Source organism: Neoarius graeffei, chromosome 2, assembly GCF_027579695.1.
Source record: "Neoarius graeffei isolate fNeoGra1 chromosome 2, fNeoGra1.pri, whole genome shotgun sequence".
NCBI classification, from domain to species: Eukaryota; Metazoa; Chordata; class Actinopteri; order Siluriformes; family Ariidae; genus Neoarius; species Neoarius graeffei.
Genome location: NC_083570.1, coordinates 12,996,567 through 13,058,550, shown reverse-complemented (window position 1 = coordinate 13,058,550; position 61,984 = coordinate 12,996,567). Strand labels below are relative to the sequence as shown.

Below are 61,984 nucleotides of genomic sequence, written 5' to 3'. Positions count from 1 at the left end.
GGGGAGAACATGCAAACTCCGCACAGAAAGGCCCTCGCCGGCCACGGGGCTCGAACCCGGACCTTCTTGCTGTGAGGCGACAGCGCTAACCACTACACCACCGTGCCGCCCTTATATCAGGATGTTTAGTTTTATTTTAACTGCACATTGGAGCCTAGTCAAATGAAATTTCAATCTTCTGTGCTAACATATATTGACTTTGACATGATAATCAGCTTTGAATGTTCTTTTTGTAAATGTAAAGGATATCTTTTTATCCTTGAAAGTATAACCACATGTGATTAATTAAATGCTTTGTCACAAACTACCGTGAGTCGCTGTCACTGTTTTATATTATTACTTACTCGGGCAGTGCATTTGTTATTATGCGATGATGTGAGTTTACATTTGTTATTATGCTATGATGTGAGTTCATTAGGTTTTTGAGGTGGATGAAGTATTTCTGAAGTTTCAGAAGTGAGCAAGCTGTTTATTTAACTTTAGCTTCCCCTACGGCCCTATCACATGTAGAAATATTTTCACTAAAAATTGGAAATAAATTGTATTTATCCGCAGTCATCCATAAGTATGCAGTGTTAGGCTTCTCACAGCATAGGAATTTCAGCATGCATCCTGTCTTACAGTCTGTAGTATACTGAAATATTTTCGCCAAGCTATGTGTATTTTTTTTTTAAACAAAATGATTATTCATCATTAATATCAAATACATACTTCTGTTTGTTTTTTATATAACAAACCAAACCATTTGAATATCAATTGAAATTTGAGGAAGTTGCGGTCATCTGAAAAGTACATATCGCTACCAACACAATGTAATGGGTAAGCCAGCTGTCTGAGGTAAGATGGCCGCCATGTGCGGACGTTCGACTTCGTTGACGGGCAACGGGGACGAGGCATCTAGTCTTCTATGCAAATCTATGGTATTTAGCCCTGGAGGCAGTGTTGTGACCTGCCTTCGCTCATGTTTAACAATGACCACGGAGGGGTCAATTGACCTTTTTACCTAAAAGGCCCACAAGAGGGTCATTTGACCCTTTTTACCTAAAAGGCCCACAAGAGGGTCATTTGACCCTTTTTACCTAAAAGGCCCACAAGAGGGTCATTTGACCCTTTGGACCCCCTGTGGACACTCCTTTTGTTGTGGAAATGTGGCTGTTAGCGGCTCACAGAAGTCACTTGAGTCACAGAGTCGCTTGAGCCGTGTTTTTGCATGTGTGTGTGTGTGTGCCCATATGGTGGATTTATAAACATATGGTGGATTTTTATGCAGTGAATCATCAGGATGAACGAGAATTTGGGATCAAAACTCTTGACATTTATTGTTAAAAAAAATCAAAACAAAACATATTTACAATGAATGAAAAAGCAACTGTTTTCCCAGTTTTCGTGTGGAAAGTTTTTGCAGAAGTAACTGTTATTTTTGTGTGCCAAAAATAGAAAAAATATATTTACAAAGAAAAAAGCATATTTACAAAGAATGCAAATGAGTGAAATACATTTGAGCAGTCACTCACAATTCTGGCACAGCCATTGCTCCTTTCTGCATTTCCCACATGTATATTTATAACAGCCAACACAGCGCACAGTTGCACGATTGTCCTTGCATTTGATTTTAGCCTGACACTTGGCTCTTTGTCCGAATTGTGGTGTGGAGGGTTGTTGCTGAAGCAATTGCTCCTTTTGGACCTTTTTCATACCCACGTGGGAGTGAGCCAACTCTCTTGCCAGTTCAAACAGGAAATCCACCCGTCTTTCCTTTCTCCCAGTGCATAATTGATAGAGCACGTGGGCATTCAGTGCTGCAATGTCTATCATGTTGTAGAACACTGATATTGGCCAGCGCCTTGTTCCTGCGCGGACAGTGTATTCCCGCACCATCTGGTCCATGATATCGACGCCGCACTTTGTTGTGTTGTAGAGTGTGATGGTGTTTGGCTTCTTTTTGGCGGTTTCCTGTGTCTGAATCGTGCTGTGCATGCTGCTGAGAACATATACTGTCTTCTTCCGCTTGGCCGCATACACAGTCAGTGTGGCACCAGTGGATGAAAATACCTGGGTGGTAAATTCATCGCGGTGCATCTGTCGAGTTGATGGTGGAATTTCTTGGCGAATCCTGTTGACTGTGCCGAGGATGGTTGAATTCCGGCTAAGTAGTCGTTTTGCAAGTGACAGTGATGTAAAGAAATTGTCTGTGGTAACATTTCTGCCCTTGTCCAAGAATGGTTCCATCAGCCTCATGACTACACTCTCAGACACTCTCTCCCCAGGAGGCCGAGTGGGGTCCTTGCCAAGATATGGGAGGATGTTGCAGACGTATTTGGTTTTCAAGTCACACGCCACCCAAAACTTGATACCAAACTTGTCTGGTTTAGATGCAATGTACTGTAGGAAACAGCAGCGAGTCTTGCACGGGAAAAGTTGTTCGTCAATGGTGATGTGTTGACCAGGGATGTAGGATGTGATGCAGTTGGTGACAAACAATCCCCATATGTTTGAAATTGCAGCAAACCTATCAGTCTGTACTCGCTCGCTGCGGGTGTCTCTGTCATCAAAGTGCAGGTGATGCATGATGTTTTTGAAACGCCCTCGGGACATGGTTTCGATGATGTGTGGGTTTCCCAGGTTTTTCGACCAGCAGTCATGCAGTGATGGCACCTTGATGATTCCCCTCATGATGGTGATGGAAATAAATGCCATTAGTTCAGGTATGCCCATGAACCAATCCACATGCTCAGTTTGCTTCGCATGTTGAATTGTACAGTCTCGTATGATGCCAAGCATGTCCAGAGTGATGAAACAAAGGAAGCTCTGAAGGCGACTTGTGATTGACCTCCTGGCCTTAGCGGTTGGCTCTCCATCTGCGCTGTATGGCGTTGGTGGGGTGAAATGTGGACCCGTTCCCACCTGTTCTTCATGCCATACTGTGCCATCTTTTGCAGTCTCTGCCACATCAGTCGCTAGCCGAGCTCTCTTTGTTGGTTGGGGAGCACTCTCCTCATCTGTAGCATGAAAAAATGTAATTATGAGCAATGGGAAATTCAAATGATATCACAAATGCAAGTATAGAAGCTAATCACTGCAAAAATGGTTTATTTTTCTAGTTTCAAGTAATGTAGTAAAAATCACCTCTAGTATTTTTTAACTAGAACTAGTAGTTTTTGGGAAATAACTATTATTTTTACATTGCAATAACTAATATTACCTGAAGACTGAGACAGCTCGGAGTCTGAATCCACCTGGAGATTGATGTCTTCTCCATCCGATTCGCCAGGGTCAGCTCCATCCAGGATCATTTCCAATGCCTGTTGAGTGCTGAATCTCTGCATCTTCGTTCCTTGGAGAGGAGCTTCTTTCACCACAAAATTCTTGAGGGAAATGAAGCAGTAGTCCACATGCACTGGTATTTATCCATCTAACAATTGCCAGGTTGCATTCACATGAGTCGTTATGGTCACATGGCATGAGAGATTCACACGCTAATTCAACCATTATCTGGTTGCAGTCATATGATTCGTCATGATCACATGGGACATTCACACGTTCATTGAACCATTGTGTGCACTCACATGACTCGTTATGGTCACATGGGACATTCACATGCAGACCCGTCGCCATGGGCATGCCTTGGGGGGCTGTGCCATAGAGAAACATAGGGAACATGAAGAAAGCACATCCGTGACTCCATCACAGAAAAGACTTCTGTGTCCCTCTGTGTCACTCTCTCTGGCCTCATCCACATATCCCTCTCCTTCCCTTCAAACTATCTGCCCTCCCCTCCTCTCCTCTCTGCCTTCCTCCATATTCTCCTCTCCCCTCCTTTACTCTCTCCTGCCTTTCACTTTCTCCTCTGTGCCCTCCTCCCTCTCTTATCTGCCCTCCTCAAATCCAAACTTACTCAGTTTCCCTCCACTTCTCACCTCTATCCTCTGCTCTTCTTCTCTCTTCTCTTTCTCTACTCCTGGACCCCTTTCTCTCTCCACTCCACTCCACACCACTCCTTTCTCTCTTCCAGACTCTCTTCCGTGTCCTCTCCACTCCTCAGTTCTCCACCACCCTGCTCTGTGCTCCACTCCTCTCTTTGCCTCTCCTCATACCCCCTCTCCTCTCTTCTCCTCTCCACCACCCTCCTCTGTGCTCCTCTCCTTTCCTCTCCTCTCTTCTCCTCTCCTCTGTGGTCCTCTCATTTCCTTTCCTCTCCATCCCTTTCCTCTGCTCTGCTCTCCTCTCCTCATCTCTCCTCTCTTCTCCTCTTCTCTCCTCTTTTTTCCTTTCCTCTACTCTCCTCGTCTCTTCTCTCCTCATCTTTCCTTTCCTATCCTTTCCTTTCCTCTCTTCGTCTCTCTTCTCTTCTATTTTCTTCTCTCCTCTGTGCTCCTCTCATTTCTTCTCTTCTCTCTCCTCTCCTCTCTCCTCCATGCTCCTCTCCTCTCTCCTCTGTGCTCCTCTCCTCTCCTCTGTGCTCTCCACTGAACCTAACGCTTCAGAAAATCAGTGATCATGTTTCATGTCCAAGCAAAACGTTTAATTCATAATATTATATGTACTATATACAGTATACTGTATTAGTTACTATTTACCTGTGGTGATTTCAGAGGCTGACAGCCCTTCGGAAGAAGCTGTCTGCCCCTGTTTGTCTTGGCTATTACCAACACAGAAACAACTGTTTTCTTCAATGCTGGCTGAGAAAAGATTGCAAGTCTGTAATGGTCTACTAAGACTTTGGCTCCAATCCAGCTGAGTTCAGTGCTATTTGGCTTGAAGAATTCTCTGCGATTCCAGAAAAGGTTAAAATTGTCTATGAAGCTCATACCAAATGAAAAACAAGTTTTTCCAAGCCAGGTGTTAAGACTGAAGAGTCGAGAAAATGCAAAAATTCCTCTCGCTGGGAGTGGGCCACTAATAAAAGATTGTATTCCAGTCTTATAGAGATCAGAAAAAAGTTTTCTGAAATCATCTTGGACAAACAGCTGTTCTCTGAAAACATCATTTGCTCCCACATGCACAACAATACGTTTGATAGTTTTATGCTCGGACATTTACATACAATTACACACACATTGTAAGGTGTGACCCCCTCACCCCACACACTGCCCCTAACAGCCTCATTACCATAACAAAATGAGTGATTAGTGTATTCGGCAAAAGCTGTGTGGGTCAAATGACCCCTCTCTGGTCCTTCTAGGTAGGCAGAAAAATTGTGGTCTTTGTGGTTTAAAGCCAGAGCATGTTGATAGGCTGGTCTTTCTAGCTAAAAACTTGGAGGCCTCAGTATAATGCTATGTAATTGTTGCAACTGAGTTTTCAGTTCCTTCATCCTTTGGTAATTTCTTGGATAAATTTCATTTATTTGTCATTTGGAAATCAGAATTTCCCTTTTAAATTTCATTCTGCACTGAAAGCTGTTCATACTGTTTGTTTGAATATAGTGAAATAAAATTTAAGTGATTTCCCTAACATCAAGAATAATTGTGATTAATAATCGTGATTACAATTTTGATCAAGATAATCGTGATTATAATTTTTTCCATAATCGTGCAGCCCTACAATATAGTACAAAACTATAATGACCAACCTTAGATTACTAAGGGATTACAAAATGCCTGTAAGAAGAAAAATACTCTATATAGAGAATTTATTAAATTAATAACCAAAGAGGCAGAAAATAAATATAAAAACAAGTTAGCGAGTATCATAAGGAAATGTAGGAAGGATTATTATGGCAAATTAATAGATAATAGCAAAAATAATATTAAAGGAATATGGAATATATGAAATAGTATTATTAAAGATGGCGCTGGACAAATACATTACCCTAAATACTTTAATGACAAAGGTATTGAAAATTTTAACATGGATGTAGTTGCTAATACTCACTCTCATTATCTCTAGCCGCTTTATCCTGTTCTACAGGGTCGCAGGCAAACTGGAGCCTATCCCAGCTGACTACGGGCGAAAGGTGTAGTTGCTAAAAGTTTTAATAATTTTTTTGTTAATGTTGGACCAAGATTAGCTCAAAATATCTCTGAGCCGGTAACAAATGATGAGTGTATTGATAATATTATAAAGAGGAGTTATTGTTCTATGTTTCTTACACCAGTAGATGAGAAGGAAATTATTGATATAGTTAATGAATGTGGTAACAAAATGTCCACAGATTGTAATGATATTGATATGAAACTAGTGAAAACTATTATTGGGGGGATTTCTAAACCATTAACATACACCTGTAACTTGTCATTTCAAACCGGTACATTTCCAAGCAATATGAAAATAGCAAAAGTAATTCCACTGTATAAATCTGGGGACAAACACAACTTTCACAAATTACAGACCTGTTTCTTTACTTCCTCAATTCTCCAAAATTCTTGAAAAACTATTCAATAACATCAGATAAATTCATTAAAAAATACAAACTACTCAGTGATGGTCAATATGGATTTAGAGCAAATAGATCAACAGAGCTGGCACTAATGGAATCAATTGAAGAAATCAGTAACTCTATAGATGATAAAGAAAAATGTCGCTGGGATATTTATTGATCTCCAAAAAGCTTTTGATACTATTAATCACGATATTAATTAATAAGATGGAACAATATGGGATAAGGGGAGTTGTATTAAATTGGATAAGAAGTTATTTGAGCAACAGGACACAATTTGTGAAGTTGGGTGATTCTGTCTCATCTCGTTTGAACATTGCTTGTGGTGTCCCCCAGGGGTCAGTATTGGGTCCTAAACTGTTCATTCTTTATATAAATGATATGTGCAATGTATCAAAGATATTTAAGATGGTATTATTTGCAGATGACATGAATATATGTTTTGTTCTGGAACAAATTTACATGAGGTAGAAAACAATCTCTTCAGAATTGTGCAGGTGAAAAAGTTGGTTTGATCGAAATAAATCATTAAATCTGTCTAAAACAAAAATCATGTTATTTAATAATTATAAAATAAATAAGGCAATAAATGTACAGGTAGATGGTGTTGACATTGAAAGAGTTTCTAATAATACATTTCGTGGGGTAATAATAGATGAGAGAATTCCATCCAAGATGCCGCCGCAAACGGCTGCCACGGGATTTTGCTCTCGTACTTTCTATGTTTTTGTGTAATTGTTGTGTTAATTCTTCTCTGTGCTTCACGGAATGCTGCGCTGAGGTTTTTTTTTAATGCCTACACATTCCGGTCCTGATAGGAGCGAAATGTGTGGGTGTTTTTTCCTCTCATCTCTCATTTCTCAGCCTCTCCCCTTCCTGACAAGCCTCTCTCCTGCTTTGCTTCTGCGGACTCGTCTTGTCAGAGACCCTTCCTGCACTGTTCTCCGAATCGAAATTATGGATTTGATCAACTGGTCACTTCACACAATTGACAATCTTCTCGACGAGAAGTCTAGGTTTGGGGGAACCTGCCTGTCCTGCCGGAACGTTTGCAGCCGGATACACCATAGATGCCTGGGAGAAGTGGCGTGTGGTGTGCTTGGCGATTCTTTCCGTGGAGGACATTGAGGATATTTACCTATTCAGAACCATGATCACAGGATTTTTGCTGATTGGACTTGGCATTGCCCTGGTGTATCGAGGAAATCAGATAACGGTGGCAGCTGTTCAAAGCCCCACAAAGCTGCCCGACATGATTGAGGCGGTGGGCAGAGCTGTCGGCACTCAGACTGTGGCTGTTGAAATTTAAAACTCGCAGTGCTAGGACAACGTTAAAAATGTTGAGTATCTCTATTTGAGGAGGAAAGCTATGGAATAGTTTGAATGTGGCGCTCATTAAATGTTCATCGATAAATCATAAAAAAGGTAGAGTAGAGTGGGGTGGGGTAATACGCCCCCGTGGGGTAAAAGGCCCCCGGCCTGTTTTACCCCAAATAACCACCAGATGGCGCAAAGTTACATTTCTATTGTTGCTATGGACTGGCTCGACAACGGGGATATACAAATATCCACTGTGGATCGCATATCACCAACGCAGCAGAGAGAAATCAAATTTCATGTTAAGTGATATAATTTTCAGATATCAGTAAAACTGTATTTAGATAGCTGCTATTTCGTCAGATATCACAGCTGTGTATGTGGCATGAGTAGACAAGTCAGTAGGTAAAAAAAAATACATTAGGTACAAAAAGTTGAATCACATTTTGAAAGTAAGACCCTTTTTTGTAAAAGTGTAGTCTGTGGGGTAAAACGCCCCCTTAATGGCGGGGTAAATGGCCCCCAGGGGGCATCGTTTCCTTTTATCATAATTAGAGTAGAGTGGGGGGGAAAAAAAAGCCCCCCTGAAGGAAAATTCAGTTTTTCTCCAAGTTGAAATGAACCATGTGTTGTTTTAATCATAGTTTTTGACAACAGTGACATGAACAATAATGCCACCTAAAGTTAATACTTAATTTTTTTTTTAACAAAAACATTGTGCCAAGGGGGCCTTTTACCCCCCCCCCCCCCCCCAGTGGGGTAAAAGGCCCCCTCACTCAAAAAAAAACAAGAAAATATCCCTGAATTAATGAATAGCTTGTTCTTTGTTAATTCATGTTCAATCCACACAAAATTATATTGAAATTAAAATGCGAAATATAATAAAATAATGCATCTATTCATTAATTCAGGGATATTTTCTTGTTTCTTTCATATTATAGGCTTAAGTAAACACTTTTGCTATCCAAACAGCTTTTTTTGAGTGAGGGGGCCTATTGCCCCACCTCAGGGGGCCTTTTACCCCACTGGGGGGGGTAAAAGGCCCCCTTGGCACAATGTTTGTTTTTGTTAAAAAAAAAATAAAGTATTAACTTTAGGCAAACTTTAGGTGGCATTATTGTTCATGTCACTGTTGTCAAAAACTATGATTAAAACAACACATGGTTCATTTCAACTTGGAGAAAAACTGAATTTTCCTTAGGGGGGGGGGGGGGGGCTTTTTCCCCCACTCTATAAGGAACAGATCTTTATGAGGTAGAGAGAGGAGGAATTACAATAACATTCTATTGATAATATAAGTGTATGTGCGTATGGGTACGTACGGATATATTATGTATATGCATAATTATATGATTATGGTGTCTGTACGTATGGATGTGTATAGTTTATATATATATATATATATATTGTATGTGTGCATATATGTATAACAGACTAAGTATCTGTATATATGATTGATTTGGTCGATATTATACCGTGTTAGTATATCTTGGTATGTTTTGATTAGCGGTGGTATAGAGGGTTAGGATTTGATAAGTTATTCACTTCTTCCTGATCCTTTCTGAACATTATTATGTTATTGCCTTGTGGCTACGCTATCCCGTTTGTTCATGACTGTGTTTTGATCATTGCATTTTTTTTTTTTTTTTATCTTTACTGTTCGGAACAAATCAATCAATCAATCAATCAATCAGTGGTTTAAAGACGGAGACCGAAAGATTAAAGAAGTGAAATAAGGTGTGGCTTCTACGTGGAGTGAAAACCTTCAGCCACTTTAGATTAGAAATGTAAACTGTATGAAATAACTCTGAATAAATTAGACTTGCATTTCTCACCTGTTTTTCACTTCTGTATGCTTTAATTGAGACGGTGTCGTGGCTTTTGTGTTCATCCGTCATACACAGACAACAGATGAAGCTTTGGTCAGTACGACAGTAGAGCTTCAACACTTCATCATGCTCAGAGCAGATCTTCTCTTGCAGATTTCCAGAAGCTTCAACTAACTTGTGCTTTTTCCAGGAAGGAACTTCATAGTGAGGTTTCAGATGAGTTTCACAAAAGGAGGCCAGACACATCAGGCAGGACTTGATGGCTTTGTGTTTTCTCCCGGTGCAGAAATCACACTCCACATCTCCAGGTCCAGCGTAACAGTGAGCAGGAGAAGCAGCTTGGACTTCAGTCTTCTTCTTCTTCAGTTTCTCCACCACTTCATCCAGCATGTTGTTTCTGCGTAGAACAGGCCTTGGAGTGAAAGTGTCTCTGCACTGAGGACAGCGATAAACTCCGCTCTTATCATCCTGATCCCAGCAGTCATTAATACACACCTTACAGAAACTGTGACCACAGGGGATCGTCACTGGATCCTTCAGTAGATCCAGACACACTGAACAGAGGAACTGGTCCTGATCTATTGAAATACTGGCTTCGGCCATTTTCTTGAACTCACACACTGAGAGAAAGAGAGACTGAGCTTTGTTTTCTCTGAAATGAGGAGCCACTGCTTGCACATGTGTGAGAGGGAGAGAAAGGGAGGGGAAAAGAATGAGGGAGAGAAGGAGGAGGAGTCCAGAGATCATGTGTGATTGGCGGCTTCCTTCATGACGTGAGTTATGTTGTGGAAATCTACAAGGGACCCACCCCTAGACCCGCCCCAAAACAAAATGGCGGCTCCTGTTCATATCATTTTAAAAGGACGTTTGCTTGAACACAGACGTCTGATTGGCTGCCCAGTGGAGGCTTCTCATTGGCTTCTGCTGAATTTGAAATTAAACTGACTCGCTTGTATTTCCCACCATGTGACATCTTACGGTTTTAACTACACAGTGGTATTTCTGTGTTTAACACGCTACGCACTTTTACAATGATAGCAATCAGTGGTGAAGAAACACAAGATGGCAAACACAATGCTATACAGTGACCTGAATGTCATCTTGGATATGAATGTAATGGCAGTATTTGGGCTTTCAATGATTTCTCTGAACTGTTCTTTTTCTGTGGCAGAATAATTGTATAGCACACATCTTAAAAAAACAACAACAACAAAAAACAATTTCTTTGGGTTTTCTGAAATCAACAGGGCCAAAAATATACAACCTCAATTCCAAAAAAGTTGGGACAAAGTACAAATTGTAAATACAAACGGAATGCAATAATTTGCAAATCTCAAAAACTGATATTGTATTCACAATGGAACTAGGGTTGCCACATCTGAGTTGTAAAAAACCGGGACACATCGGTCGGCGGCCGCGCCTGCGCGCACGTACGAGCGCGGGGGTTGAGGGCTGCGGACACGCACATCTACGATGCCTTATGTGAATGTTCACGTTTAAAAATAAAACAGTTCAACTGGTGCAGTTAGGCGTTTAGTTAAAATTCATTTTGTCTTCTTAACCCTTAAATGGGCACTACCACAAATATTATTACAAAAAATAATTTCATATAGGAATGATCTTATTTGGACGTCAATATTTTTTTAACAAATATTTAATAGTAGGCTAACAGCCCCCTGAAGAGTCTCTCCTCCCATTCCGTTTCCAAATCAAAATAATACAAATATAATCAATATAATTTCTCTCAGTCTGCTTCGTTGTTGTTTTAGCCTTTTCTCTGGAGAACTGAACTTTAAAAGTTAGACTACCGTATCATACCAAATAGCCCTAATCCTTTGTTTTAATCACAAGAGAGAGGTGCTGTGTTATTGGGACAACTGATTTATTCATTTCTCACGCCAGTGTTCAGGCATTCTTTTTTGATATATTTAATGATTCATTTATTGATGAAATTGGCCCAGGCTTTAGAACCAGCCTTTATCATAATCAGAACATAGGAAGTAGACAGCCAGCCTACTCGCGCACCGACCAAGGGAACTCTCACCTATTGTTTGGTATTACGGTATTCCAGTATCTTTGATTTCGTGCGGCCGCCGTTGTATTGACCACGATCACCTAGCAACGGCGACTGGCTGCGTGCGCAAACATTCGGTGAGGCCACACAAGTAGCTGCCTACAATATGCCCGCTTACGTGAAAACTATTAATATGTTAAGTGGCTGCGAGAAACATTAATGATTTGTGTTTATTTCAATGGGGGATAATGTGAGGAAGTAAAAAACCGGGACAAAACGTGTCCCGGGAAGGTTATTCCATTTTCCTGGACATTTTCCATTTTCCACAAAAAAACCGGGACAATCCCGGAAAAACCTGGACGTGTGGCAACACATAGACAACATATCAAATGTCGGAAGTGAGACATTCTGAAATTTCATGCCAAATATTGGCTCATTTGAAATTTCATGACAGCAACGCATCTCAAAAAAGTTGGTATTGTATAAAAGAATTTGAGCACTGAGTGATATCCAGCAGGATACACGCTAAAATCTAAACTTTAGTGTTGTGACGTTCGTGAACGAACCGATTCTTTTGAACGGCTCCTCGGCATGAACGATGAGAACCGAGTCTCGAGCTGGGGGAGCCGTTCTTTCTGTCGTTCTTTTTCTGGACTGTGTTTCAGATGAAAAAGCTCCTCCTTTACTCCTCCTCCCTTCACTGAGTTAGGGAAAGGTTACGGTGAGGCACAGTGGTGCCTATTTGTCTGATATGCAAATGTAGCCATCAGACAAATAGGCACCGATGTGACATCGGGGAGTGGGAGGTGGTCGTCAGAGTTTTTATTTATTCAAGTTTTATCTGTTTGCCTAATAGTTCAAATTGTTTTGTATATAGTTTATAATGTTGTTGTGTGATATTAATGATAATATTTTGGGAAAACTACTTTGCACGGACGTTCATTTAATTTATTCTATCGTCATTTTGTTTGTTCTATTTTTGTGTATTTTATTTATTTATCTGTTTATCTAGTTGTATCTGTTTTTCTAATAATATATTTTTTGCATTAATAGTTTGGTTCTTCCTATTAAAATCTTGTGTTCTTGTTATAACTTTAGCTATTTATCTGACTGTTTAGTTGTATCTATTTTTGTTACAATCTCATCTCATCTCATCTCATCTCATCTCATTATCTCTAGCCGCTTTATCCTTCTACAGGGTCGCAGGCAAGCTGGAGCCTGTCCCAGCTGACTACGGGCGAAAGGCGGGGTACACCCTGGACAAGTCGCCAGGTCATCACAGGGCTGACACATAGACACAGAAAACCATTCACACCCACATTCACACCTACGGTCAATTTAGAGTCACCAGTTAACCTAACCTGCATGTCTTTGGACTGTGGGGGAAACCGGAGCACCCGGAGGAAACCCACGCGGACACGGGGAGAACATGCAAACTCCACACAGAAAGGCCCTCGCCGGCCCCGGGTCTCGAACCCAGGACCTTCTTGCTGTGAGGCGACAGCGCTAACCACTACACCACCGTGCCGCCTGTTACAATTTCAATATTTTTAATATAGAAAGTTTTTTTTCTATTAAAATGTTCTTGTGTGATAACTAGTTCTTGTGTTTATATCTCCTGTAGCTGTCCTTAGCTTCCCTCACGCAGAGTTTCACGCAGCTGCTGTGCTGCTTTCATCACCTCCCTATTCCTGCTCCTGAAGGTGGCCTTCTTCTTGTTGAGGACAACTTTGACTTCCTGTGTTACCCGTGGCTTTTTATTAGGGTAACACCGTACAGTCTTAGCTGGGGAGACCATGTCTGCACAGAAGTTGAGGTAATCTGTCAGACAGTGTGTCAGCCCCTCTATGTCCTTACAGTGTGGGCTAAGCAGCACATCCCAGTCCGTGGTGTCATAACAGTCTCTGATGGCATCTTCCATTCCAGGGGACCACCTCCTGATGGAGCTAGTTGTTGCAGGCTATCTTTGGACCAGGGGGATGTACTTCGGCCGTAGACAAACCAAGTTGTGGTCAGACTTCCCTAGTGGGGAAGCAGCCAAAGTAGAGTCCAAAGTAGCATGATTAAAGTCCCCAGAAATGATCATAAATGCCACAGGGTGCTGTGTCTGCAGCCTTGCTGTGATAGAGTGAATCCTCTCACATGCAGCGGCTGCGTCTGTCCTCGGAGGGATGTAAACACAGATGGTGATCACGTGACTGAACTCCCTCGGCAGATAATATGGCCGCAGGCTAACAGCTAGCAGCTCCAAGTCCGGGCAACATAAAACTGTCTTTACGGAGATATGTCCGCGGTTACACCAGCGGGTGTTCACGTAGATGATGAGTCCCCCACCTTTGCTTTTCCCGCATACTTTAGTGTCTCTGTCGGCTCTCACAGCAGTGAATCCACGCAGGTCCACGTTAGCATCCAGTATAAGGTGGGTTAGCCATGTCTCCATAAAAATAAACAAGCTGCTCTCACGGTAAGTCCGTTGGTTGTTCAGTGTGGATAGCTTGTCGACCTTGTTCGGCAGCGAGTTCACATTCCCCGTTATAATGGAGGGAATAGATGGTTTGCAGTGACACTGGTTGTCCGCTAGTCTAGCCTTTAGCTTAGCCCCGGCATTGCAGCCCCTTGGTCTCCTCCTCAGCTCCGCCGGGATGTGGTGTCGTATCCCGGCCTGCCCCATTGTTTTCAGGGCCAGCAGCTCCTCTCTCGAATAAGCAAGAAGACTGGCTCCTGGTTGCATGTTAAAATTAAAAATATCCATGGAATATGAAGAAAAACACACTATGTATTCGTAAGAAGAGCAGAAAAGTAAAAAAGTGGAAAAAAAAGAGGTTTAAAGAACTAAAAACTACAGAGCTACTGGAGAGGCAGCCGTCTTCCACAGCACCAGAGCATGTAAAACAGCCCTAGAGCATGATGATCCTGCCACCACCACCAGCTGGTACAGTGTCCCTCTGTATATGGTGGCCACTGTGGCCAAACATCTCAATTTTTGTCTCATCTGACCTGAGCTTTCCTCCAGAAGGCTTTTTCTTTGCCCATCTGGTGAGCTTCAAACTTTAGTTAAGCTTGAAGATGTCAATTTTGGAGGAGAGGGTTATTTCTTGGATAGCAGCCTCTTAGTCCATGGTGATATAAAACTCACTGAACTATAGACAGTGATCCATCAGCTTCCAGTTCATCGCAGGACTGTGCCATGGTAGGTCCTGGGTTTTTCCTGACCATCGGAACCAATTTCCTTTCAGCTGAGGGTGACAGTTTGGGTTTTCTTGAAGTACAGTGGATTGGCAAAGGGACTACACCTCCCAGTAACTTACCTACAATTGTTTGAACTGATCTTGGGATCTGCAGTTGTTTAGAAATGTCTCTAAGAGACATTCCGGAGTTGTGTACATCTGCGATCCTCTTTCTCAGATCTGCACTGAGCTCCTTGGACTTTCCCATTTTACTGTGTGTTGGTCAATTCAATGAGTGCTGTAAACAAACCGTTTTTATGAAGGCACAGAGAAGCTACCAGCTGTAGTCAATCATGATCACTAACAGGCAGGCGCGGTATTAAGGGGTGGCAAAAGGTGGTAGTTGCCACTGTAAAAGTATTTCTTGCCACCACAGTTGCCCCCCATTTTAAAAAGAATTATTTACTAAAACACATTTTTGAAATTCAATTATCTATCTACAGAGATACTCCCTAGTAACACAGAACATTAATGTACCTTTAGGCTACATCCACACGACAACGGCAACGAGATGTTATTTAAAAATATATCGCGTCCAAATGGGCAACAATCAGTAAAATATCAGGTCCATATGGCAACGCAACACTTGCTGAAAACGATGCAATACACATGCCACACCTCTAGGGGCACTGTAAGACGGTCCCTTCGGAGACACCAGAACAATAGAAGAAGTAACGATGCACGCGCATAAACTATTATGCGCAAGACTTCATATTAGCCACAAAGTCAGGAAAATCTGTTTGTAAAATTACATTATAATGACCAAATACAATGAAAAGTATTTTTCCAGTCTCACCTGTGAAAGGTAATCCCATGTGATCTCGTTTGGACAGAAAACCTGTTGGTACAGTTAAACGCAGCTAATCTTTATTCTCCGCTTTGACCTTTCCAAAATGGCGGCGAGGATGACGTATGATTCTACACGGAAGGCGGCGTCTTCAATGGTCCGGAATAAAGTGAATGGTACACGTTGATGGAATTAATTTGTTGTTTCTCACCTGTGAAAGGTAATCCCATGTGATCTCGTTTGGACGGTAAACCTGTTGGTACAGTTAAACGCAGCTAATCTTTATTCTCCGCTTTGACCTCTCCAATATGGCGGCGAGGAAGACGTATGATTCTACACGGAAGGCGGCGTCTTTAATGGTCCGGAATAAATTTGATTAATTTGCTCCTCTACACCCTTTTTAAGGAATGTATTGTCAGACTTAAATCAACATCTGAAGAGGTGAGATCGCTCTTTTTTTCCCCTATTTTTGCTGGCGGGATTGCACCATTACACAATAAATATTTACAGTGAAAATATTTTGTAAGCGCGTTTCATGAACCAAGTTATAGGATTTGTTGACAACTCGCATCGCAATGAGAATATCATTGGCACTACTGGTGTTAAGAATCAGACCATTTCATAAATGAATATTTTGCTGTAGAGCTGCAGTGTTTGTACAATTGCATGTTTTTGCTTCACTATTACTGTCACTATTCTGCTTCTTGCTTTACTACTGTGAACTAACACTGAACATAATAATAATAATATCCAAGCTCGTGTTTCACTCTCACTAGTGCTCTGTAAGGCTTTTTCCTGGTGATATTCGTTACACTTCTACCCGGCGTGAAGCACTCACAGTCATGTGGTTGTGACGTCATCATAAACAAATCCGTTCTACTCATCCAGACGACTTCACAACGGCAACGTTGCCAGATCTTTCCACTCTGGAACCCGTTCTCAAAAAGATTTCATTTTGGGCACCCAAAACGCCGGTGCCGTGTGGACGCCAGGCCTAAACGATAAGCAATTGTATCGGAGTCACCTGAATCCGTTGCCGTGTGGACAGTCTATGGTTCTCTAAAGGTTTGTTAGAACGTAACCAACAACTAACATTTAGAGAACGTTTCCTCATGGTTATGCAGAAACCTAACGAAGCCAAACGTCCCCGAAACGTTGAGGTAACTAACCAACTGAAACGTTATCATTTGGTTACACTATAACCTCCACACAACGTTATGTTTGGTTGTTTTTTTTGTTGTTCTGAGAATTATACTGTACAGCTGCTTTCCTGATGCTGGCTAAATAATCTTTTAATCTTTTATTTCAACCTCTTTTGTACTTGTAGCCTATTTTTTTTTTTTTTTTGCCATAGTAAACTGTCACATAACTTTCCTTTTGTCATGCATTGTTATGTCATGCCATTTTGGTTTTGTCTTGGAATCCAACCCTCACACATTGAAAACATACACCATATGGTCAACAGAAATGTGTGCATACTGTAATTGGTAGGCCAGATAAATAGGCTAGTCTATGTTGAGTTGTGAGATATGTTGCAAGGAAATTTTCGCAAAAATAGGCGACAAACCCATGTACATTCCTGAGTAATGTGTTTTGACTGTCTAAAGCAGTGTTTGCCAACCTTTTTTGGCCTGGGACCCCATTTTTACATCACCAATTTCTCATGACCCCATACACATTTTTTAGATTTTATAGAGATTGCACAGTGTCACATATTCTATATTTTGATCAGCAGCCTATAGCCTTCAGTTATGTGGATGTTTTCTTTTCAAAGCTGATATATAGCATTTTATTTGTAATATATAACATAATTAGTTGAACATTTTTATTTTCAGTATTTTTCTTCTATTGGTTATTTCAGGCGACTCCAATTCAATTCCAGGAGACCCCATTAAGAACGAAGGAAAGGAAGCATTTTGAGTGTTAAATGTAAAAGATATTTTACTGGGCAAGAAGTGAATGGTGAAAGCAAAATGGACAGGTTAAATGTTTTTCTAGTTAGTGCAATGTCGGTAGAGTGTGGTTGGTTTGCAGAAATAAACTTATAGGCTAAATTTGTTTGGATTGTAAGTGGTGATGTTTTTTGTGGAATTCAAGTGATCTGTAATGAGCAGGCTGCAGCCAAGATATCATATGAAGAGGGTGAACATGGTTTGGCAATGGGTCGTTGTGACTTGGTGCACAGTCTTTTGTGTGGTGCAAATTGGCTCCTGATAATATGGCAGAGCAGCAACAAAAGTTTGACCCTTAAGTTGTGGTCACACATTTTGCCCTCAAAACATGCTGCATTACAATAATGCCTACATTTTCTCATGCACATACTTCTGGTACATTATCCCTATTGTTGCCCCAACTACATTTTCTCATGCACATACTTCTGGTACATTATCCCTATTGTTGCCCCAACTACATTTTCTCATGCACATACTTCTGGTACATTATCCCTATTGTTGCCCCAACTCACTCACACCCAGCTCCATTGATCAACATATGCTCCATTGATCAACTTATTTGTACTTTGTCCCAACAACAACCAAATCCACCCTGTACCACTAACAAAATCTGCTGCAATACAAAAATCCACTTCTCTTCTCCTCTTATTTTCTAAAAATAAAAGTCCAGCTAGGTAGCTTCGATGCATCATCATCCTGCACATTACCCAGAATTCTCTGTGCTTTCAAACAGCTCTAAGGCAAATAACAAAATGGTGGACTTAATGGATGCTACGATAGCCCTTTTATTTAGCTATTTGAAAATTTCACTGAGTCTCCTTGTTGGATTTAGAACTACCAGTGCACGTTATCTGGATTTACAGTACGTGCGATCAGGTAATGTGTTATTTTATTCTGGTTGTTTGAGTTCTATGATGCAATGTATGTTTCACTATTCACCTAGCAGTTAGCTGCTATGCGTGCAACCATCTCCATCTCCGGTCACCGGCTACATTATACGAAGTGAATCGTTGTTGGTATCTCTAAAACGCGTCTTTTCCAGTCTCCCATCTGACAAAGAACTCGTACATAATTCTTTCACCTTTGTTGTGATTTAGCACGCTCTTGATATAATGCTATGTAGCATACCTTAGCATGGCTAACGCCATAGCGCCGAGGTTACGCATGATTACCCCTTATCGCTATATATGTCGTGTAGGTGACGGTGTTCTCTGTTAAAATGTCTGTGTATTTGTGCCTCAGAACGGCGGCATAACAGCAGTACGGATTTCCCCATGTTTAATTTGACGAAATATGTTGGTGGATAAAACCTCAAGTGAGGGCCTACTTTTGTAGGCTGCAAAGATCAGCAACACGTTTACTGCAGTACTCCGTTAGCCTAGTTCAGAGGTTGCACAGAAAACGTAACGTAACTTTTACTGTCTGTCAAAAAACAACACTTTGTTGGTGTGAAGGGTTGTCATAAAAGTTAATAATCATCATGTATTAAATCCAATGCATAAGGGAATCTGAACTACCATATAAAATAAGTTATCTCTCCGTTGACTTCCATACATTATTTTTTTTCTTTGTTCCCATGGGGTCTATAGGAAGAAACGAGACCTAGCCACTGTAAATTGTTGATTGGTCAGGTTGCCTGACGCAACGGCATGTGACGCAAAACGAACACTCCTCATTGGCTGGACAGATGGATAAGAGGACGTAGGTGCGTGTAGTAAAGTCACTACCCAGAACTTGGATTGTTGAAGTTGGATTTGGAAGCAAACGTCTCTTTTGGAAGTACTGAAGCCTACGTTCTGTTCAAGTACTCTACTTTTGAAAAGGTAATTTGTGATTTCGTTCTGGTTGTAGTTATACCTTAAAGGAGAATTCCGTCTGTTTTGCAAATATGTCTCAAACATTTGTGGTCAAGGAAAGTTGGCAGTAGCACAAACCGCGAGAAAAATCCATCCCGTCTAAAAAAAAAAGTTATGCATATAGCTGCTACGCGGATTTCAATTGAAACGGTGGCTACGGGGCAGCCTTTCAACGTTCGTATATTCACATAACTTGTTTCAAAATGGTTTTCATGGGATTGCCCGTGGTGTGTGGACCCTGATGTTTGAAAACATTGCACATTTACTGCATTAGCTAGCACATAGGTGTATCAATTTTGAACTTTTCGAGCCAGCACATACCTTTGTTGCCTTCCGGATTCCCCAGACGTCAGTGCTGAGCACATCAAATGCTTCACCGGTGCTCAGCGCTGACTTCAGGGGAATCAAAAGTTCAAAATTTTATTTGCAAAACAGCTGGAATTCTCCTTTAAAGGATATGTGCAGTATTTTGAACATGAAGCTCCTTTCTGAGTTCTTTGCAATGTAATAGATTGGTCCTCACCGATTTTGTTATGTTTGCTGCTGTCTCAGTTATTTGGCAAATTTGGGGTATGTCTCAGCCTGCTTCAGAATGGCAAGATATGGGCTTATGCACATATCTTTTAATGTAATTTTGAGTCCCATGTTGCAATGTCCATGGAAAGCGTTGTAACAGTTGTATCTTTTTTTTTTTTTAGCAACGCTTCACTCTGCAATGTTTTTGGATTTTGATAAAGTTAAGTCATTCATTGAATGATGAACGTGTTTTTAGTATCATCAATTGACTTGTGGCATTACTGTGTACTGTACCAATGTGCTGTTAATGTGTTAGCCATTTAGTTTTGTCATTGCAGTCACATTGTATTTCCCCACAATGAGTGAAAAGCGATTGGCCAGACAAGCCTACACAAAGAGATGGAAGAGGGTGCGGCGAGAGGTGGAAGCGGGTGCGGCGAGAGGTGGAAGCGGTGCGAAAGGCTTTGAGAGCAGACATGCAAGAGGAGAAGGACGCACTAGACACTGCACGGGCAGAGCAGGCTATGCAAGAAGCGGCCAGGCTTCGTCAACATCAGCAGCAACTGCAAGAACAATCTGTACTACTGGCAGAGGAGAATGAAGAAGAGCCAGAGTGCATGGCAGTACCAACAAGCAGTAGTGTTGGTACTGAGTTTGCATCAGATGTGCTGTGGAGCACACCCATGAATGTGGAGGATAGCAGTGACACCAGTGACTCTCTTACATTGAGGAAAACGACCCACAAAGCTCACTAAAGGACTTTTTACAACACTGGGCCTTAAAACACCAGATTACACACTCTGCACTTGATGACCTTCTTGTGGGATTAAAAGCCAATGGACACACAGAGTTGCCTTCAACAGCAAGAACCCTTCTCTCAACCCCAAGAGACATCAGGTCAACTCCGGTATCAGGAATGGAGTATGTTCACTTTGGTTTAAGGAGAGCTATTGAAGCACAACTAAACCACTACCCACAAGAGGTTCTGAAAAAAAATAGCCACCCTGGAGTTGTCTCTGAACATTGATGGTGTTCCACTGTTCAAAAACAGCAAGACCACTCTGTGGCCTGTCTTATGTGCCATCCATCTGAGTCCAACTCGTGTTTTCCCTGTCACCTTAACATCTGGTCCTGCTAAACCTAATGATTTGGAGTTTCTCAACGATGTGGTTGCAGAAATGAAGGATCTGCTTGAAAACGGAATTCAAGGGAAGATGGTTGTCATGCGCTGTGTTGTATGTGATGCGCCTGCCAAGGCAATGGTCAAAGCAACAAAACTGTGCACAGGATACTATGGATGTGACAAATGTGTACAGAAAGGGACATGGGAAGACGGCCGTGTAACATACCCTGATGTCCAAAGCACCCTGCGAACCAATGACCTGTTCAGAAGAGAGATGGCTGTCAAGGAAACTGAGGGCTATACAGTGTCCCCATTCCTGCAACTTCCCATTGATATGATCAAAATGTTTCCCATTGATTACATGCACCAAGCTTGTTTAGGTGTCATGAGGAAACTGTTGGTGGAATGGGCGAGGGGAAGCAGGAAGGTGAGACTGTCGACTACACAGCTCCAAGAGGTCAGCAGAAGACTGCATGGTTTGAGAGAATATATACCAAGTTGCTTTACCAGAAAGCCCAGGAGCTTGGAAGAAATCGACCGCTGGAAAGCTACAGAGCTGCGCCAGTTTGCCCTGTATGGACCCTTTTCACGTGATGTCACGACAAACGCGGCTGCCATTTTGGACATGTACTACCAGTAGTTTACCACAGCCAACATTGAGGAACGGCAGCAAATAAAGTTTTTACTTTCAGCAAGACTTCCATCATGCCACTATATTGTTGTGCACCTGGATGTAGTAACCATCAACAAACAAGGCAAGGTTTATCATTTTATCAGATCCCGATGGAGAAGATGGATAGTGGCCATTAACAGATTGGCAGCCCTCGGCATACCAACGCTTGTGTAGTGACCACTTTGTTGGAGGTAAGACGAATAAAATTAGCCAGAAAAGGCATTACATTGCTGTTAACATTCTGTGGCGGCGAGTGTGTAACCAAATAGGTTAAAATAACCCATTGTAACCTCTTTGTTCTTCTGTAGTAGCTATTGTTGACTAGCTAATGTCAACAACATCATAGCTGGTATGTTACTGTAGCAATGTTTATGTTCAGTCATTTGGATGACTGTTAAAACCTTTCAGTCTCAAGTTTTTCCTTTACTGTATTTACTAGTTTACTGTAATTATGATCCGGCAGCTATTTACACCAGATCCAGTGTAAATAGCTGCCGGAGCCAACGTCCGAGGTTCCGGAGCACGCTCCGGCTTGCTCCCCCTCAAATTAAGCAGCGCGGTCCGGCTTGCTCCCGGAGTACTCCGGCCGAGGTTCCGGAGCGTGCTCCGGCTTGCTCCCCCTCAAATTAAGCAGCGCGCTCCGGCTTGCTCCCGGAGTGCTCCGGCCGAGGTTCCGGAGCGCGCTCCGGCTTGCTCCCCCTCAAATTAAGCAGCGCGCTCCGGCTTGCTCCGGAGCAAGCCGGAGCGCGCTGCTTAATTTGAGGGGGAGCAAGCCGGAGCGTGCTGCTTAATTTGAGGGGGAGCAAGCCAGAGTGCGCTGCTTAATTTGAGGGGGAGCAAGCCGGAGCGCGCTCTGGAACCTCGGCCGGAGCACTCCTGGAGCAAGCCGGAGCGCGCTCCGGAACCTCGGCCAGAGCACTCCTGGAGCAAGCCGGAGCGCGCTGCTTAATTTGAGGGGAACCTTGGCCGGAGCACTCCTGGAGCAAGCCGGAGCGCGCTCCGGAACCTCGGACGTTGGCATGCATGTGTATGGCGATGGGTTTTTAACGACATAGGTATACAGATCATGTGGGCCGAAGTCAGGTAAAGACGAGGGCTTCGTGTACTTCCGTACGTCAGTGAACAATCCTGGTGGAAGCAGGTAAACGTCGTTCTCTAAGCCCGCGAACCTCAAATTTTGCAAATACCTCTCCCTCTGCTCGCCCTGTAAATGCCCTACGTCGCTGGATAGTGAAGTTTTCTGCATCTCGCTCCTTTTTCTTTTATGTTTTTCGTTTGTCGCCTTCCTCGCATTCAAACTGATTCGAGCCGAAGTCCACTACATGTCCAAAGTGGTGGTTGCGTTTACGAAGGTCATGTGACTGAAAAGGGTCTATACAGGAAAAGTAGTGCTCAAGGGCATTCTGTCCAGGCATTTCATGGCTTTCAGTGTGGCACTGAACATTTTTGGTTTCTCCCAACCTAGCCGGCAAGTATGCAGACTACAGCAGAAACCTGATGGTGTATTTTGTGTCACAGACTGCAGAGCTGTATGGCAGACACTTCATGGTGTATAATGTGCACAGCATGCTCCAATTAACAGATGAAGCAGAGACCTTTGGATGCCTTGATGCATGCAGCGCCTTCCGGTTTGAAAACTACTTGGGCAAGCTGAAACGTCTGGTCCGATCAGGGAATAGACCACTAATTCAAGTGGCTAAAAGGCTCTCGGAGATGGACCAGGATCAGACTCCCACAGCTCCAGCATCGAAAAAGAACACCCGAAGACCAAACAATGCGTACATTTTGGCAGGTGCCAAATGTTGTGAAGCCATTGAAGAAAGGAATGACATGGTTTTGTGCAAGGTCTTTCAGAGGGTGGATCCTCTGTTCACAGATCCTTGTGATTCAAGAATCATTGGGTGCTTCAGAGTGAAATGGAGTGAGTGTGTCATGAAGCTGGTGCCAGAATGTGAACTCACAAAACAGGCCTTGATGATTGAGGAGCCATAGAAACAGACTGATGTTTTCATGACAGTCCTGCATGATTTTTAGGAGGCATCCACACACGCAATTTAACCATCACAATGATTTTTTTGGAGGAATCCTTTTAGGGTAATTGCTGTGTACACTTGCAAAATATGATACAAAATGTGTTTTGCGAATGGGAGATTCTGTGTTTTAGCCATGTAAAAAGGATGGATTGGGAAAATATGTCCATCTTAATGCCATTTTTATTTGTAATGTTTTCTTAAAACCAAATAGACTGTTTCACACCTACAGGAGTTTTCATAGGCCAGCCAAGGGAACTAATACCTTTTGCTCCATTTTCCTTGCTAATGATGCCTTTGTTTTCACAGATGAGCTTCACTGTTGTTGAGTTCACAGACAATGCTATGGACCCTTTTCACGTGACATCACGACAAACGCGGCCGCCATTTTGGACATGTACTACCAGTAGTTTACCACAGCCAGCATTGAGGAACGGCAGCAAAGAAAGTGTTTATTTTCAGCAAGACTTCCATCATGCCACTATGTTGTTGTGCACCTGGATGTAGTAACCATCAACAAACAAGGCAAGGATTATCATTTTATCGGATCCCCGTAGATGCTGACCGACGGAGAAGATGGATAGCGGCATACCAACGCTTGTGTAGTGACCACTTTGTTGGAGGTAAGACGAATAAAATTAGCCAGAAAAGACATTACATTGCTGTTAACATTCCATTCTAGGTTACTGTAATTATGATCTGGCAGCTATTTACACCGGATCCAGTGTAAATAGCCGCCGGAGCCAACGTCCGAGGTTCCGGAGCGCGCTTGCTCCGTGGCCCGGCCGGAGCCGGCGGCCGCGGAGCCGGCGCGCACTCGCACGCAGCCTGGCCGGAGCCGGTGGCCGCGGAGCCGGCGCGCGCTTGCTCGCGGCCCGGCCGGAGCCGGCGGCCGGAGCCGGCGGCCGCGGAGCCGGCGTGCGCTCGCTCGCGGCCCGGCCGGAGCCGGCGGCCGCGGACCCGGTGCGCGCTCGCTCGCGGCCCGGCCGGACGTTGGCTCCGGCAGCTATTTACACTGGATCCGGTGTAAATAGCTGCCAGATCATAATTACAGTAAACTAGTAAATACAGTTTTCTGCATCTCGCTCCTTTTTCTTTTATGTTTGTCGCCTTCCTCGCATTCAAACCGATTTGAGCCGAAGTCCACTACATGTCCAAAATGGCGGTCGCGTTTACGAAGGTCACGTGACTGAAAAGGGTCCATTGAGGTTGTGCCATCTTCATGGCTTGAACACACTTCTGAGGTACGAGTCTTTTTTTTGGCGATACATAGCAAATATGTATGCTTACATATATGCCTATATACTTTTGATAGCGTTATATATATTTTTAGCATGGCATGGTCTGCTACTGGACGACACACAATGTGCTATCATATGTTGTGAAGTGCCAAGCACCAAATACAACTTGGGCCAAACATCCTGTTAAGAAAACCTGGTATGAAACAGGTGAGCTATCGCTGCTATGCACTACATAGAATATACTGACTTGTTCTCTCTATGGCAGCACTGTTTTTTTTTTTTTTGTGCTACTGACTAAAAGTCATTTTCCATAGATTTATACGCCAAAGCTGAACAGAAGTGTTTGCAATTGATGGAGTCCTCAAGTGTTGAGACAGGATGATGTGAACACTTTTGCAATAAGGCAGTGTAAGCGCCCAAGAAGGTTTGTCTCCGAATCCTCTGATGATGGTAAGCTCTCTTCACTAATGACATTAGTTACTCAATTCAGTGTTCATTTTCAAGTCATTTACAAGAAATTTACATTGCACATTGTATGGTCTTTCCTTCCAGATGATTCTGCTCCAGTGGTAGCAGCAACCAAGAAGCAACCCAAGACTCTGACTGTGCCTGGAAGCCCTGTGTGTAAGTTAACAGTTCCCAAGTCATCATTCATGGCTTGGAGCTAACATTCATGATGAATAACCGGTGCATATTATGTGACTGATCTGATGTTTGTGTGCTCTTTTCAGGTCGGCAGGACCCAATGCCCCTACCACCACAATGTAAGTGTTTTTCAATTTATTTGTAAATGTCTAATGTATTATCATAGGTTCTTCTTTTGCGAATACCATGTATAAGACACCCCAATAAATGACTTAAAGGAACAGTCCACCGTACTTCCATAATGAAATATGTTCTTCTCTGAATTGAGACGAGCTGATCCGTACCTCTCCGAGCTTTGTGCGACTTCCCAGTCAGTCAGACGCGCTGTTACTCCTGTTAGCAATGTAGCTAGGCTCAGCATGGCCAATGGTATTTTTTGGGGCTGTAGTTAGATGCGACCAAACTCTTCCACATTTTTCCTGTTTACATAGGTTTATATGACCAGTGACATGAAACAAAGTTCAGTTACACAAATTGAAACGTGGCGATTTTCTATGCTATGGAAAGTCCGCACTATAATGACAGGCGTACTAACACCTTCTGCGCGCTTCGACAGCGCATTGATACCTTCACTCCTGTTTTTTTTTCTCTCCCCCGCCCCCCCAACTTCCGTCAATACAACCAACGTGACCACCAAGACAAGTAGCCTGCACTCCTTGGAACACAGTCTAGTCAGGAAGCATCAGGTTGTGGCGAGAGCTTGCAGAAAATTATAACAGAAAAGACTTTACATGTGCTACAATGGAACATTTTCAAATGGAGGACATAGATGCTGAAGATTGGCTCATGGCGGATCCGGAGCCATATCTATTTGAACCGGAATATACCGAGGAGGAGCTAGCCCAAATGGACTGTGTGAGGGAAGAAACACACGAAGATGAACAGGCTGGAGCCATCGTGAGGACACGGGCAAACAGCAGTTGGTGGTGCAAGTGTGACTGTTGTGAACAGATGCCGACTGAAATATACCCTTTTTCCACCAAATCAGTTCCAGGGCTGGTTCGAGGCCAGTGCTGGTGCTGGTTCACAACTTGTTCAACTTGCGAGCCAGCTGAGAACCAGTTTGCTTTTCCATAGCTCGCGGTGCTAAGGGAAGCCACGTCATTACGTCATTGTATATGTCAGTTATGTCGCTACGTTTGCATAAACCTTGGTGCGAATATCGAAGCAAAAACAACACGGAAGAAGAAGCAGCAGCAACAACAATAATAATAATGGATGACTTCGCGTTTGTACAGCTGCTGCTTCTCGTCGCTTAAAAATGGCGATCTTTCGCGGTCTTGTTATTGTTGTTGGTCTTAACAACTCCGCCCCCCCACCGCTGACGTAAGCGGTTCTTTCCTCTGGCCCAGCAAAGAGTTGGTGCTAGCCTGGAACCGTTTTTTTCTGGCCCCAGAGCCAGTTCTTTGTCAGTGGAAACAGAAAACCCGGTTCCAAACTAAGCACTGGCCCCAAACCAGCCCTGGAACTGCTTTGGTGGAAAAGGGGCAATAGAGAGTTTGTGCTGTGCTGAATGGGACCAGGTGCTACCATCTGTACATCTAGAAGACCCTACGCATTGTGTCGCGGCAACAGATGCGTTTGCAGCGATGATTCACCCATCAGTTGTGGACTTTTTCTTCAGACGTGACAAAGTCAATTGGAGGAAACAACACACGCCGAGTGGTCCTGATGGCCAGCTATCCCCAGAGTAAGTGCTCTCTGAAACCCTTGAACCATGTTTGTAATTTCACCGTTTGTCAGTAGGCCTACATGTATTTATCATCTCCCTGTTTTCTTAGTCAACAAAGGTTGGTGTCCTACCGAATCGTGTTGGAATGGGGACTGCGCGGTGAAACCTTGGGTAGAGGACATCGCAAACCATTGCCGTCATGTGTCGTCGGGGCTATACGACAGCGATATCCCTCTGAGTCCGGTGTGTATCTTGGATTCCAAGAAGTGCACGAAGCTATGGATATGTAGAAACTGGACTGTGGTAACTGGGCTGTATCTGTGCTGGGCCCCTGACGTTTCTGATGCAGGTTCGCTTCTCGTTATTACATGCTTCAGACATACAGTATGTGGGACATTTGCACTGCAGCCTTTGCCAGTCTGTATATTGTAGACCTACCAACTTTTATGTGGCTTTGATAGTTAGCCAGAGCCTGTGTATTGCCATGTAATCACAGAAGTAGGATAACATTTCTGTATCTGTAAATATTATATGCAAATAAACTTGGAGCATACCACACTGTTACTTTTCTTCTTTCCTACATCAGGTGGATATCATAGTAGTTTTGACATGCAACATCCAGGCTCTTTCTGCTCAGTTTATCTTCAAACAAATATTTACCTCAGTAAACATGCCTGCCTGGAGAACATGTGGTCTGTAAGATATGTTCAAACCTACATGAAGTCTGACACTAAGCAAAAACACAATTTATGACCATAAACAGATTGCCTGCATAACATTTACAATAATTTACACAAGCTTTATACACTTAGGTACATTTTGGACCTGGGTAGGCAAACCTCATAAGTGATATGAGAAAACAACCTCAGTCAACTCATATTATGATAAAAGTGTAATTTATTTACAGGTGTAAAAAATGGAGTTCAGGAGTATTCAAAAACAATAATAAATAAAATTTTTACAACATATGGGTGGAGAGATTGCAGCGGTATGGTGGAAAAAACCCTCAACCCAACTGATACTGGAATAATAAGAGGAGCGACCAATTACTGTATACCCCATGTCAGTTTTGCAGCAGACATTCTGAAAACGCTGAGAGAAAAACAAGTGCAGAGAAGAGGAGAAAACACACAGGCACACACGCACACACAAAACAAAACAGCAAGTCAGTTATGCCGCTTTTCCACTACAAACGCGGCTGAGCCGTGCCGTGCCGAGTCGAGCTGAGTCGAGCTGAGCGGGGCTGTTGGAGTTGCATTTCGACTACAACCGCGCTGAACCGTGCTGGCTGGAAGTGGGTGGACACATTGGGTGGAGTTAGTGAAAGTGGGTGGACGTCACGTGATGTCGTTAAGCAGCGCAAACAGTGACATCAGTGACAGTGGCGGAACAAGTCAGAGCCGGGCCGGGGGCGGGGCAAATGACCGGGCCCTTTATTAAAGCTTATCATAACATCATTTTAGGCTACAAAATGTCCGCAACTGCGGTGATTACCAATTTCAACACTACCGGGTGCAACTATGTTATTTAGTACATCAAGTCCTTCAAACGAACATGTAACTCAGAAACAAAAAACATTAGGATACTGTACATGGCTCATAATAAAACATCAATAGCCTATACTGCGCACATTATTTGAAGGGCATACGAATGAGCGCTCAGAGTGGTGACAGGAAGAGTCAGAAATAAAAGGAGGGCGGTGCAAACCTCACTGAATGCACTGTGTTTACCAATTTCAACACTACGGGGTGCAACTATGTTATTTAGTACAGCAAGTCCTTCAAACGAACATGTAACTCAGAAACAAAAAACATTAGGATACTGTACATGGCTCATAATAAAACATCAATAGCCTATACTGCGCACATTATTTGAAGGGCATACGAATGAGCGCTCAGAGTGGTGACAGGAAGAGTCAGAAATAAAAGGAGGGCGGTGCAAACCTCACTGAATGCACTGTGTTTACCAATTTCAACACTACGGGGTGCAACTATGTTATTTTGTACATTAAGTCCTTCAAACGAACATGTAATTCAGAAACAAAAAAACATTAGGCGACATACTGTACATGGCTCTAATAAAACATCAATAGCCTACTGCGCGCATTATTTGAAGGGCATACGACGAGCCTTGCGCTCCGCGAACTCGTCCACGATGCTCTGTATGTCACTGATTCAGTGATCTTTTAAGCGGTAGTCTCACGACCCGGATAGTAAACAATAAACATGGAGGACATGGAGTCGTTAGTGTTGCTGGTCTTGGTGCTGTGGCTTGTTGTCACCGACAACGCCAACAGATACTGGCAAGAGCGTATAGATGAGGCGAGGCGCATAAGGCTTCAGAAATTCTCGTAATTCGTAATTCTCCTTCTTCCGGGTTTGCGGTGTTTACAGATCCCAGCGCGCTCGCGGGGCGTGTGTGGGCATGTGAGGACACGCCTCCTCACCAATCAGTGCACAGGGGAGTGTCTGCTCACGCCCCCAGCCTCAGTCGGCACGGTTTGGCTCGCTTCAGCCCCACTCCAAAACGGTGCGAGTTTTAGGGGCTAAGCAGGGCTGAAACGAGCTGAGTCGTGCTGGTTTTTGGTAGTCGAAACGCGAGCCGTGTCGGGCTGAAGTGAGCTGAAGCGAGCTGAAGTGAGCTGAAAAAGGGTAGTGGAAAAGGGCCATTACAGATGTCTTTCGATAATGTTTGTTGGCAGCTGAAACCCAGTTAGTCCTTCTTTGATGGGCCTTGGAATCTCGAGGTGTGTGATTTCTTGGCCTCCTCTTTGCTGGGCTTTAGTACTGGAGCAATGTTGGCAGGCAGTTGAGGTATTTGCATATGAAATGACTTGTCCTTGGGTCGGACTGAGGGGTCAAGTCTTCTTTGAAGCACTCATTCCATGAGATCATCTCTGAATGTCTGCGTTGTCTCCGCATATATTGGTCTTGAAATCCAACGACCCGTTTGCTTTTTGTGGACAACATTGGTTCTTGGGAGGCCTGAAATAAAAAACAATATGAACATAGGTGGTCAAAATACAGAAGGTTGTAGAGATGCACCGATTGCAAAATTCTTGGCCGATACCGATTTCCGGTTTTTGAGGGGGTCTGACCTGCCAAAACTGGTTTTACCGATACCGATTTTCTATCTAAGAAATCATTATAATCATACAATAGACACCATGTTTACTTGGCTTGAGAATAAAACATCAAAAATAAGATATAGTGAGTTTCAACAGTGCCCCCTGAGCAGATTTATTTAGAACACTGACCATAACATTCAGTCCAGTTTACAGGTCAATATAGGAAAAAAACTAAAATATTAAGACAAACAAAAGATAAAGTGCACCATGCACACTTGAAAACTGGTTCTCTAAGTAAATCACATTTTAGGCCTTTTATTTCTTTTCACATAATAAGTGCAGGATTTAATATAGGCCTAGGATAAAAAAAATAAAGTGCACCACATGCTCTTGTCAATTGAAACTGGTTCTCATAACATTTTTAACATTTGCATTTGACCTCTCTTGACATCTCTAAATAAAAAAATAACATTGAAATTAACAGGTAGCTTTAAGTTGTGAACAAAGTGCTCTGTCCCACCCCCAGTGCAATCACTCAACCATCAATGGCAGGTTCTTCTTCACAAACAGCAGCATTTCTGCCTTCTCCCCAGAAAGCCTGTTTCTTTTCTCATCAAGGACATTACTAGCCAAGCTAAACAAGCGCTCACTATCAATGCTTGTGCATGGAGCAGAGAGGTATGCTTGGGCAAGCGGGGCAAGTGCAGGGTAGTGTGTTTTGTTTTCACGCCAGTATTTTAGTACATCATTTACAGTTTCATCCTCAGATCTCTTGATGGGCAGCTCTGAGAGGTAACGCTGTAACTGAACAGATGCAGGGCGGCCTAGCAGGTGTTCCTCCTCATTGCTAGCATTCTCCATCAGTATCTCATCATGCACAGAAAGCAGTAGGCTTGCCCTTTTGGTTGGAGGTGCGATGGCAGGTTCCTCAGGAGGCTGATCAGGTGTGGGTCTGATGGCACTGGTGTCCACTCTGTCCAGCATGTTCAGAAGTACCCTTTTCACTTCATTTTTTGTTTCTGCTGAGAAGTAGCAAGTTTTGTATCTGTATCAACAGACAAAAGGATTTTTATATTACACAGACACATCAGCCAGACATAAACATAAATATTGTGCACTCTGTACATAGGCTACTGTACATAAGCAGGCATTAAAATGGCAACAAAAAATATGTTTTGACAAATAAAGGCTTTCTATTATTTTCTACTGGGCTAATAAACATCCTTAGTAGTAAGTTGTTACTTGCCTAGGATCCATAGCAGTGGCCACAAGGTACAGTGGATTCTTCTCGATGTCTGCAAACCGTCTCTGGACCGCTTCCAACAGCGTGGCCTTGGCAGTGCCCACACCACGGTCGGTGTCTGCTGCTCTCCCCAAAAGGCGCTTCAGTGCAGTGATTTCAGGGATGACGGACGAGGCGGTGGCTGACGAGGAGCTAATTGTCTTTGTGAGTTCCTCAAAAGGTTGAAGGATGCTCAACACATTCTCAATTAACTCCCACTGGTGTGTGGTGAATATTGTCGGCAGCTCGTGTTCTGTTGCGTATAAGCTCAAGGCGCGTTTTTGTTCCAACAGCGACTGCAACATGTAAAACGTGCTGTTCCAACGTGTCGGAACGTCTTGTTGCAAGCGTTTCTTGGGTTGACCCAACTCCTCCTGGATAACGTGGAGTTTCGAGTAGGCTAGCGGTGAGTGTTTGAAGTGCGTGACTATTCTCCTGCCTGTTGCCACGGCGTCGGTGATTGCGCGTTGAGATTGCAGTCCCTCATTCACCGCTAGCTGGAGTGTATGTGCCATGCACGGGAGACTGGCGAAGTTGCAGTCATCCAGTGCCTTGGTCATATTCCGAGCGTTGTCACGCAACACGACATGAACCCTCTTCTTGTCGATGTTCCACTCTGCCATCATTTTTTCAAATTTGGCTCGTAAATTGTCCGCAGTGTGGGAACCAGGGCATTCTTCACAGTATAGCAGGACTTGATGTAGCTCAAATTCATCATCCAGCCATTGAGCGGTCAGACTCAACATTGACATTAAGCTCACGTTAGAAGTCCAAATGTCCGTCGTGAAACTGATCGGAGATTTGGTGGCGTTGAGTAGCTTGCGTATATGGCTTGAAACCTTCTCAAACAACTCTGGCAGCGCTGTATCAGAAAAGTATCGCCTACTTGGTAATTTGTACCGTGGACTCAGGTGTTTAATCAGGTTGACGAAGCCTTTATCCTGCACTACGCTGAACGGCTGGTCGTCCAGTGCCATGTACTCCATTATTTTTCGAGTGGTGGCATTAGACTTCTCAACACTCGTGTCGAACATAGGGGCGACGGTGGGGTGTTGTTGCTGTGACTCAGGTACATCCCTCTTAGTCTTAGCACTAGCAGCCGTGTCTTCTTTATACTTGCTAAACAAGCATGGGTGTTTCTTTTCCAAGTGGTGTCTTAAGTTGGTTGTTCCATAAGTCTTAGGCGTTGATCCTCCACGGCTTACTTTAGACTTACAAGCATTACACATAGCCTGTTTCGGTTCGTCCTGGCACACGGTAAAATATGTCCAGATCAACGACATCTTTGTTTTGCTTTGGTTCAGTTTTGAGCCGTCCGCGTTGAGCTGCTGCGCATGCGTGTCAGCGTGACTGGCCAAAAACCGGAAATGACGACAGTGACCGGCCGGTCACCGATTGGGCCGATTGGATAGAAAACCGGCCTTTTTGATCGGCGGCCGATTGACCGGTGCATCTCTAGAAGGTTGTCACTTCTAAATGTATCCCATCACACATTTGTTGGGACTATGGTCTTGAGAGACCTGCAATTTAAAAAAAAAAAAAAAAATATATATATATATATATATATATATATATATATATATATATATAAGGTCAAAATATAGTACGTTATCGTTTCTAAAATTATGATGTCACCCATTTTTGGGGACTATTTCCCAGGCATGTTTTCCTGAAAAGGTTGAAATAACACCGGTCAGTCATATCTGTAACATATGTGATGGTCATGATCCTGAAGGCAGATATGTGTTATTGCAGTTATTACACTATTTTAGTAGTGTAGTACTTGTGGTACCAGTGTACCCACCTCCTGCAGTTCTTGCTTGTTCCCGTTCTCTTGAGTGATTCTCATTGTGGTCCATGATTGCAAGCATAGTGTGTGCCTTCATTGCAGGGTATTCAAAATGAAGTTGCTTTGGGCAGTACTTCAAGAGTGCATTGTGAAACACCTCAGGTTGTCCTGAAACATAAAAAACAAAACAGAAGAAAGGCTCTAATGAGTTTGGGTAATATGTTTCAGGTTTACTTTTAATATGTTGAAGGAATATCAATATGTTGAAGGAATATCAGTAATGTCTCCTATTTGCACTTTTAGGTTTTGCTTTACTTCGGCATTTCAGTTGTTGGCCCCAAGCGTCGGCCCCCCCAGGAGACTACCTTTGCACCTATTGTTGCTATAGGTGTGACCTCCTGTCAATAGGGGGTAAACTGCCCATCTCTTAATCCCCCCCCCGGCCGTTAACGGCCGTTCTCCTGCGCACAATAGATAGCCCTCACCCTGTGTCTATGTTCTCGTTAGTAGGTAGAACTGGAATTTTTCAAACCTGGTAAAGTTTGTAAATTTGGGGCTACACCCCCCTGGTCTCATGATGTGGACATTTTCTGTGTTTCTCAGAAGTCTTTGTCTTTCCTTTGATGAATCATCCAAAGAATAACACCTGAATCAAGTTTGTCTATCAGAAACTAAGTCTGCAGAGTTTTATCAGTGGCACAAACTTACCACCAGGATTTACAGTGGAAAAAAGATCATGCATGGTTGTGGGTGATTTACAATGACTGTGCCATGACTATTATACTGTACATTAGTACTGGTCTATAATATACATGATACATACAGTACTGTTATTGTGTGGTGGAGAACTCAAGATCCTAATCACAGTCATACCCATAACTTTCGCCATGTCACTATTTTGCCTTATTAAAATCTTAGATACACATACCTGTATGTTTGAACAGTGTCATCTGTTGAAGGTCTTTGAGGAAGCGAGTGTCCATCATCATTGACTTCAGGACTTTGTAGGAAGGGTAATTCACTTTTAGCCACCTCTTGCTTCTTTGTTGCTGTGCAGACAACTCTTTGTGGAAACATCTGTATTCCACGCCATTGTCTTCCCAGCGGTGGACCCCAGTGATGTGGTGTAGGAGAGAAATCCATCGCCTGAGCAGCTCCTGACAACATAAGAGCAGAGGCAATTTTTGAACCATCTGAAGTACAACACAGTAGCTTTCCATGTGCAACAGCAAAGGGTTGCCGTGCATTACATCCGCATCTAACCGGAATGTCAATACAGGTGTGTCTGTATGCTTGTTACCTTTGGATTTCCTTTGCAGGTGCAACAGCTCCACCACATGTGGTTGGCGACACTCCGGACCCAAGGAGCAAGATCTTTTGTATTCCCTCCTGTTGGATGTCGCTCCCATTTTCTTTTTAAATCCTGGACAATTACATAAAATCAATTGATAGAAATATGGATGTGCACCTATTTCTTTCAGTGTTTCCCTTTTCATTACATTGACTGGAGTGCCCCCCCTTTTCGACCACATGTGATGCATACTGATGTTTCAGCATCATTTCAGTCTGTCTGACATTTGTCATTTGTGTAATCTTTTGCTAAAAAAGACATCTCAATGAAATTGAAAAAAAAAGCATTGAGAGTGCACCACACACATTCTGCAGCCTACTACATTCCTCAAGGAAACACTATTAAAACATAATTACAAGACAATAATAGATAGTAGATATAGACTAACAGAAAACTAACCTTTTGCTACATGCCATGGGTCAAATTGATGAATGATGTTAGGATACTCCTCTCTCATAATTTTTCGGATGGAGGGATGCCGGTCAGTGGTGACCACTGTTACATCGATGCCCTCATTCAGGATGTTGTCCAGTCCTTTCCTGAAACCCAATGGTTCCATCGCAGCAGAACTTGAGGCCTGGGACACCTGTGGAGCACAAATGTATGGATGAGGGAATCTGAAATGTAATTTATCCGTTGGTTACAGAGTTGTATGACAGGTGTTGCAGAACTGACCATGTTTTTGTGATAATTCACAGCCTTACCTGCATCAGCTCAAACACCACAATCTGCTTCGTTGAGTCATCCATGAAAGAGTATGTGTTGTATTTGCTGGAATGCCCGGGGCTGTCACTTCTGCCATCACCACATAGCTGCACTCCCTCACCATCCTCTAATTGGCAGATTAGTCTTGCTTTGATGATGTCCTCATGTGTTATGTACACTTGTTCAATTGCTGGGAGCAGGTAAGTGTTCTGGATCACATTGTACCATGATTTGTGGGGCAACTGCAGGTTGAGAAGTCCTGCCCAGTCAGCAATATCGGTGTATGTTGCACCAGTGAAGACAATTGCAGCTTGTGTCAATAAGTTATTTTCTGGCATCCCACGTACTTCGGGACATGACTCCCATTTTCCCACACGGCCACTGTCGCATTGCCATTTTATTTTTATTCTGCTGCCACAGTGCGATACAGTTTGATGGAGGTCACACATCGCAGAACGGCATTCTGGGCATCTTTGGAACAGCTCCATGAGCTTGGACTCGTTCATGATCCACTTCCTTTCCCTCCATCCTCTGGGTTGTCCAGGGAGGCTTGAGGAACTTCCTGTGGTGGAGGTTGAGGGGCTGCTATCTGGCACATAGCTGCTGTCTGCAGGATCAAGAGCAGTCTCAGAGGTCATGCTGACATCAAAGTCCGATGTTGCACTCATGTCCATCGCTGTTGCTCCAATGAGGTGTGGTTCCTGATGAAGACAAATAAAAATATGCCTCATTACTGTTACAAAGAGTAATATTTCAGTAGTAGTTTTTCAGTTACATAAGTCACAACATTCATAGGCATAAAGTTCCATTGACAAGACAACAAGCAAAGATTGTAAAGCAGTGAAGGCATAGCCTACTATACCAACCATCGCTTACCTTTCCAACATTAATTTCAAACAAAGCAACTTCAAATATTACTGTAACTTCAGGCACATCAAGGCATTTACATGCATCCACACTTCTATTCATCCCAACACAAGCTTTTCCCCACACTTATCAGTGTATTCCACAGTCACTCACTCACTCACTCACACCCACAACTAATTCCACTTACATATCTACATACATACATTCTTGCATACATACATACATACATACATACATACATACATGCAGTGCATATTGTAACTTTGCAGGAAAAAAAGTTAAATAGTTTCCTTGTATTTTATGATGCTCATCTATAGCAGAACTTATAGGTCACTCACCTCATATTTCGTGGACTATGGGTGGTGGCTTTTTCTTGGACTATGGGTGGTGGCCTTCGTTGTCGATGAAGATGCAGTGTCCTAGTAAGGAAACACATCAAAATATAAATATAGGTTGCAAGTCAATTATACCGCCATATAAAACATGAAGATTTATTAGCTTACTGATTGCTTTGTCCACATGGGAGCCAGGACAGCTCTTTTGGGAGGACGTGCGTGTGAAGGACTGGCTAGCTGGACAGGCAAGGGTGCTCGGAATGTAGATGTTGTCTCCTCAGCTTTTTGCTTCTGGGAGGTTGAATGAGGAACACCCTCAAAAAAAGGTTTCCTCTGGTTCAGGCAGATCATGCTGTGCATCACTTGACTCTTCCTGTATAACATTGACAACACAGACAGATTACAAGTTTACTCTTTTCCAATACAACATAAAGCACTACAACGCTTGTCAGTTTTTACATTTATCAAAGTCAGTAAGTTTTGTCACAGGGCATTATATAGACAGACAGTATCTACATTTTATGCCTCACCAGTGATAAGCCTCCCCCTCCCCCCTGCACCGTCAGTCACTGATCGCCCACCTGCTGTATACGACAAGAAGTAGGCTACCCTACCAGTACATTGCCATGAACTATACACACACACACACTAGTTGCCTGAGACTAAAGTTTGCTCAATATTCAGGCTCTGCAGTATGGTGCTGTAGATACACAGCATTTATGGTCAATTGAGGGAAATCTTTTTTTCAACAACATAACGGATCGAAACATCAAAAACACAAACCTCCCCCTCCCCCCTGCACCGTCAGGATTGAAACGTCAAAAACACAAACCTATCATATGAATGCAACATACGGTACATCATCAGATAACACCGTCAGACAATACAAAAGTACATCGTTAGACAAGCACAAAAACATCACACAAAGTGGCACGGTGAAGTTAGGCTACTTCTTTGTTATACCTTAGCTAAGTTACAGTATGTGCCTCAATCAGTAAATTCTTATAGCAAGTCTCAGAAGTGTAATGATTTTGTAGTGAAGTTATCTGTGCTAACCGGACTCACCTACAGTAGGATAGGCTAGCTAATGCCACTTCCAAAAACAATAAGGTGCAAAAAAGACACTTACAGTGTTGAGCGATGAGTCACTGCATTGGATGCGTAATTTCTGAATTGACGGTGTTGCCATGTCATTCAGTCGTTTTCCAGTTGCTGTGTAGTCCTCATCTGTGAAATGTTCGGAGCAAACTCTCCAGGTCTTCACAACGTCCAGCGGTGTTGAGGGATCCAACTGTAAAGCAGCTAGCCAAACTTTCCGCCATTTGTAATAAGTTGGAATGTTGTGAAACATCACGGGACTGTAAACCCTCGGCTTGTTGCCACAACCCGGCACGATGCATGTAATAACCATTGTTTTTTAGCCGCTCAGTTTGGCTCGCAAACGGATGATTCCTCGACTAACCTCTGACTATTACTGACCACAGCACTGATGTTTCCAGTCACATTGGCTGTGTATTGACGGAAGTCAGGGGGGGCGGGGGAGAGAGGGAAAACAGGAGTGAAGGTATCAATGCGCTGTTGAAGTGCGCAGAAGGTGTTAGTACGCCTGTCATTATAGTGCGGACTTTCCATAGCATAGAAAATCGCCACGTTTCAATTTGTGTAACTGAACTTTGTTTCATGTCACTGGTCATATAAACCTATGTAAACAGGAAAAACGTGGAAGAGTTTGGTCACATCTAACTACAGCCCCAAAAAATACCATTGGCCATGCTGAGCCTAGCTACATTGCTAACAAGAGTAACAGCGCGTCTGACTGACTGGGAGGTCGCACAAAGCTTGGAGAGGTACGGATCAGCTCGTCTCAATTCAGAGAAGAACATATTTCATTATGGAAGTACGGTGGACTGTTCCTTTAACATCCATATGCACCATCTTTTCAGGGTCAACACCAGCCGGGACTGGAGCCAGTCCTCACCACCCTAGCCCAAGTCCTGTTGACCCTGTTCAAGGTACAGTTGCTTTCACGTTCCCATTTACAGATTTTGGAATACAAAATCATGAATAGGAAAAATAATATTTACCTATTATAATATTATAAAATAGTATAAAATATTATACTAATATTTTTTTTTGAAAACTTCAGCCAGCAGCTGGGCGCTACACCCAATTCAGTCAGCCAGGCACCTCACTGGAAACCTCTTTTGACTCTGTTCAACGTACAGTTGCTTTCAAGTTCCCATTAACAGATGTTGGAATACAAAATCATGAACAGGAAAACTAATTTTCTTTTTGAAAACTTCAGCCAGCAGCCGGGCGCTTCATGACGGACAGGGTGTTTCGGCTGTCGCAGCCATGTTTGAGAGAAGTAAGTACTTTTATACACACTTAACTAGTTCACTCACTCAGGAAAGTACATTATAAATTACAACTTCCATCACATTTGTCCCCATAGTCACAGAGGCCCACATGAGTCGCTTGATGCGGAGGATCGAGGCTAGGTTTGACAAGATCGAGTCATTGGTGGAGACCAATGCCCCGACACACACGCCTCAACTCCAGCAAGAAGATGTGGTGTTGGCTAAACCATGCAGCACGGTGATGGAGCTGCTGGAGTTGGATAGGAGTCTGGAACAACCAGACAAGAGGAACAAGATGGTAATTTGCCCTGTCATATATATTAGTATATAATGTGTGTGTGTGTGTGTGTGTATTGTATAAGCTCGCTACAGTAATTTTCATTGTATAATTATTATTATTTTTATTTTTTTACAGCAACATTTTCTTGAAACTGTCGGAGGGGCAGGTTTAGGGGCAGCCATTCGCCGTATGCTACGCCGAGTGGCAAATAATAAGGTACTCGCCCAGTACAGCTTGCGGGGCAGACAGGCCAAAATGTCCTTTGATGACCTCATTCTGTGCAAGATTATAAAGGGTAAGTGTTTTATATATTGATCACATCACTTTTATGCCATGCTTGACTGACTAGGTTTTGATGTGTAACTTTCCTTTATTTTGCCTTCTAGCTGCATGTGTCAAAAAATTTCCCGGCCATACGGAAGCTGAAGTGGAGGAATTGCCTTGGGCAGACTCTAAAATTTGCAACACACAGACGATATACTTCTGCTCTCTAATTTGGTGCAATCACAGAAATTTCGTGGTTGGTAGTAGGGTGGTTTATCATGCTTTTGTGGACATGTGCTCATTGTTCTTGTTCCTTTTTGTTCCTTTTTCTTTTCAGATCAGCTGGTCAGCAGCAATGGATGGACAATTGAATTGTGAACAGTGAATTTTTATTCTTTTTTTTGTGAACAGTGTTTTTTTTATTCTATTTTTTTGTGAAGTGATTTTTTTTATTATATTTTATGTTTTTGTTATTGAATGCACAGTTACACTTTAAAAAACTGTTATTTCTATTTTATTCAGTTTTGTATATATATATATATATATGATTGTTTTATTGAATGCACCGTTACACTTTCAGAAACTTTTCTATTTTATTCCGTTTTGTATATATATATGATTGTTTTATTGAATGCACCATTACACTTTCAGAAACTTTTTTATTTTTTATTTTCAAACATTTTTTTATTCAAATTTGTTATTTATATTTTATCTCATTAAACTTTCAAGACCTGCCAAATTTGCCTGTTCATTCATCACTGACAGTTTTCTCATGTAGATGGGCTAGCAGTTATGTGTTGATGTTGCTAATTAGTTGCAAGCAAAATCTAACCAAAACATAACATTCTACAACGTCAGGGGGACGTTAGGCTAACATTCAGGGAACCAAACATGCAACCAGCAAGGTTAGGAGAAGGGCAAGGGAAGGTTGTTGTTGTAACCAACAGGAAACGTTTGGGCAACGTCAGAAAAACTTTCCATGGCAAGCACGTGGCAACCAAGTGGCAACCAAACCTAATGTGTATGCAACGTATAGGCAACCAAAGGCGTACGTGCCCAGAACGTTCTGGGAACAAGCTAGTTGTTCCAGGCTGTCTTTGGACCAGGGGGATGTACTTTGGCCATAGACAAACCAGGTTGTGGTCAGACTTCCCTAGTGGGGGGAGGGGTGTGACTCTGTATGCATCCCTCACATTAGCATACAGCAAGTCAATTGTCCTGTTGTTCCTTGTTGGACAGTCCACAACCTGATAAAAAGCAGCCAAAGTAGAGTCCAAAGTAGCGTGATTAAAGTCCCCAGAAATGATCATAAATGCCACAGGGTGCTGTGTCTGCAGCCTTGCTGTGACAGAGTGAATCCTCTCACATGCAGCGGATGTGTCTGTCCTCGGAGGGATGTAAACACAGATGGTGATCACGTGACTGAACTCCCTCGGCAGATAATATGGCCGCAGGCTAACGGCTAGCAGCTCCAAGTCCGGGCAACATAAAACTGTCTTTACGGAGATATGTCCGCGGTTACACCAGCGGTTGTTCACGTAGATGATGAGTCCCCCACCTTTGCTTTTCCCGCATACTTTAGTGTCTCTGTCGGCTCTCACAGCAGTGAATCCATGCAGGTCCACGTTAGCATCCAGTACAAGGTGGGTTAGCCATGTCTCCGTAAAAATAAACAAGCTGCTCTCACGGTAAGTCCGTTGGCTGTTCAGTGTGGATAGCTTGTCGACCTTGTTTGGCAGCGAGTTCACATTCCCCGTTATAATGGAGGGAATAGATGGTTTGCAGTGCCACTGGTTGTCCACTAGTCTAGCCTTTAGCTTAGCCCCGGCATTGCAGCCCCTGGGTCTCCTCCTCAGCTCCGCCGGGATGTGGTGTCGTATCCCGGCCTGCCCCATTGTTTTCAGGGCCAGCAGCTCCTCTCTCGAATAAGCAAGAAGACTGGCTCCTGGTTGCATGTTAAAGTTAAAAATATCCATGGAATATGAAGAAAAACACACTATGTATTCGTAAGAAGAGCAGAAAAGTAAAAAAGTAGAAAAAAAAGAGGTTTAAAGAACTAAAAACTACAGAGCTACTGGAGAGGCAGCCGTCTTCCACAGCGCCAGAGCATGTAAAACAGTAAAACAGCCCCAGAGCATGATGATCCTGCCACCACCACCAGCTGGTACAGTGTCCCTCTGTATATGGTGGCCACTGTGGCCAAACATCTCAATTTTTGTCTCATCTGACCATACAGCTTTCCTCCAGAAGGCTTTTTCTTTGCCTATCTGGTCAGCTTCAAACTTTAGTTAAGCTTGAAGATGTCAATTTTGGAGCAGAGGGTTATTTCTTGGATAGCAGCCTCTTAGTCCATGGTGATATAAAACTCACTGAACTGTAGACAGTGATCCATTAGCTTCCAGTTCATCGCAGGACTGTGCCATGGTAGGTCCTGGGTTTTTCCTGACCATCGGAACCAATTTCCTTTCAGCTGAGGGTGACAGTTTGGGTTTTCTTGAAGTACAGTGGATTGGCAAAGGGACTACACCTCCCAGTAACTTACCTACAATTGTTTGAACTGATCTTGGGATCTGCAGTTGTTTAGAAATGTCTCTAAGAGACATTCCGGAGTTGTGTACATCTGCGATCCTCTTTCTCAGATCTGCACTGAGCTCCTTGGACTTTCCCATTTTACTGTGTGTTGGTCAGTTCAATGAGTGCTGTAAACAAACCGTTTTTATGAAGGCACAGAGAAGCTACCAGCTGTAGTCAATCATGATCACTAACAGGCAGGTGCGGTATTAAGGGGTGGCAAAAGGTGGCAGTTGCCACTGTAAAAGTATGTCTTGCCACCACAGTTGCCCCCTATTTTAAAAAGAATTATTTACTAAAACACATTTTTGAAATTCAATTATCTATCTACAGAGATACTAAGCCCTCATCTCATCTCTACCTACCGTTATTTCACACCCCACCCCACCCCACCCCCGGAATTTTGAAATGGTTTCACCCAGAGAGAGACGTTCTGTTATGATTCTTCTGAATGCTCGACTTCTGATGAGGCAACGTGCTGGAGCAAAGAGGTTGGTCAAATTGTTTTCACCTGATAGAACATAGTCTTGTCCTTGCTATGTTAAATGCATTTTGGTACTCAATTATTCTTTTAGCCCAGCTTTCTTTATTATCAATATTTTTATTACAATCAGAGACGTTAGTTTTTCTAAAACGTTAGTTTTTTGTTGGATGAAGTAGGCTATACAGTCATTGGTTGGATGTACAGTATGGAGTGCTGTCTTGCTAGGTTCCAGTAGTAGCTATACCTGTAAGTTATGTCTTACTTTCTGTGTATGCTAGGCAACGAAATGAAAGCTAATAGTTTTGTAAAGTGATAGGCTTTAGAAAGTAAACAACTTGTGTGTTGTGTGTTAGCATTACTAGCAGGTCAGCTTAGCTCATGTTTTCACCTGTGTGCTATTCAGTTTAGTGATATGCTTAATTTGTTTCTTTTAGTTTTACGGAAATTGAGGATGAACACATCTGTATAAGTTTGAAGTCTTCAGTAAAGATCCACAATCTAAACCGTTCGCTATCTGTCTATTTTTTGATACATCGCTAGGGCAGAATAGTTCCATTCATTACTTGGGAACATACTTTCAGAAAAGATGGTTTAGATGGTTGAATCCATTTTCCTTGATGGTACAATAGCTCAATACATATTTGACAAGATGACTTGATTGTGAGTCTTTCTTGAGCGTAAGTAAAAATGATTTCTATGATTTGCATAAACTGCTGCATCGACAACCTATGCCCCCTCCTGGAACCTATGCCCCTCCTTTGCCACCCTAAGGAAAAATCTCTGGAGCCGCCACTGCTAACAGGAAGTTAGGAGACCTCGGCCTTGGCAAGATAAGAGACATTTTGGAAGTTTCAGCGCCTCTGAATTAATAATCTGAGTGTATGTAAATTTGTTGACCCTGTATGTATAATTTTGACCATGTGCTGATTTCAGAAAACTCAAAATAAATTAAAACTATTGCACCAAATTCAAGTTTTTTTTTCTATTAAGGAAATACGATGTGCAGTCATTTCGCCACAGAAAACGAACAGTTCAGAGAAATCATTGACAGCCCAATATTGCCATGACATTCATATCCAAGATGACATTCATGTCACTGTATGTGAACTTCTGACCACAACTGTATGAGAGAGCCAAATTTAATAGCAGATATCAACAGCCAGGCGAAACAGTGGAAAACTTTATCACTGATTTTCACAAGCTTGTGGAGCATTGCCAATATGGCGTTCTGCTGGAAGAAATGATTAGAGATCGGATCATCGTGGGAATCAGAGACACAAAGTTGTCAGCAAAATTACAATTAGATCCTAATCTCGCATTGGCTAAAACAATTACACAAGTCAGACAAAATGAAGAAGTCAAGAAACAGCGACCATTAATTAGATGTAAAAAGACTGAAATTAAGATCGCAAATGTGGATGCTATAGCTGCACAAAAACCAGGAAGCTTTAAGATGGTGACAACAGCACAGAAAAGTCACACTGCCCAGAGAATAGAAAATCACAAAATAATAGTAATAATAATTTTTTTTTTAAATTTAACCTTTGTTTAACCAGGAAAGGTCCCGTTGAGTCACAGTGACTCTTCTTCCAGGGAGTCCTGGCCAAGTGGCAGCAAGTTAAAAGTTAAAAAACACAAAGACAGAGGACAACACTACCAAAACACTAAAGACTAAATCAGACTACAAAGCACACAAAACAGTGGAATATGTGCTATAACTAAACATGTAACATACACTAAATACACCAAGTCAAAAGAACACAACTAAAACAAGACAAATCTCATAAACATAACAAAAACAATTGACAGTACAGCCAAGGACACTAAAGACAAGAGACTGCAAGAAGACAAGACTCACATAAATTCTAAGATAAAACACAAACTAAACAACAATAAAAGGATTTTTTTAAAAAAGTAGACACATGGGCACCATATTTAAAAGCAATGGCACTGCTCTGTAAGAGCTGATTTTAAAAGATTTTTAAAAGTATTAACAGAAGGAAGTGTCTCTAGGTGTAGTGTGTTCTGAAATTCGTTCCAAACGTATGGTGCATAGTAAGAAAAAGAGGTCTTGCCCAGTTCAGTTCTTATTGAGGGTGTGATTAATAGTATCTTATTTGTAGACCTTGTACTATAAATACTAGTGTAATAATACTTTCAATTTCTATAGTGCCTTTCTCAAAACCCAAGGTCGCTTTACAATTATAGGAAAAAAAAAGTCCACCAAATAAAGGTCAGAATGACAGTCCAATGGTGTAGCAGCCACAGTCTCACCAAAAGGCGCACAAAAAAAAAAAGTGCCACACCTCCAGCATAGCCACTGCAATGGCACCGGGCATCACCACCCAGAACACCATGCCATGGATTCACAAAGTGAGCACAGATGCACTGCCACGCAGAGCGCTGGTATGTCCCAAACCGCCTGCACAGCCGTTGCAATGCCACCAAGCAACATTGCTCGGAATATCATGCCAAGCACTAAAGCACTGCAAGCACAGAGCGCTGGACAACCACGATGTTAAAATGAGCAACGAGTTCACTGCAGTCCATAGCTAGGAGCACAGGCATCACCCACGGCAAACCGAGGCCTGGAGGGAACTGACACCCAAAACTGGGTCTGGAGTTACACCACAACTGACGGACAAAAACACTCAAACAAAAGCAAACATCAAACTACCCAAACACAAAAAAGAAAAACAAAAGAGAAAATAAAATAAAAATACAAGTCTCCGGTGAGAAGTGGCAGCCAGAATGCACACGGCATACTCTCAACCGGAAACAAAAGATGTGGGAAAAGCCCTCAGCATACACTGAAACAATGTCCAGCTAGAGAAGCGGAGTGTAGAAAATGTCCAAAGAAAGACCATTTTGTGACGATGTGTCAGACAGGACAGAGAGTGGAAGCCATCGAAGAAAGCCATGACATGGCAGAATGGGCATTCATGGGAACGATTCAAAGTCAGAAGCAAGAAATCTGGAAACAGGATATACAGATGAACGGAGAACTGATTAATTTTAAATTTGATACAGGAGCGGCTATCACAGCCATACCAGAATCCATGTACTCAAAAGCCAGGCCTGTAGTCATTCAGTCCTGTGATGGTGGTTTTCTTGGGAACTGGGATTATTGTGGAGTGTTTGAAGCATGAGGGGACTTCACACAGCTCCAGGGATCTATTGAAGATCTGGGTGAAGATGGGAGCCAGCTGTGGGTGCAATCAGTTAATTATTGAAATTAAGTGATCAATCTCGTTAAATCAGTCTCATTAAATTTTGAAGGTTAATAATTAAAATGAATCAATCCCATTGAATCATTTAATTTGACTCGTTTGAATCGAATCATACCATAGAATCAGTCTCATTCAGTGAATCATTTAGTGAATCATTCAATGAATCGTTTAGGGAATCATTTAGTGAATCATACCATTAATCCTGGTGCTTAATAATAAATTACCAAACAGCTAAATTATGGTATATTTCCAAATTATTATGATCACTTACCATATTACATAACATACGCACCCTTTTTGAATTCTTTGAGAAGATTGGGGACTTCAGATATTGTTCACAAATAAACACAGTTTGTTTAATAAATGACTTTATTATACAAAGATAAAAAAAATCAATATATACAAGCAGTGAGGTGTGTGTGTGTGTGAGAGAGAGAGAAGGACTTGACCATGTGTTTAGCCTCGTGTAGCTAACTACACGTGGTGGAGGCCTAGCTTGTTGGTAGCTAAACAAAAGAATGTTATCTAAACAGAACAAAGGATTAGCTCTGTGTTTAGCCTTGTGTTGCTAGTGTGAGTTTGCTAAAGGCCCTATGGCCTAGCTAAAGTGTGTTTGTTAGGCCTGGTGAGGCCTACTGAGCACGTGTTGCTAAAGACAAGGGTATTAGCCGTAGCTAACTAAAAACTGGCTTGTGGATTTCTAGCTGAGGTGTGGTTTATCAGGCCTGATGGCCTGCTGAGCACATGGTAGGCCTTGATTAGCTTTGTGTTGCTAAGCAGACAAAAGGGAAGCTGTAGCTAACCCACTAGCTCATAACCATACTGAATCCACTGAAATCTTAATGAGATCAAGATGTATAATAATGAAATTATAATGTTAGTAAGAATAAAAGAGAGAAGCATGCGCAGCCTATCTATTAAACAATTGAGAGAACATAGAACCAAAATAAATCAACACGCTGCGTGTCTAACAGTGTAATGATAAACCTGGGTTTAAATTCACACCATTTCAAATAAAAGCAAATTCCTAAGACTATCCTAATTATGCCCAAATGCCAAAATCTTACTTAATCCTGCCTTTAGCAAGATATGAAGAACTATTCGCCGGTGTAGTCTCGGGCCTCGCCGTGGGAGCACGTGAGCCGCTCGTGATGGAGGCGGAGAAAACTTTCTGGTCCAGCGGAGCACTTGGGTGGTTCCCGTGGAAAGCAGAGGATTCTTGGTCCGAACCTCAGCGTTCGTGAGGAAAAGTCTCTGATCAGAATAAGATGCACAGCGCTTTTGAGTTAAAAAGGATTCAATCGCTTCTTAACTTTTGACTGCCTGGGCTGCAGTCGTGACGTCACTTCTAATGCAAGTAAACCGGTTGTAACTCAGGTTGAGTTTAAAGATCGCGCGACTCTAGAGTTTACCTTCGCCAAGGGTAAGAAAGAAAATCGCGCTGAGTGATGGATCTTGCAAGAAAGAAGACGTCTTTCTGGGTGGAGAGCGCGCCTCTTTATACATCCAGATTCATTGGAAGCCAGACGTGAGAGACAAAGATGGAAGCGTTGTCCCATTGTTTTATGTTTCCTTGAATGATGACGTAGATGATCCCGCCCACGCGTGACGTAGGTCACACGGAAGTGGACTGGGAATTGTAGTTCTGACACAAGATGGCGGCATGATACCTACACAGCTGATCAGCACAGACCTTCAGGCTATGTTTACATTAGACCGTATCTGTCTCGTTTTCTTCGCGGATGCACTGTCTGTTTACATTAAACCACCTGGAAACGCCGGGAAACGGGAATCCGCCAGCGTCCACGTATTCAATCCAGATCGTGTCAGCTCCGGTGCTGTGTAAACATTCAGAATACGCGGATACGCTGTGCTGAGCTCTAGCTGGCGTCTCATTGGACAACGTCACTGTGACATCCACCTTCCTGATTCGCTGGCGTTGGTCATGTGACGCGACTGCTGAAAAACGGCGCGGACTTCCGCCTTGTATCATCTTTCATTAAAGAGTATAAAAGTATGAAAATACTGCAAATACTGAAGCAAATACTGCCCATTGTGTAGTTATGATTGTCTTTAGGCTTGCCATCCTTCCACTTGCAAGTAGTAAGTGATATGCGCTGGGATCACACACACAGCGGCTCAGTCCCGAATCGTGGCTTGTGCACTTCACTCATGCGCTGTGTGAGCTGCTCAAGGCCGGAGTGCGCACCCTCCAGAGGGCACTCGCTGTTCAGGGCGGAGTGATTTGGAGTGCAGGATGCCTGCGGAGCCGAGCGTATCCGTGTATTGGCGTTGCTATGTGCGCGCAAATTGTGTATTGGTGTTGCTGTGTGCACACTAATCGTTTTAAAAACGTTAATCTGATGATCCGCTGATACGGTCTAATGTAAACATGGGCTCAGACAGGAGGGTGATACACCATCTGGGCCAGGTGCCTTCCTGATCTTCTGTCTGCAAAAAAGCTGACAAACATCCTCTTCACAGATCTTGAGTGCTGGTGTGGGGTCAGAGGCGAGAGGAGGCAGAATAGCAGGGGGTGTGAATGGGTCTTTAATGTCTGAGGGGGGGGAGAAGTGTGAATTTGTCGAATCTGGAGTAGAACACATTCAACTCGTCAGCCAGTTGATGGTTCACTGCAGTGTTGGGGGATGGTCTCCTGTAGTTAGTGATATTCTTCAGGCCTGTCCACACTGATGCTGGATCGTTGGCTGAAAGGCTGTTTTTAATCCTTTCAGCGTAGCTCCTCTTAGCTGATTTCACCTCTTTCGTCATTCAGTGCGTTTACATGCACAGAGAAAATCGAATTTCTGCCGTAGCTCATCTGAAATCGAAGCTCTAAATGGTATGTAAACACCTTAGCTCGGCTGAAATTGAACCGAACTTGATTTCTCGCAATCGAGCTACACGACCTAGATTATGTGATTTTTGCTGAGCTACTTAGTGCATGTAAACCTTATCGAGCCACGCAGTCCAGCTACTTACTTCAGCACTGCCCCTTCCGGAAGTGACAAGTGACGAGACCACAAGTGGGAAACACAACAGCCTTGGTCGATTATGGATAAAGATGGCGACTGAGGCAGTCGGAATAACGCATGCTTAATCAGTTGATGATGAATACTTCACCTTAACTTTGACTTTACTTTTTCTGAACTTACCGAATTGACAGTACTGTTACTTGTTACTATATTTTGGATTTTATGAACAAATTTTGTTTAAACTTTCAGTAGCCTACGACGTCAATTTTTTTTCATTCGTTTAGCCTATATAATATAGGCTATATTGCTAATCTACCATGACAGACAAGAGGTCAAGAGAGCAAGGCAAGGCAAAAAAAAAATCTCTCCTTCACTTCCTTAATGCAAGACGCAGAGGGAATGGACATTTCTGTTATAAATGGACATACATATGCTCAAGCTGAACTCGTACTTCTTCCCGATTCTGCTCCTTCCACTCCTGCTACGAAAAAGGGGAAGATGGAGCCTACACTATCCGAACTGCAAGACAACATCGTGAGGTTGGTAGCGGAAAAATTGAAAGAAAATGCGGATTCTCTGGCCTCTTTGATCAAGAAAAATGCTGACTCGATTGATTCTCTGAAAGAATCTACAGAATTTCTGGCAAGAGAGATTCAGACGGTTAAAGCCGATGTGACCCTAGTGAAGCAAACTAATGAGAAGCATGAGGGCAAACTTACAAAGCTAGACGAAAAAGTGAATGAATTGGAGCGTTACCATCGTAGATGGAACTTAAGACTATATGGACTTGAGGAAATTGAGGGAGAAGTAGTAAAGGATCGTGTTATGAACATTTGTAAAGCCATTGTTCCAAGCGACAGCAACGGCGAAGATCTACAGTTTCGAATAGACGTTTCCCACAAGATCGGCAAAAAGAAAGATGGAAAAACACGTGCAGTCATCACTCGTTTCACAATGAGATCTACGCGGGACCTGGTGTGGAAATGCGCGAAGGGCTCCGACTTCCTCAAAAATAATAAGCTCAAGTTTGGAGAAGACCTCACTGCCAAGGATAAGGAGGCACGCAACTGGCTGTGGCCACAGGTCGAAAGGGCTCGCAAAGAAGGAAAAAAAGCTTTCTACGTTGGTGCAAATGCTATGATTGATGGCAAAGAAATCAGGGCTTGGGAATGAAATATGCTTGATTCTCGCTTCGAGTAGGCCTTCAATAGGTCTGCTATTTGCTTTAGTTTTGTTTTATATCTTACAGGCTACTTTTCCTACAACTGATTACTGCACTTGAAGTCAGCACTTGCTTTAAAGTACATTCCAAAAACTATTGAGGTTGACAAAAGAAAATAATATTACCTCTTAACTCTAGGATAGTAGCCTTAATTATTTTTTCCATTATGATACTTTGGTTACTGATAGCTCATGACTTGTTTTATATCAGTAAAACTGACACTTTTTAAGTCAGACAAGTTCAATTACCACTTAATTCATGGTTCATAACAGGTTTTTCAAAGGTGAAATTCATCTATACTGGTTCTAGTAAGTCAGTTTTTTTTTTCCTTTTTTTTTTGACTGGTTCTATCTTTGTGCTCATTACGGCACTTTCATTATATTCATTCAATGTTAGGGGTATTCGTGATCTGATTAAGAGGAAGGCTATCTTCTTATTTTGCAAAAATCTAAAGGCTGATTTTTATTTCCTTCAAGAAACACATGCTTTACTTTCAGACTTCAAATTTTGGAAAAACCAATGGGGGGATGACCTCTGGATGTCTTACGGTGATGGCAATTTTGCTGGGGTGGCAATTTTAAAAGGCTCTTTTAAAGGAAAAGTCTGTAAGAGTATATCTGACAACTTTGGAAGATGGCTAATACTTGTTGTAGAATTTATGAATGACTTTTTTATTTTGGGTAACATTTATGGGTACAATGGTACTGTAAGAAACAGGAATTTGTTTGAAGAATTTGAAGAGCAAATTATGGCCCTAACTAATGCCTTTCTTAATGCTAAACTTATATTTGGAGGAGATTGGAACTCTATTAGTAACCCCCTTAAAGACTGTTTCCCACCAAGACCCATAGGAGGATCTTATTGTGAATTTAGAAACTTATGTTTGCACTTAAATTGCTGCGATATTTGGAGAACAAAAAACCCTTTGCAAACACAATTCACATGGAATAACAAAGATATGTCTAGAAAATCAAGGATTGATTTCTGGCTTGTGTCAAATGAGCTAATAATAAGGTGACGGGAACAGAAATTAATCCATCAATTCTGTCAGATCACAAGGTTATCTCTCTATCTTTACAAATGGTTACTTCGGAAAATACACACAAGTTTAATATGTGGAAATTTAACAATACTCTTTTAAAAGATCCTGTGTTTAAGGAAACCGTAAAAAATATTCTTATTGAAAATTGGAATAAGGCTAAGGAAGAACAAATTTTTGGAAAATATTGGGAATATACTAAATTCCAGGTTCGAAACTTTGCAATTATGAGAGGGAAGGAAATGGCCAGGGTAAAAAAGAAGTCAACAGGAAAAAATTCTCAAGGAGATAATAGCCATATATGAAAAGGACGTTAAATGTCAAACAGATGTTGATAAACTGTCTGATCTACAGCTGCAGTTAGACAATATATATGAGAACTTGGCACGAGGTGCCTTTGTCCGCTCCAGACGCAAATGGCTGGAACAAGGTGAAAAGAACACAAAATACTTCCATAACTTAGAAAAGAGAAATGCTAGCATTAACAACATACACCAATTAAAGATCAATAACTCCATTTCTGAAAATCCCCAAGAAATATCTCACTTTGTTGAAGAATTCTACAGTAAATTATATACAGAGCCAGACACGACTTGTAATGCATTCCCCTTCTTGTCGTCCTTAGGGAACAACGCGAGGCAAATAGACCAGGTTAAAAAAAAACTATGTGATCAGAATATATCTTTGGATGAAGTTAAGAAAAGTATTAATCGACTTAAAAACAATAAATCCCCTGGTAATGATGGTCTTACAGGTGAATTTTTTAAAGTATTTCAAGAATACATTGCCGAATTCTTGTTGCTAGTATTTAAAGAAGCTATAGAGATTGGGAAACTCCCTACATCTATGTGCCAAGGTTTAATTACCTTGATACCTAAACCCAATAAAGATTGCTTATTGATTGAAAACTGGAGGCCAATCACTTTAATTAACAATGATGCAAAATTGTTTGCACATATTTTTGCACATCGTCTTAAGCTTTGCCTTCCATCAATTATAGATGAATGCCAGTCTGGGTTTATGAAAGGTAGACATATTAGCAATAATATTAGATTAATCCTGGATTTAATTGATTATCGAGAATATTTGACTGATAACAGTTTCATTTTATTCATTGATATATATAAAGCTTTTGATACTGTAAGACACAATACATTATTTGATGTCTTAGGTTTTTTTGGGTTTGGTCCTTTCTTTAAGAAGGCTGTTAAAACCTTATATAGTGATTGTAATAGCTCAGTGAAACTCCCAGGTGGTACCACGCACAGATTTAACATATCAAGAGGCATAAAGCAAGGTGACCCTGCAGCACCTTTTTTATTTATCTTAGTAATGGAAATTTTGACCCTCCATTTATTTAACAATTCCTTTCAAGGTATTAATATATCTGGAAAAGAAATAAAATGTTGTCAACTGGCTGATGACACGGCTATTTTTCTCAAGGATGAAATGCAGGTTAAAAAAGTAATTAATTGTATCAAGGAATTTTCAAATATATCTGGTCTGCATTTAAATATTAAAAAATGTGTTCTCTTCCCTTTAAAGGACAATTACCCTGTCACTGAGTTTGAAGCTATTCCCGTATCAGATAAGGTCACTTATTTGGGTATTGACATCTGCAAAGATCAGACAGAAAGGGCTAATTGCAATTTTCAACCTCTCATTCCTAAAATTAAAAAAAGGTTTAATCTATGGTTAATGAGAGACCTTTCTATTAAAGGACGTATACTACTTTCTAAAACAGAAGGTTTGTCTCGCTTAGTTTATCCTGCTAGAGTTCTCGATACTCCAAAATCATTTATTAAAGAAGTAGACTCATCTTTATTTAATTTTATCTGGAAAAATAAACCCCATTATCTTAATAGACAAATACTAAGTAACCCTTATGATCGTGGTGGACTAAATACAATAGATTTTCACTCCTCCAATATAGTTTTCAAAATAAATTGGATCAAAGATTATATAAAAAACAAGAACAAGATATGGTACCTTATTCCAAATTTAATCTTCCAAAAAGTTGGTGGTCTAGAATTTCTTCTTCATTGTAACTTTCATGTCAATAAGCTCCCCATCAAATTGTCTAATTTTCATAAACAAGTCCTCCTCTGTTGGCTTTTGACTTATACACACAACTTTTCACCTCACAAACAGATAATATGGAATAACAACCTCGTCACTTTTAAAAAGAAATCTATATTCTTTGAAAACTGGGTTTGTAATAACATTTTGTTTATTTCTCAATTAATTAATAACCAAGGTTTTTTCCTTACATATACAGAGTTTCTAAATAAATTTGCTATCCCAATACAACCCAGAGAATACAGTATTGTATTTGATGCACTTCCTAATGGTTTTATGAGAATATTATCTCAAGCTCCTTGTGAACAGTCTACTTCACACTTTTACAATAATATATTTCTTAATGGTGTAAACATTAGAGATAGGAAATGTAATAATAAGTGGCTAAGACAGATAATACAGACACCTGTTACTCCAAGGTGTAAAAGTTACTGGAATGGCCTTTTTGTGGACATTGATTGGGATAAGATTTGGGTTTGCTTAAGTGATTACATACTTAATAACAAAGTCAAGGAAGTTTCTTTTAAAATATTACATTTATTTTACCCCACAAACACACTATTGCAAAGATTTAAAACAGACCTTTCAGATTTATGTGTTTTCTGTGGTGCTATGTCTGAATCTATTTGTCATTTATTTTATGAATGTTTTTTCTCAAGGTTTTTTTGGGTCGAGGTTGAGCGTCTGTGTTGTGAGGTATGGTCTTGTAGTGTATCCTTTAGTAAAAAAGATGTTTTGTTTTTCTTTGAAAGAAAAACATTTTGTGAACCATATAATTTTATATTGAATCTTTTTATTATTTTGGGTAAATATCATATTCATAGGTGTAAATGGGGGGGGGGGGGGGGGGGGGAAGGAAACCCTCATTTGCTGCGTTTAAAAATGAGGTCAAATCATATATGAACTCTCTTGAAGGACTGAACAACCGCAAAGCCGAAAGGACAATTATTTTGATGGCAACTTATAATTTTCTTTCTTTTCTTAATTAATGACTGTATGTTTCTTTCTCTACCCCACCCTTCCAGTGTTTTGTATAATGTCTGGTTTTTCAATAAAGAGGAAAAAAAAAAACAGCCTTGGTCAGGAAAAAAAAAAACAGCCTCGGTCGGCATGACACTTCACCTTAGCCGCCCACTTTATTAGGAACACTTCTGTTCGTACATACAAACTACAAACACTCTTCTTAGAGTTTATTTTATTTTTAAAAGGGACAGTGTACAAATTAAATATTATCCTTGTGGTAAGGACAGATGTCTGTACCAGGTTATAGCAGTACATGCTAATTTCCGCCTGTAGTCCCTTTGTTTACACTCTTGAATAGCTCTTCTTCATGACGACAACCGGAAGTGTACCAACACGATGGGGCATGTAGCGCCACCTGTGGCTCGGGTGCACAATGCACCTCATAACAATAGCTCGATTTAAACACTGTGCATGTAGGATTGGATTTCTCTGGCACCCCTGCTGGGACCCTTTGCTCGATTACTGACAGCAGCTCGATTTCGATGTGCATGTAAACGTAGTGAGTGTGTTTCTGGCCTGTTTGTACAGGACTCTGTCCCCACTTCTGTAGGCCTCCTCCTTGGCCTGGCGAAGCTGTCTGAGTTTTGCGGTGAACCAGGGTTTGTTGTTATTGTATGTGCGGAAGGTCTTGGTGGGCACACACATATCCTCACAAAAACTGATGTAAGATGTCACAGTATCAGTCAGTTCATAAAGGTCTGAAGCTGCAGCCTCAAAACCACTCCAATCAGTGCAGTCAAAGCAGGCTTGTAGTTCCGCTTTGGCCTCATCAGACCATCTCCTCACTGTCTTAACTGCAGGCTTAGCAGATTTCAACTTCTGCCTGTAGGATGGGATAAGATGAACCATACAGTGATCAGATAGTCCCAAGGCTGCACGGGGGACAGAGTGGTATGAGTCCTTTAAAACAGTGTAACAGTGGTCCAGAGTGTTAGTGTCCCTGGTGGGACATTTAATGTGCTGTTTATATTTTGGCAGTTCATGGCTGAGGTTTGCTCTGTGAAAGTCCCCCAAAACAATGAGCAAAGAGTCCGGGTGTTTTTTCTCCACATTGTTTATCTGGTCAGCTAGGTATTGTAATGCCTCATTAACACACGCCTGAGGGGGGATGTAAACTCCAACCAGAATAAACGAGGAAAACTCTCGCGGAGCATAAAATGGTTTGCAGTTTATGAATAATGACTCCAGATGAGGACTGCATGATTTATTTAGAACTGTGACATCAGTACACCAACCTTTGTTAATATAAAAACAGACTCCGCCTCCCCTCGTTTTCCCCGTGAGCTCCGTGTTGTGGTCCGCTCGGTGAAGGTGAAATCCAGGCAGTTGGAGAGAAGAGTCCGGGATGTGCTCACCGAGCCAGGTTTCAGTGAAGCACAAGGCAGCAGATTTGTTAAAATCTGCGTTAATTGTGTTGAGGAGCAGCAGCTCGTCTATCTTATTGGCCCAAGAGCGGACGTTAGCCAGGTGAATAGACGGAGCGCAGTGCGAAAACCCCGCTGCCTCAGTCTGACGAGCGCGCCAGCTCGCTTCCCCCGGTGTGACTGGCATCCCCGGTGTAATCCATAGAGAGCTGCTGCTCCCCCAACAAGTAACTCTGAAAAAAATTTCCGGATTGATGAAAGCCAATGAAAGAACTTTACTGGTGGTTAATCCAACGTTTATGAGTTCTTCTCTAGAGTATGTGACAAGCGAAGAAACGCAAGAAACACAACAAATTCACAAAAATATAGAAAGTACGAGAGAGCGAAGTACCGAGGCAACCGTCCGCGGCGCCATCTTTCAAACTTATTTTCAAACTTACTTTCAGTCTCCAAAATGCACAGCGAATGATCAGCAATCCCAACAACCATCCAGTGACTGTACTGGACACGTTCAATGCATGTCAGAAAAAGGGCAAAAAGAAAATAGAGCAGGAAATATTTGTAGTAAAAGACCTACTGATGCCACTACTAGGTCTCCCTGCCATCCAGAGCCTACCACTACTGCAGCAGGTAGCAGCAGTTCAAACAATGGGAAATAAATTCAAAACAATGTTCCCAAAAGTTTTCTCAGGCTTAGGGAAGCTGCAGGGTAGCCTTACGATAGAACTTGCTGATGGAGCAGTGCCATACGCACTGTCATCTCCTCCACATGTGGCATTACTCCTTATGGACAAAGTGAAGTCAGAGCTCCAGAGGATGGAAAACATGGACGTTATTTGACAAATTCAAGAGCTGACCGTGTGGTGTGTGGAGATGGTGGTAGTCCCAAAGCCCAGTGGCAACATCAGGATCCTTGTAGATCTAACAAGGTGAAATGAAAGTGTGTGCCGTGAGAGACACACACTTTCAGCTATGGATGACACACTTGCAAAATTAGATGGAGCAGCAGTATTTTCAAAACTGGATGCCACGTCAGGATTTTGGCAAATACCCTTACATGAAGACTCTGAGCCCTTGACGACTTTCATCACTACTTTTGGGAGGTATTGCTTCAGGAGACTCCCATTTGGGATCTTCTCAGCACCTGAGCATTTCCAGCTGAGAATCTCCCAGATCATTGCAGGCACACTAGGAACACTGTGCCATACCGATGACATCTCAGTGTTCGGTAAAGATGAAACCGAGCATGACGGCAGGCTGTGTGAAGTCCTCCAGAAGTTTGAGACTGCAGATCTGATCCTAAATGAAAAATGTGAGTTTGGTGTGAAAGAAGTGAAGTTCCTAGGACATAAAGTAAGTGCTCAAGGGACTGAGGCTGACCCTGACAAAATGAAAACAATTCTCACCATGCCCGAACCACAGGATATTGAAGGAGTGAGACGCTTTATGGGAATGGTGAAGTACGTCGGCAAGTTTCCCCTCACCTGCCCACTCTCACAAAATCTCTGAGAGACCTGTTGAAAACCACCTGGACATGGGACACTCATGGTTTTTGAGTGATGTGATGAGCGAATTACATGTTTCACTGCCACTTAGTGGCCAAAGCATTTAACTACAGCTTTTAAGTCAGAGATCTCATCTCATCTCATTATCTGTAGCTGCTTTATCCTGTTCTACAGGGTCGCAGGGAAGCTGGAGCCTATCCCAGCTGACTATAGGCGAAAGGCAGGGTACACCCTGGACAAGCCACCAGGTCATCACAGGGCTGAAACATAGGCTACATCCACACGACAACGGCAACGAGATTTTTTTTTAAATATCGCGTCCACATGGGCAACGGATCAGTAAAATATCAGGTACATATGGCAACGCAATGCTTGCTGAAAATGATGCAATACACATGCCACACCACTACATGCGCTGTAAGACGGTCCCATTGGAGACACCAGAACAATAGAAGAAGGATGATGCATGCGCATAAACCCCTCCTTCTGTAGCATCAGCCACATAAAGTTTTGATTATTAATCAGTAGTGTAAAATAGTATCTATTGTCTAAGACACTTATTTATATTTCATATTAAAACGTCTATGTAAATTAATACATAGAAAGCCTGGCCAGGCGCTGAACGTTCTTCTGCCTTCACTTTAAGAGAAATTCAGGGCGAGCATGAGCCTAGGTTCTTCCCTGTCACTCTCCCTGTCACTGTCACATGCACACACCTTCTCACTCCCTATCCTATGGATATAGTCCCTTTAAATCATGTGCTCGTTTTTTGAATGGAGACACGGAAAGAGGAATGAATGGGGGTAGATGGAAGCCAGCAGGGACGTCACTAGGTTTGAGAGACAGGGGTAGCTTAGCACCCAGAGGAGAAAAGGTATTGCGCGCGCGCAGCGCGCGCCGAACATTTTTCAGAGCACCTAGTAAGGCTGTCAATCAATTCATTATTTCAAGAGCATCACACCTTGGGGACACACTTCCCACCATTTCTATTCTATTTTAAAATTGCTTTCATCATTTAATTGCTTGCTGAAGCAACTTCACCAGCTAAACTACAAAAATGTGAAAAAAACAATGGTAGGTGTCATGCATTCCTGCGCAAATGAAGCCCGCACCGCGCCTGCTGCAGAATGCCCGCGTAGTTTTTTAAGTCCTACTAGCCTACCACTCGACGTGACGCTTGCCACAGAGCCAATGAGGAGGAATCATAACGATATTAATAATATTGCATTAAACAATAAATAAGCAAGCAGAAACTGTTGTTCGGATTAACTTGCGTTGTTGATGGCTCATGTTCAGTGCTTTACTGCCTTTGTTTTTTTTGGGAAAAAAAAATAAAAATATAAATAATTTAAAAAAGGGCAAAAAATATAGGGTGGCTTTGCCATAAGATAGGGTGGCTGGAGCTACCCTAAAATGGGTCTGGCGACGTCTATGGAAGCCAGTACACCAACATTCTGATATCCTCCAGAATTCTTTAATGGTCCGGAATAAATTGAATGCTACACGTTGATGGATTACTTTGTTCTTCTACGCCCTTTTTGAGGAATGTATTGTCAGACTTAAACCAACATCTGAAGAGGTGAGATCGCTCCTTTTTTTCCCCTATTTTTGCTGGCGGGATTGTGCGATTTGTTGACAACTCACATCGAGTTTGTTACACTTCTACCCGGCGTTAAGCACTCACAGTCATGTGGTTGTGACGTCATCGTAAACAAATCCGTTCTACTCATCCAGACGACTTTGCAACGGCGCCGTTGCCAGATTTTTCCACTCTGGAACCCGTTCTCAAAAGATTTCATTTTGGGGCACCCAAAACATCGGTGCCGTGTGGACGCCAGGCCGAAACGATAAACAATTTTATCAGATTCACCTGAATCCGTTGCCGTGTGGACAGAGCCATAGACACAGACAACCATTCACACTCACATTCACACCTACGGTCAATTTAGAGTCACCAGTTAACCTAATCTGCATGTCTTTGGACTGTGGGGGAAACCGGAGCACCCGGAGGAAACCCACGTGGACATGGGGAGAACATGCAAACTCCGCACAGAAAGGCCCTCGCCGGCCACGGGGCTTGAACCTGGACCTTCTTGCTGTGAGGCAACAGCGCTAACCACTATACCACCATGCCGCTAATAATAATAATAATAATAATAATAATAATAATAATAATAATAATAATAATTTGTACTAAAACAGTTGCATTGAAATAGCATGGATAAATGCAGTGCTTATTGGTAAGATTATTATTAGCAATTTTCTGAGCTACACATACACATTTTAAAAGTCTTATTGGAGTTTTTAAAGCATTAAAATCATTATTACCACATTACAAAGAACTAAAATTGTATTGAACACAGATTATGGGAAGCGGCTGCACCATGGGCATGTCTTGGCATATTTTGGTGGGGCTTCAGCTTTAGCCCTCCAAACAAATGCCATAGTGTTCATCTCTGATGTCACAATAAATAAAACTGTGCATCGTATTTGTGTAAAATCCTGTAATATTCCTCCACCTTGTCAGTCAACATGTTTCTTTGGCTTCTGATGGTGTTACAGTTCAACTGGCTTCAGCTTATAAACAAATACATGCGCACATCTGTCCATGAGGGGAGCGCAAAGTGGGACATGTTTTTATGACAGTGGCGTAAAAGTGAATTAAAGGTTTGTTTTGTTATAATCCGTGACTTTGTCTGGTTTGCTCACATGCAGGTCACTGATTGGTTCCCTCTTGTGCCTCAGCTTTAAATGAATTAATTTACCCTTTAGGCTCAAACCAAGACTTTTTATAACAGCACATTAAGAAGAGTCTCATTACAGTATTGTTACAACTATTAAACTGTTCCGGTAGACGGATAGTCAGTTTAGGTTGGGTAATAATTCTGTGATATTATTAAATTTCCCCTTGAGTGATTTAAGATAAAAAAAATCTGACAATACTTCACCTAAACAGATACATATCGAGAAATGATCCAAGACATTTTTCACTGCCCCATAGTGGCCATAGCAGGTAACTACAGTTTCTAGAACCCATTACCAAGGAAGACAGACATCATCTTTTTATTCACGTGGATCTTAAAATATCTCGGATTGTGTAAAGTTTGTTGTTGTGATTGTATTCTGGAGAGGTGATGCCCTAAAGACATAAAAAAAAAACAGACATGAAGACATGGGGATGATCCTGAAAATTCCTGGAAAGCTTTATTTTGGTCTCCATGTTCATGAAAAAACAAACCAGATTTCTCTGAGGACTAAAACAGGTTATTAGTAATGAAATATTTCTGAGTGAAACATCCACATTTTAAGGGTTTATTAGGGTCTGTAAACATTTTAAGCAAAGCATTATTACCAAATTACAAATTATTATATTTCCAAACAAAACGCAATAAATACAGACTTTAGAGAAAGTTCAGGCATTTTGCTGCACTAATTTCAGAAATCAGTAGAGATTTTATATTTTATTGGCCGTACATTCAGATCTTACAATTTCATTTCCTTTATATCTGTAACGGATGATTCTCGACTGAGGCTAAATGCAGAGTTTTAACATTTAGTGTTTTTTAATGATTTAATGTTCACATTTTTTTCACAATTGAGGATCAATTAGGAGATGTACATGGATTTTTTTTAACTGACAAATTACTGTATATAAAACAACAACAACTTATTTTCTTTGACCGCACAACCTCACAGTTGATCCTGAATTTACCTTAAAATACCAGTAGAACCTGAACCCAGTGCATAGAGGCTGAGTGAATGTGGTGTGGACTCTGTGGAGGAGCTTCATCGTGTCAGAGACGCTGTAGAAGGACAGAGTTCCTGCACTGTGATCCACATACACTCCTATTCTGGAGGGTGATGGAACTCTGAGATCAGTCTCAATATTGTTGTGATAGAAAGAGAGAGAAGAAGAACACCACAGACTCCAGGACTGATTGCTGAATCCAAACCCACACTCATTACCCCGTCCTTTCATTCTGATGTCTTTATATGAGACCTATCCCGGATTACGGACCGGGCCAGTGGGGCCGGCGCCCAGAGGCCCAAAGCGATGCCGATGCCAATTGTGACATCAGAGGGCCTCTATTCTCTAAGATCTTATGACTACTTACACTGCTATAGGGCATATCTGAAGAAAACAGAGGGAAGGGGTGGGTTGGTGGGCGGCAGAGGATGGCAATCAGAGGGCCCCTGGCCCTGCTGTAGTGCCTCTCGTGGAAACTCCTGATGCCGTAACGTCTGCCAACTAGGGGTTCAAGGAAGTAGGGGGAATGCTTTCAGAGGATCCTATGATTATGAAAGCCCCTGCTAAGGGTCGTGACTTCTGGCTATCTGGGGGCCCTAGAGAGAGCCCTAACGGGAAAGCGTACTGTTAAGAGTAGCACCAAATTCTGGGCCCTATGGACCTAGCTCAAATGGACCCCCCCCACAAAAAAAACCTGACTCCCTATGGGGCCCCCGATACGTGGGGCCCTGGTGACTGAGTCCCACTTTCCCCCCTACTTCGACGCCCCTGAAGAGAGCCCTTTGTAAGGACGTTTGTAATAAACGTCCTTACAAAGGGCCTCTGATTTACCAAGGGTTTTGGTGTTAGGGTTTGTTTTCGTTCCTTACTTCATGTCACTTCATAGAATTAAAAGGGGACGACTGACAAATAGTGCCCACGTCACTAGCTCGTCAGGTGTAGGTCCGTGCCCGAACCAGGCAGTCAGGATGAGCCGCCGTAATACCCCACATACGTCAGGAGGTGAGGAGGATAGCCTTCCTCCTCTGCAACTTATTCCCCTCTCTGACCTCATCTCTGATCTCCTCAAAATCTCTCCTAAGGAAAGGGAAGAACTTGGGCAATTAACCCAGGATGAGTGTCAGACAGAGATTAACAGCTTGATACAATACGTGCAGAATCCCCAACGCGGTGTCATCATCAT

General features: G+C 42.3%; 3 protein-coding genes across 3 annotated transcripts; 1 reads left to right on the top strand and 2 right to left on the bottom strand.

Annotated features, from left to right (window-relative positions):
* Window positions 1–1,347: 1,347 nt before the first annotated feature.
* On the bottom strand, window positions 1,348–10,205 carry LOC132880965 (uncharacterized). Its single transcript, XM_060913822.1, has 3 exons — window positions 9,532–10,205; window positions 3,203–3,365; window positions 1,348–2,999 (listed from the first exon to the last, which is right to left on the bottom strand). Exons 1-3 carry the CDS (start codon window positions 10,126–10,128, stop codon window positions 1,507–1,509), a joined length of 2,253 nt encoding a protein of 750 aa, XP_060769805.1. The 5' UTR covers window positions 10,129–10,205; the 3' UTR covers window positions 1,348–1,506.
* Window positions 10,206–21,055: 10,850 nt separating this feature from the next.
* Window positions 21,056–39,946, top strand: LOC132868826 (uncharacterized). Its single transcript, XM_060902043.1, has 10 exons — window positions 21,056–21,427; window positions 25,322–25,394; window positions 25,497–25,568; window positions 25,676–25,708; window positions 38,601–38,669; window positions 38,963–39,025; window positions 39,113–39,315; window positions 39,433–39,592; window positions 39,684–39,742; window positions 39,899–39,946. The coding sequence occupies exons 1-10, from the start codon at window positions 21,056–21,058 to the stop codon at window positions 39,944–39,946; spliced, it is 1,152 nt and encodes a 383-aa protein (XP_060758026.1).
* LOC132875527 (zinc finger BED domain-containing protein 4-like) lies at window positions 30,472–32,893 on the bottom strand. The gene is made up of 2 exons (XM_060912361.1): window positions 31,575–32,893; window positions 30,472–31,373 (listed from the first exon to the last, which is right to left on the bottom strand). The coding sequence occupies exons 1-2, from the start codon at window positions 32,891–32,893 to the stop codon at window positions 30,860–30,862; spliced, it is 1,833 nt and encodes a 610-aa protein (XP_060768344.1). The 3' UTR covers window positions 30,472–30,859.
* Window positions 39,947–61,984: the final 22,038 nt, after the last annotated feature.

Bases quoted from the DNA above. Each gene is read 5' to 3' on its own strand.
- LOC132880965 (XM_060913822.1), bottom strand. From the start codon at position 10,128: ATGGCCGAAGCCAGTATTTCAATAGATCAGGACCAGTTCCTCTGTTCA. The intron at 3,366-9,531 runs GTGAGAAATGCA...ATTTCCCTCAAG, and splicing joins CATACAGAAGTGAAAAACAG to AATTTTGTGGTGAAAGAAGC. The intron at 3,000-3,202 runs GTAATATTAGTT...TTCATGCTACAG, and splicing joins CGAGCTGTCTCAGTCTTCAG to ATGAGGAGAGTGCTCCCCAA.
- LOC132875527 (XM_060912361.1), bottom strand. From the start codon at position 32,893: ATGTCGTTGATCTGGACATATTTTACCGTGTGCCAGGACGAACCGAAA. The intron at 31,374-31,574 runs GCAAGTAACAAC...CTGTTGATACAG, and splicing joins GCCACTGCTATGGATCCTAG to ATACAAAACTTGCTACTTCT.
- LOC132868826 (XM_060902043.1), top strand. From the start codon at position 21,056: ATGAAGGATCTGCTTGAAAACGGAATTCAAGGGAAGATGGTTGTCATG. The intron at 39,026-39,112 runs GTAAGTACTTTT...TTGTCCCCATAG, and splicing joins CGCAGCCATGTTTGAGAGAA to TCACAGAGGCCCACATGAGT. The intron at 39,316-39,432 runs GTAATTTGCCCT...ATTTTTTTACAG, and splicing joins CAGACAAGAGGAACAAGATG to CAACATTTTCTTGAAACTGT.